The sequence below is a fragment of the Alosa pseudoharengus genome, unplaced genomic scaffold, assembly GCF_046254945.1.
Source record: "Alosa pseudoharengus isolate Yale_2024_CS ecotype anadromous, Long Island Sound unplaced genomic scaffold, YU_APseudo_1.1 YU_APseudo_1.1_scf_1, whole genome shotgun sequence".
In the NCBI taxonomy this organism is placed as follows: domain Eukaryota; kingdom Metazoa; phylum Chordata; class Actinopteri; order Clupeiformes; family Clupeidae; genus Alosa; species Alosa pseudoharengus.
The window spans coordinates 12,922,704-12,987,190 of record NW_027468564.1 but is presented as its reverse complement, the minus strand read 5'-3'; the positions used below and the strand labels follow the sequence as shown (position 1 = coordinate 12,987,190).

General features: G+C 41.1%; 2 protein-coding genes across 5 annotated transcripts; both read left to right on the top strand.

Moving 5' to 3' along the window:
• The first annotated feature begins 21,277 nt into the window (after positions 1-21,277).
• On the top strand, positions 21,278-42,593 carry LOC143136757 (uncharacterized). Of its 3 annotated transcripts, XM_076297452.1 has the most exons (13): positions 21,285-21,338; positions 21,456-21,550; positions 22,151-22,243; positions 23,150-23,329; positions 23,890-23,957; positions 24,130-24,181; positions 24,805-25,159; positions 30,695-30,762; positions 31,022-31,121; positions 34,373-34,440; positions 38,135-38,232; positions 40,622-40,765; positions 42,269-42,593. In XM_076297452.1, coding segments are annotated over exons 1-13 (1,503 nt in total). In that variant the 5' UTR covers positions 21,285-21,337; the 3' UTR covers positions 42,450-42,593. The 3 variants fall into 3 exon arrangements, with proteins under 3 accessions (XP_076153571.1, XP_076153567.1, XP_076153574.1); XM_076297456.1 differs by having other exon boundaries at positions 21,278-21,550; XM_076297459.1 differs by lacking the exon at positions 38,135-38,232 and having other exon boundaries at positions 42,269-42,349.
• Positions 42,594-44,925: 2,332 nt separating this feature from the next.
• Positions 44,926-55,529, top strand: LOC143136739 (uncharacterized). 2 transcript variants are annotated; one of them, XM_076297445.1, is made up of 9 exons: positions 44,926-45,182; positions 45,778-45,870; positions 46,213-46,392; positions 47,130-47,197; positions 47,363-47,414; positions 50,821-51,022; positions 51,767-51,834; positions 52,414-52,555; positions 54,636-55,529. In XM_076297445.1, exons 1-9 carry the CDS (start codon positions 45,096-45,098, stop codon positions 55,262-55,264), a joined length of 1,521 nt encoding a protein of 506 aa, XP_076153560.1. In that variant the 5' UTR covers positions 44,926-45,095; the 3' UTR covers positions 55,265-55,529. The 2 variants fall into 2 exon arrangements, with proteins under 2 accessions (XP_076153560.1, XP_076153553.1); XM_076297438.1 differs by having other exon boundaries at positions 50,818-51,022.
• The last annotated feature ends 8,958 nt before the right edge of the window (positions 55,530-64,487 follow it).

Genomic DNA, 64,487 nt, shown 5'->3' with positions numbered 1-64,487 from the left:
CAGTATAACTAATAATAGTGTAGTAGTGTACTTTGAATACACTCTTATCCTCATTTCTATTCATTTGGCATGCTTCTGTAATATTTTAAATTAACTTCAAATGTACTTCCTGACTACAATAAGTGCCTTGAAAGTTTGCAGTTATGTTAATAAAAGTATAGTCTTAAGATACTTTAAGCATTATAAAGGCATGCAATTTAAGTATAATATTAGTGTGATTTAAAATTGTACTATTAGTACTCTCCTACCTATTCTGTTACATGACAAATTACACTTTGATTATGAGAAAAACATTTTATTGACATGAATGAAAACAAAACATAATATTCATCCATAACAAAAGTAAAACATTTTTCTGAAAGTTATGGATCTCTTGAGCATATCTTTTCAAGTTAGAGTGGTAACGCGATAAAACATGCATTTGGCCGTATTATATTATTTCACATGCATAGATTTTTCGAGTGGCTGTTTGGAGCGCTGGTCAGATTCCTCCTCGCTTGCAGCATTTTCTTCCATGCTTGGGGAGCAGTTTCCTCTGAGTGTGTGCGCGCAAATTCTCTCTGCGCGTGCACACTCACTTAATACTTAAATTGCATGCCTTTATAATGCTTAAAGTATCTTAAGACTATACTTTTATTAACAAAAAGTGGGTATGATAATTTCTTAACAACCAACCAACAGCAGGATCTGCGTTCACATGCACTCTGTGGCGAGACAAGTTTTTCTTGCTTGTAAGTGGCATCCATTGGGGGACAAGAGGTACATTTTATATATAATAAATGTATTTATATTATTTATTTATAATTTGAACATACTGTTTACATACATCATAATAAAATATTAAAAAATAATTATGAAAGTTTAAATTTAAAATGAAAAGCTTTGACATTTCAAAAATCGCTTAAATTGCAATCTAATTAAACCCTTTTAAAGCTATTGTTCATGCTAAACAGTTGGTCACTATTTAAATTATAAAAATAATATAATTGGCACCTAAAATTACATACTCTTGGCCCTGAATCTGATCAAACTGGTCTCAAACAGAAAAGAGTCAAATGGTGTAACCGGTTACACCATTTGACATTTCTATTTAAAAGCAAAATTTGCAGGCATTATTATGGACAACTATGTACACACTTCACCTTTATGTGAATATTCAAACACAGTTTTTACATTAAATTGAATATTTTATGATTATTATGATTTATCAACATTTTTAAAAGGTCATACCATTTGACATGTAACCTAAGCTTGCCTGGCCATTGCCTAAAAACACTATTATGTTACTTTAAGAGAGTTGCTAACCTTGACTCATAGCAGTTGGGGTCTTGAAGGGTCCTTCTCTATGACATAATTTCCTGTCACATGATTCTCTGACATAATACATACAAAATTGCTCCTTAAATGGTGGTTACACCACTTGACATTTTAAGCGGTTGATGTGACAGACACGATTCCCCATATTAATTCAAACATTCAAAACAATGGGGTTTCATTACTTGTATTAAATATGGAAAGGTTTTTGTGCAAGATCATGCCAGATTATTTTAGAAGGGATTTTGGAGAGAATTTCAAATTTTTTTCAGCAAGTGTAATTATTTGGTTCATGTTTTTGTGGTTACACCGTGTTGACAATTTTACCCAAATTCAGTTAATACTCTTTCAAAATTAAATAAATCCAAAACTTTAAGATGTTAAGGGTTTGATAAAAATTATATTTGATATAATTTGTCAAATTATTTTCAAATTTTAACAATTTTAAATGTATCTAACCCATATGTACACAAAAAAACATCATTGACCCTTAAACGACCCCTCACCTTCTAAATCTATTTTGTTCCTCAGTATAAACCTAAATCTAAATTCTAAATTATTTTGTTTCATATTCAGCTGATTTTATTTATAGAGAGATCAAGAAAAGACATTTTCAAGAACTTTTTCTTTCATTCCTTTTCAGTCCAATTCAACTTAATATAACTTGTGTTCTTTATCATCAATCCTTCTCATGATCCTGATCTTCATCCAAAAACTTCAGCTTAAGCTTATCTCCAACCTTGCGTTCTGTTGAAAGAAACATAAACATTTACAAAGTTTATAAAACGGAGGAATGATTCATAATTTGAAGCTCACATGTGGCTCTTGAGCAGATGGTAAGGTAGTGGCAGACAATGTATCAGATTTCAGCATCTTGTACCATAATAGTATAAAATATCAACATAGATTTACAGACTACAGACTGCCATCTGATTGTGTGTTATATTAGTAGGTTCAGTCAAAGTGATCACTACATCATACAGCAACCACAATACACAGTGTAGAATTGTAAACATTGTGAAGACAGCACAGTGGAGGGACAACTTAATCTACTGTATACAAATATTAATAATATACTCAAACAGCAGTAATGATGTAATGACATTAAACATGGAAAATAAATCCCATTCCTAATGTTCAACAATGTTTGTAATGTCTTCACCAATATAGATACACAATAGTATCACTCACTGTTGTCCACAATAATCACTTGTAATCACATAGTGGAAAGGGTTTTAAATAACCAACATACAAAGTGAATGCAGAGGTGAGATTATCTCAGTTAAGAGAAGAATTTGCACAGAATTGCAGAGAACACACTGGCTTGTGTGGTGTTTTTCTATGACTTAAAGGATGCATTTATGGTTTTTACAAGCTTTAATATTACTGCAGTATTATGAGCATCTTGAACAGACCAGACCAACAGTCAAGGAGTGGGGTGCAGGAGGATACAGTATACAGGAACACTAGGCCTCTCATATGATGGTCAAGAGAGAGGGGATGATGTCAGCTGGTGAGGATAAGAGCAAGGACAAGTAACAGATGGGCATTGGATGCTATGAAGTAAACAAGATAAGAAGCCCTGCTTACACCAAACTGGATAGAACCAGAAAGACCCAGAACTAGACAGTTTTGCATATATGTTTATGCATGATGGGAAAATGGTTTCCACCAATATTAGTAACCCTGGTAGATGTTGATTGGCCAAGAGGTGTCTTTCGAGAATGGCGTGAGGAGAGGGCACTTCTCGAAGGCCAAGGGGTATAAAAGAGGAAGGCCGCAGCCATCTTTAAGTCAGATCTCATCGGGGAGCGCCAGCTGATGACATCTCACCTCACCCTATTGCTTGACGATTGGTCTGGACTTTGTTTAGGCTGGACTATCACTGCAATATGGTGAATAAAGATCAAAGATCTCCTGTCTGCATTGTCTGCATTGGACCCCCTGAAACACCTCTGTCACAACAAACTTCCAAGATAGTAGGCAGCTATGCATTCATGAATATGAATATCAGATGAATATGAATATCAGACGAGTGGTAAAAATAGTGGTAAAAAAAGATAAAACGCTCATAAGTGTTATGCCACTCATCTCATACATTTGGTAGATTAAACGGAGAACCATTCCTGTGAGAGTATAGGCCTGCGAAAATGCACCGCTTATCCACAAATCTAGCCAGGTTTATTTCTGTTTGCAGTCATCCTGAAATATGCGTAGCAGGGGCACCTAATTTCAAACACATAACAAATAGGCCTACCCACATTGAAAGGTAGTTTTTAGCTGTAAAGAATTCCTCACACGTTTTTCGCACCGTGGTAATCCACCGCAGTAATTAAGATAATTGAAATCAAAACGGTAATTGTTATTGTCGGCGGGGGGGAGGGGGGGGGGGGGGGGGGGTCTTGTGGTTTCGCTCTGAAATTACAAGTCCGCCTCCTTCCAATGTATTTTTGCTTTCAATTCCGAGTAAGCAAAAAATGGTCTCGAGACCGATCTCGAGTCCAAGACCAGACTCGAGTACTACAACACCACATGGAGTCATGGTAATATAGCCACACAAAGGCCTACTCAGAAAGCAGACCAGACATGTTTTTAAATATTTGCTGCCATAAGAAAGAAAGCCCAGAAGATGGTTTCCAAGAATCTAGAATCAATATTAGCAGCAGTAGGCCTATTGATACTTGCACTATTCTTTGGTTTAAAACACAAAGATATGCTTAGAAAAATACAAGGTCTCTTGTTTAAACGTGCATAGTGATATAAAAAGCCACAATATCTGTACTTATTTTCTACACCATGCACACTTAATATCATATATGACACATATGATTATAGTTGTTCTAATTTAATCAACACTGAATAGCATTAGATAGAATGTCACACAAAAACAAGGAACTTTTAGACATCATAGTTCATAAAAGGAAATCATAAATAAACATAATAAATTATCAGGAACTGATTTCAATTTAATTTTGTTTGAAATTAGGTGTTGTGATCAGAAGATTCAGGGCAACTTCCTACCTACTCATCTCATTTAAGAGCACATAAACACACACACACACAGACTCACACTTACACATGTGCACACACGCACACACACAGATATGCAGGGATTCGTACTTACTTATCTCATTCACGAGGTCTATGCGATACATTTTTTTCAGAATGAAGGCGGTGATCCGCACAGCACCATCGCGGTCATATGCCTATGAGAGACACACACACACACACACACATGAACACTCACACACATACATACATATACACCATAACAAACTCGCCTTCAAATGTACAAGTATCAAAAGTAAAAGTCCTGAAATGTATCATGATCAACAGATGCATTAATATTGGACAATAGGCATTCATTGAGCCTTTCTTCTTCATTCAAGGACAAAATCAACTAAGAATTGTATGTAAAAATAACTAAAAACAAATTAATGTGATATCTTATCTTAGATACTTCAAAGTAACCACTTTTTGCTTTGTTGAATGCTTTACACTTTCTGACCAAATCAAGACGTTCCCTTTTGTGTTTGATAGTGTCAGATTGTCTATCATTGTATATCATTGTATATCTATTATTGTCTATCATTGTATATCTATCTATCATTGTCTATCATTATATATCTACCATTGTCTATCATTGTCTATCATCATTTGCTCGATGGCATCATGAGGCTAGTTATGGTGAAGGGGTCAACAAGGTACAGAAAATAGTGGATATAACAACAACATAGGTTAGGCAACACCATTATTTAAAACCTAGCTCACTTAATAGAAAATACACATGTATTTGGACAGTCTTTTTTCCTAAAGGAACTTCAGCTGTCACAAAATGTAGTGGAGTTAAAAGTAAGATATTTGGCCTAGAAATGTACTGGAGTAAAAGTAAAAAGTTTAACAATATCAAAATACTCAAGTAAAGTACAGATAAATGATAAAGCCACTGAAGTACAGTAATTGAGTAAATGTACTCAAGTATTGTCTGCCACTGCCTGTGAGACACACACACACACACACACACACACACACACACACACACACATGAACACTCACACACATACAAATACACACACCATAACACACACTCACACACACCATAACACACACTCACACACAGCATAACACACACCATAACACAATCTACCTAGCAGGAGTTTAATTTTACTTAAACTATGTTTTCTAAACTCTTAACACAGCAACACACCTTCCTCACACAACTAGCCAAACCCACCCATTCCATTGTTAATTAGTCTACAAAGCAAAACATCAACAAATCTACACACATATACTGTACACACACATTCTCTCCCATAACATCAACAAAAATACCTGTGACATCTGGGTGATTATTTCTGTGGCATCGGCCCCCTCTAGTCTTGCTTTGGGAATGGGTTCATAACCGCGTAGATGTTTCTCAGACAGAAACACCTTAAACCTATTACGTTCTGTCTCTCCTAGATCATCAATGGTCTTGCATAGCAGCTCCAGCAGTTCAGACTTGATGTTCCTTTGATGTGGAGACACAGATACATACAGTTAGTGTCTACATGGTAAAGTGAGAGAAAAATATTGAATTATTTTATCGGCAGTCGCTTGTGATATGTCATCGATACTATAGCACCAAATATGGATATTTTAACTGAAACAAAATCAATTTAACGTATACTCTCTACGTCATGACTTCTCTGGTGACTGTATCAAATTAATCAATTTAACGTATACTCTCTATGTCATGACTTCTTTTTGACCAAATCAATTTAACGTATACTCTCTAATGTATACTACTCTGACCTCTCTGGTGACTGTATCAAATTAATGAATTTAATGTATACTCTCTACGTCATGACTTCTCTGGTGACTATCAAATTAATCCATTTAACGTACTCTCTATGTCATGACTTCTCTGGTGACTGTATCAAATTAATCAATTTAACGTACTCTCTATGTCATGACTTCTCTGGTGACTGTATCAAATTAATCAATTTAACGTATACTCTCTACGAAAGAAAGAAAGAAAGAGAGTGAGAAAGAAAGAGAAAGAGAAAGAGAGAAAAAGAGAAAGAGAGAATGGGGGGAAAGAAAGAAAGAAAGAGAGTGAGAAAGAAAGAGAAAGAGAAAAAGAGAAAAAGAGAAAGAGAGAATGGGGGGAAAGAAAGAAAGAAAGAGAGTGAGAAAGAAAGAGACAGAGAAAGAGAAAGAAAGAAAAAGAGAGTCATAACTTCTCTGGTGACTATCAAATGAATCAATTTAACGTATACTCTCTACGTCATGACTTCTCTAGTGACTATCAAATTAATCAATTTAACGTATACTCTCTACGTCATAACTTCTCTGGTGACTATCAAATGAATCAATTTAACGTATACTCTCTACGTCATGACTTCTCTAGTGACAATCAAATTAATCAATTTAACGTATACTCTCTACATCATAACTTCTCTGGTGACTATCAAATGAATCAATTTAACGTATACTCTCTACGTCATGACTTCTCTAGTGACAATCAAATTAATCAATTTAACGTATACTCTCTACATCATAACTTCTCTGGTGACTATCAAATTAATCAATTTAACGTATACTCTCTACGTCATGACTTCTCTAGTGACAATCAAATTAATCAATTTAACGTATACTCTCTACATCATAACTTCTCTGGTGACTATCAAATTAATCAATTTAACATATACTCTCTACGTCATGACTTCTTTTTGACCAAATCAATTTAACGTATACGCTCTACATCATGACTTCTCTGGTGACTGGTATCAAATTAATGAGGGCAAATTTGCAATAAAGAAGAAACTGACTGAGAGAAAATAGTATACAATGCAAACATGTCTTGTACATGAAATACATAATTTTGCGAATTTAGGGGTAATATCTGCCTACTTACGTATTTTTTGTGATGAACTGTAGATGACATTCTATCAACGTACTGAGTATCACAGAGTAACTGTATATATGAACCAAGCGACAGTTTTGGTTTTGGAGTTACCCATCTCTTTATATTATTGTTATCATGAACCAAGTATTGTGACAGTATTGTTTTTGGAGTTACCCAAGATCTCTTTTCTTCTTCTCTTCCTCTCTTTCTTGTTCCTCCTTTCTTCTCTCTTCTTCTCTTTTCCTCTCTTCCTCCTGTTTCTTTCTCTCTTCTTCTCTTCTCTTCTCCTCCCTCCTTTCCTCTTCCCTTCTCTTCTCCGCTTCCTGTCTCTTTCTCTCTTCTTCTCTTCTCCTCTCCTCCTCCTCTCTCTGGATTCTTTCCCGATCTCTGATTGGCTTATAGAAACAGTTTGAGCACTCATATGCATTGTCATAGCCGACTGGCCTGAAGTATTGTCCTCCGTTGTAAGCATAGACAAAGCGCTCATGTATAGTTGTTTACGGTAATCTTCATGAGAAGTGCATGGGGGCAAGACTGTGTTACACTTGCAGCATCTCAAGCTGTCGCCCATATTGCTCTCTGATGGTCCGTTCCCCATTGTGGATGAATGTTGATGAAGATTAAGTGCACCCAGTGTTTTTTTTTTCTAAGACAAAAGATTGATAAAATATGTTGTTAACCAGGTATGCTTCAATAAGCTTAAACTATATCTTGTGTTTGTTTCTAGTGGGGAAAAAAACAAAAACTGATTATTAATTCTGTGCATAATGTAACGCAAGATAAACAACAACAAACAAAAACAAACCATCAAGTAACTAGCTTCCTTTTAGTGTATATGCAGTCACAAATGGTGGCTAGCTTCCTTTTAGTGTATATGCAGTCACAAATGGTGGTTTAGATTAGATTCAACTTTATTGTCCTTGTGCAGATTACAAGTATAGATCTGTACTTGTATTCTGCACAAGGACAATAAAGTTGAATATAATCTCGAGACAACGAAATGCAGTTAGTATATCAGGGACATTTATCTGCTTGTCCACATTGCAACTACCTACCCAACGACCATACATTATTACATGGTTTTATCAGGTTAACTTACCTACCCAACGACCAAACGTTATTATCGAATGACCTTACAAGGTTACACAGTTTTATCAGGTTAACTTACCAACCCAACAACCAAACGTCATTATCGAATGACTTTACCTACACAGTTTTATCAGGTTAACTTACCCAGTGTTCTTATCTGTTGTGCTGCCGAGGTAAAAAATGTCAAAACTCCAACCGTTTATGTTCTAGATCCAATGAGGAGGAACAGCTAAACCTCCACCTGTTTCTGTTCTACGTCCAATGGGCAGAAAGTCTCGGGGACTAGTAGTAGTTTGCTGTGTGCTGTGTGTGGAGCGAGAGATCTGAAAGAGATCTGACTTCTCGGAAACCCAGAGCGCCAAACACTGACTTTTGACCGGCGCAATCTGTGCAGTAAACAGGTTGAACGCCCTGCATTGGGTGAATGGCATGTCTCCGCAGAACATAAACGTTGTGAAAAATCTATGCTTGTGCTATACAGATCCCCAATAAAGGAAGTAGAACGTGTGCAAGTTGGTGACAGGGTTCTAGTTGTACAGTTTTCCAGAGAACTTTCTCTACGTTTACAAAAGAAGCTCCATGTGGTCATAAGAAAAGTTTACTGGGTGGTTTCTGTTTCATATTTGTTCCAGTGGGTAAGTAGAACAATGAAGCGTCCGCCTCAAGATTCAGATGTTTGTTGTGTGAACGCACTGTATAGTAAGTAGAACAATGAAGCGTCCGCCTCAAGATTCAGATGTTTGTTGTGTGCCGTGTGGAGAGTGTGTTGAAACGATCTGACTTCTCGGAAAGTCAGACCGTTAAACTTTGAAGTTGATCAGGCTGTGGCCATAAATACGCTCTCTGTACATAGTGTGGCCATAAACCAGGCTGTGGCCATAAATGTGCTCTCTGTACATAGTGTGGCCATAAATGTGCTACATTGTCACCAGGGAGGAGAGAGCCAGTGCCATGCCAAGGTGTCTCTGCAGAACAGAAACGGTGCTATACAATATATGCTATACAGAAACGGTGCTATACAATATATACTATACAGAAACGGTACTATACAATATATACTATACAGAAACGTTGCTATACAATATATACTATACAGAAACGTTACTATACAATATATACTATACAGAAACGGTGCTATACAATATATACTATACAGAAACGTTACTATGCAATATATACTATACAGAAACGTTACTATACAATATATACTATACAGAAACGGTACTATACAATATATACTATACAGAAACGTTACTATACAATATATACTATACAGAAACGGTGCTATACAATATATACTATACAGAAACGTTACTATACAATATATACTATACAGAAACGGTGCTATACAAATCCCCAATCAACAGAGTAGACAATATGTGACAGGTCACATGGTTTTCTCTGCATTTACAAAATGTCACATGTGTTCATGAGAAAGGTTTAATGGGTGATGGTTGTTTGGTATTTGTAAAAGTAGTGCGGCCATAGTAACCAGAATGATTAAGCCAAAGGTGTCTACCTCAAGTTAGATCCATTGGCAGTGACCTGAACAACACTTTGTAAGGGAGGCTACCTCCTTACAAAGTAGCTGTGTAGGTTAGGTTACTTAGAGACAGTATCCTGGTTACTGATTAATGCATTCTATTACAGTGTAGTAGTCAGGGGCTGTCAGGACCTAAGATAAGGTGTACTGTACAGTGTCACATCATGAGACAGGAGGATAGAGAGGGAGGGAGGTAGATAGAGAGGAAGGGGGGAGGATAGAGGGAGGGTGATAAAGAGATGGAGGGGCAAGTCATGAGACAGGGGTATAGAGAGGGAGGGGGGTAGATAGAGAGGGAAGGGGGTAGTTTGCACTGTTCAAGTTAGTGTACTATCAAAATGACACATTCATAGCTCTTACATTAAGGTATAAAACTTGCATAGAATGCGTTCAACCGGCCCACGCTCTCCCATTTCCTGTCATTCCACACCACCTCACAGAGGAACACATACACATGCTCACACAAACACACACACACACACACACGCATATGCATACGCACACATATCACAGACCTCAATGATGCACCCCCCAGCCCAGCAGAATATAACATCAGGACACCTGCAAACACCTGATATCACCCCCCAGCCCAGCAGAATATAACATCAGGACACCTGCAAACACCTGATATCACCCCCCAGCCCAGCAGAATATAACATCAGGACACCTGATATCACCCCCCAGCCCAGCAGAATATAACATCAGGACACCTGCAAACACCTGATATTACCCCCCAGCCCAGCAGAATATAACATCAGGACACCTGATATCACCCCCCAGCCCAGCAGAATATAACATCAGGACACCTGCAAACACCAAATGTGAAATGAATCCAGTAATAATTATAATAATAATAATAATAATAATAATAATATATTTTATATAGCGCCTTTCTCAAACCCAAGGTCGCTTTACATAGCAGGAAGGCAAGGAAACACAATAACAAACAAACAAAACAATACAACAAAGACAAGTTATCTGTATGGAACTGTGTGTTGGGTGTGGAGGAGAAATGATCATTAAACAGAAAGGTCTTGAGATGAGCTTTGAAGAAAGGAAGAGAAGGACAGGCATGAAGAGGTTGGGGTAGGGAGTTCCAGAGTTTGGGGGCCAAGGCACTGAAGGACCTGCCACCCAGAGGAGAGAGGAGAAAGGCCCGATACGCGAGGAAACACAAGAGCATCCTATGCGGAAATGTTCTCAGTCGGTGAAAAGTTCCCTTCCACGTCAAGTTTGATTTATTAGTTTTATTAAATGAGTAGATAGATCAAGAAAAGACCTTTATATGCGGAAATGCTCTCAGTCGGAATTATGCGATCATTGGTCCAAGCTGCCAAGGTGAAAAGTTCTGTTCCACGTCAAGTTTGATTTATCAGCTGCAATAAATGAGTAGATAGACCAAGAAAATACCTTTATATGCTGGAATTATCATAAACTCTTAGCTGCCAACTCTCACACATTGCGTCGCATCATCGGTGTTGGACGTCTCTTGAAAGTGATGCGTGAGTGAGCATGACATCTCATTTCTCATATCTGTCTCTCCTTGGTCCCTCCATCACTCCTTCATTTCCTTCATAAATTAGGAGGGGTTTCATTTGAGACCAGGATTAAGCTTCTACACCAAGAGGTTGCCACACAGTAAGCATTTTATTGTCAGTATGCATTTTGGGTAACCAAAAGTCCTATGGGGAGTTTCCATAGGGCATTTTACAAAAAACGCATGAGCATATCTTGGCAAATAATGATGTAAAGTACTCATATTTCATTCTATATTGATCTACTTCTTCATTTCCTTCATAAATAAGGAGGGGTTAGCCCAGCAGGAAGGGAGCGAAGAAGGACAAATAGAGAAATGATCTGCACCCCATGACAGCTTCTGGTCCGTTAATGCCACCTGGGAATATCTAGGATTGTCCCCTGTGATTACCCCACTGCGAGTGTTCATGCCACCTGGGAATATCTAGGATCGTCCCCTGTGATTACCCCACTGCGAGTGTTCATGCCACCTGGGAATATCTAGGATCGTCCCCTGTGATTACCCCACTGCGAGTGTTCATGCCACCTGGGAATATCTAGGATCGTCCCCTGTGATTACGCTGTTTTTCCCCACTGCGAGTGTTCATACCACCTGGGAATATCTAGGATCGTCCCCAGTGATTACGCTGTTTTTCCCCACTGCGAGTGTTCATGCCACCTGGGAATATCTAGGATCGTCCCCTGTGATTACGTTGTTTTTCCCCACTGCGAGTGTTCATGCCACCTGGGAATATCTAGGATCGTCCCCTGTGATTACTTTGTTTTTCCCCACTGCGAGTGTTCATGCCACCTGGGAATATCTAGGATCGTCCCCTGTGATTATGCTGTTTTTCCCCACTGCGAGTGTTCATGCCACCTGGGAATATCTAGGATCGTCCCCTGTGATTACGCTGTTTTTCCCCACTGCGAGTGTTCATGCCACCTAGGAATATCTAGGATCGTCCCCTGTGATTACGTTGTTTTTCCCCACTGCGAGTGTTCATGCCACCTGGGAATATCTAGGATCGTCCCCTGTGATTACGTTGTTTTTCCCCACTGCGAGTGTTCATGTGCTTTGCAGTCGGAATGTGTGAAAAACATGGATGACACAACAAAAAGTTAAAGCATACACTCACTAATCTTAAATAAACAACTGTATTTGCTTATAGATATGGTGTAAGAGGCTTGTGAAAGAAGGATATGCAACTTTCAAGTGACAAAAACGGAATAAAAATTCCCAAGTTCACATTAAAATTGTTGGACATGAAAGTCCACAAGGATGACAAACAAAATACAATGTGACGACAAAGGTGACGACGAGCCCCCAATAGGCAACTCCAACAGGCGAAATCTTCCCCCAGTTTCCCACCTCTTATTCCCACATGAACTACACATGAATTGACGTGAACGATAATATTTTCACTGGGAATTTTTCCCCTCCATGCACATGAATGCACCATTAATCTGAGGAACAATGGCAATGGAATCAATGTCATATGGAGACATTGATAAAGGGCTAAGCCCGAAACGTTTGTTTCCCAGTTTTTTGTCTGTAGACTTTTTGTAAAAACCTCGGCTCTCAATACAAATTTGTATTAGTATCAAGCCCTTGAGTGCGCCTCTGCTTTTTTCTACTGCACCATTAATCTGACAACCGTTGTGTGTGCCAAGTTTCATGAGTTTTCCCCCATGGGAACCACCTCAAAAAAGGCAAAGCGTGGCAAGATAAGACAAATTACGACTACAAGTATAATCCTACAATAGGGCTTTGCACCTCAGGTGCTTGGGCCCTAGAAATACATCTGGAGATGACAAGTCAGTGTCAAAGCTCCACATCACTTTGCTGTAGAAGCGTCACTGCTTCCCTTCCAAAGCCTCGTTAGGCACATCCCTAGCATCCGCTAATTGCCAATATGTTGCAGAGACGTCGACAGGTAACCACTGACCATTAGATGATGTTTTATTTTTTTTTGTCCAAGTATATAGTTGTGTGTGTGTGTAATGAACAGACAATATTCAAGTGAAGAAACTTTAATGTCAGAACTCAGACTCAGTATCCGCAAAATGAGAAGAACAATAGGCAAATACGCAAAAACACACACACACACACACACACACACAGGAACAAACAAACTCACTCTCTCTCTCTCTCAACAACAGGCCTACATCTGAAGGCCAAGACAACAGAGATTCTCCTCCTGACAGACTGTCTCCTCCTGCAAGAAAGAGACAAAGCAATGAGCACATGATAGGGCGTTGTGTTCCGCTTCTGTTACCATGGCGGGGGATTATGAGGTCACAGTGAGCACATGACAAGTCTCTTCACCACCGTAACTATTGATTAACATGGAGAGATCATTCACCGGAAATGTGCCGTTTTTCTGAGAAGTTCAAAACAAAGATCACATCTGCCAAGGCCTGAACCATCTAGTTCAGGGATTCCCAAACTGTGGTACGCGTACCCCCGGTGGTACGCGAGCTGCTTCTAGGGGGTACGCGAGATGAAAAGGGCTATGGCCAGGTATAAAATGAAAATGTTAAATCTTTTGTAATTAATTCATGAATAAATACATAATTTCGAATCAGGTCATAATGATATGGAAACATGAAATTAAAGGATATCATTTATAAACTCTATGTGTTCATCAAAAAAAGGGCAGCTTATTAAACATGACGCCTGGAATAGCTAATAGAATGCGTTACTTTTGAATGCGTTGGATGGTCCGTGGGGGGAAAGTTTCGCGGATATAACAGGTTTTTGAAAACAACAAAAACAGAAAGGAGGGAAGGAGCAAAGCTAGGAGTTATTTCAGATGGGCAAGAAAGGTAACATTAAGCTAGGCTTTACATTTAACAAACTAAAGGTAGCCTAAGTTTAGCCTTTCTAGGCTGTATAGCCTAATGTTGTCCAAACGAATACATCCTTGTCATGCGTTGTTGTAGGCCTATTATAAGATATTGTATGTGGATGTAGTTAGGCTACTATGCAGGCTAATTTTCATAACTTTTTAACTGACCAAATGCACGCACCTAAAACTGGGAAACGGACAAATATTGTCAAGGGGGGGGGGGGGGGGGGGGTTATAGAATGCGTTACGTTTTTATGTGTTTATGTGTCGGATGGTGGGGTACGCGAGTCGAGTCGGAATGTAGGCGGTGGTACGCGGGGGGAAAAGTTTGGGAACCGCTGATCTAGTTCATAAGGAAAATTACTAAATAATAGAAAAAAACACAGAAGCCCTGATCCATCTGGTACATGATGAAAATTACTAAATAATACAAAAAACACAGATACCGTAGTTTTCTTTCTAAGCTCTGGCTCGATCAGTAGGCTTACCTTTATGCTTGTGTTAGCGCTAGTCAAATCTAGATCGCTGGCTCGATCAACAGGCTTAACTTTATGCTTGTGTTAGCGCTAGTCAAATCTAGAGCGCTGGCTCGATCAGTAGGTGTTACGAGACCATACAATTGAAATAGATGGTTCGCATAACATAACAAAGGCCAGAGAGAAGTGACGGTTTAAGGATATTTAATTGAACAAATAGCCAGAAATAAGTTGTTAACAGTGCGTTGTTTGACAAAGATGAATAAAACGCAACGAAAAAAACAACAGAACAAGGTGGTGCGTTAACGCTAAAGAGTAACAAAACAGAAAACAAACCCTGTGACTGACTGACCAAGCTGACTCCCGACTGTAAACAAAAGACAATAAGGATTGGTGAGTCTTCTCGAGTCTGCTTCACTCCCTGGGCCTGTTTCTAATAACGTGCAATAACCCGCCACCAAACACCACCCGCTCAGATAACTATAAATAAAGTACAAGTGCTTTACAAATAGCCTGTATACGTGAGTGCTAACTTAACGAACGTAGGTTTCAAACAAAGGGAAAATGGCGAGGCCAGAGGACGACGCAGTGCGACGCTGCCAGCAGTTTCCGCTCTGAGAGAGGCGAGAGCGAGGAGCGAAAAGAGACCTCCTTCTAGGACGCGGCCGTCTTATATAGGCCCTGCCCCGCCCCGCAATCGGCCCACACTCGGGATGACCTAGAGAGGGAGACAGAGACAAGACAAGACAAGACATCCCACGCGCCACAGCGCAAATAGGCAACGCAATATTAATGCTATAAGAGCATCTGCGTAACAGTAGGGCTTACCTTTACATTGGTTTGATCAGTAGGCTTACCTTTATGCTTGTGTTAGCGCTAGTCAAATCTAAAGCTCCTCCTCGATCAGTAGGGCTTACCTTTATGCTTGTGCTAGCGCTAGTCAAATCTAGAGTGCTGGCTCGATCAGTAGGCTTACCTTTATGCTTGTGTTAGCACTAGTCAAATCTAGAGCGCTGGCTCGATCAGTAGGCTTACCTTTATGCTTGTGTTAGCGCCTGTCAAATCTAGAGCGCTGGCTCGATCAGTAGGCTTACCTTTATGCTTGTGTTAGCACTAGTCAAATCTAGAGCGCTGGCTCGATCAGTAGGCTTACCTTTATGCTTGTGTTAGCGCTAGTCAAACCTAGAGCACTGGCTTGATTTCTAGGGGTTACCTTTATGCTTGTGCTAGCGCTAGTCAAATCTAGAGTGCTGGCTCGATCAGTAGGCTTACCTTTGCTTGTGCTAGCGCTAGTCAAATCTAGAGCGCTGGCTGGATCAACAGGCTTACCTTTATGCTTGTGCTAGCGCTAGTCAAATCTAGAGCGCTGGCTGGATCAACAGGCTTACCTTTATGCTTGTGCTAGCGCTAGTCAAATCTAGAGCGCTGGCTGGATCAACAGGCTTACCTTTATGCTTGTGCTAGCGCTATGCAAATCTAGAGCGCTGTCTGGATCACTAGGGCTTACCTTTATGCTTGTGCTAGCGCTAGTCAAATCTAGAGCACTGGCTGGATCACTAGGGCTTACCTGTATGCTTGTGCTAGCACTAGTCAAATCTAGAGCGCTGGCTCGATCAGTAGGGCTTACCTTTATGCTTGTGTTAGCGCTAGTCAAATCTAGAGCACTGGCTGGATCACTAGGGCTTACCTGTATGCTTGTGCTAGCACTAGTCAAATCTAGAGCGCTGGCTCGATCAGTAGGGCTTACCTTTATGCTTGTGTTAGCGCTAGTCAAATCTAGAGCACTGGCTGGATCACTAGGGCTTACTTGTATGCTTGTGTTAGCGCTAGTCAAATCTAGAGCGCTGTCTGGATCACTAGGGCTTACCTTTATGCTTGTGTTAGCGCTAGTCAAATCTAGAGCGCTATGGTGGGGCTCGTCTGCGTCTCCCCCCTCCTCCAAGCCTGTCTAGGCTCACCCGCAGCCAGGCCTGAATGACGGCCTCCACCTCGGCTTCTGTGACGCTGGATAGGATTTTGTTTTTAAGCACTGACACTAGGAGAGAAAACATACAACAAGACTAGGGTCAAAATACTGCCGCTAGGAGAGAAAACATACAACAAGACTAGGGTCAAAATCTAGTATTTGGTTGGACTCATTTCTGGTGTAGTCAGCGTTACGATTTTACAATTTGTTTTTATTTTTTTAAGTATATTTTTTGGGCTTTTATGCCTTTAATGTGACAGGATAGTGGAGAGTGACAGGAAGTGAGTGGAAGAGAGAGTCAGGGTGGGATCCGGAAAGGACCACGGGGCAGGAATTGAACCCGGGTCGCCAGTGTACGGTGCAGGTGCCCCAGCCAGTTGCGCCACAGCTGGGGCTAGATTTTACGATTTTTAATCCTTGAATACAAAAAGCTAGCGCAAAACCCCCCCCCAAAAAACACCTAAAACCTGGGAGCCGTTCACACTGACAGGCTTGAGAAAGTCGAAAGACTTACTCAGTAGAATTTCATGAATCGGCCGTGATTTGATGCCCGTCTTCTGGCCCCTCCCACACCAGTTTAACTGGGTGCCTAGTTTAGCGCCGATGACCTTCCTGCACACCCGCAACACTGTTTTTTTAAAAGAGTCTCCTCCGGTTATAGACAACCTTGTGATCTGTAAATGTAACCTGCGTTGTGTTGAACCTGCGCGATTCAGCCCTGCACACGCCCGGACTTGAACCCGCGAACAGCAGCACCTTGGATCGGGAGGCGAGCGCGCTAACAATTGAGCCAATAGCCCAGGCTACTGGCTCGCATGCCAGCAGCACTCTTGAGGCGTCAGGGAGTGAGGTTTACCAACGTTCCACAAGCACAGCTAAGCTAGCTGGCATCCGTTACATAAAGAAACAGAGAATTTAAAGCCAGCATTACCAAAGTCCTTTTAGACAAGTCCAGGCACTCGGTGGCCATCTTGGTAACGTCTCTGGGCAGTTATTTCAGACTAACAAGGCTGGCTCTCATCTAAATGAATGGGGAGAGATCTGTAACTCCTAATATGAAGGTCATATGGATAGTAAAAGTATCCACGTTTAAATCTAAACGGAACAATATAAATATCTTATCTGAAATCACTCACGTAAGGCAATATTAGTCTTCACATTCACTTACTTAACCTGTTGAGGAGTACGGTCATAAATATTAATAATTAATAATCATTAAATATTAATAAATATAAATAATTCAATTCAATTCAATACAACTTTATTTTGCCATGTATACAGAGATACTAGGAATTTGATTTGGTCTTCTCCATGCAGGCAACTCCTGCACAAGATCTCCATGCCCGTCTCGCAAGCGCCACCTTCAACTGCCTTTGTTGAGAGCCAGAAGAGCCTCAGAAATGTTTCCCATGAGCTGAAACTACAGATCGTTCGCATATAATTCTAGAAAGACCCAGCAAAACAGGTTAATGCGCAAACACCAGCTTTGCCAAGATTGACGGGGGGAAGTAAACAGAAGGCAAAATGTTGGGTTTGCAATGGTGCTCCCCATTGAAGCGATGCGATTGGTGCTCCCCATTAAAAAAATGCGATTGGTGCTCCCCATTGAAAAAATGCGATTGGTGCTCCCCATTGAAGCGATGCGATTGGTGCTCCCCATTAAAAAAATGCGATTGGTGCTCCCCATTGTAAACCCAACAAGGCAATTGGCGCTTTATGTTGCAGGGCAGGATTTCCAGTTCACAACTCTGCCATGTTTAGTGTTTGTTCATTTGTCTCCTCCTCTATAGCGCTCTGTAAACACCATATTTAGTGTTTGTTCATTTGTCTCCTCTATAGACACTCTGTAAACACCATGTTTAGTGTTTGTTAATTTGTCCCCTGGGTAGAGGTATAGACTCTCTGTAAATCCATTGTATAGTACTAAAGAATAATACCAAGTGTTTCTTAAACTCGCTGTCCTGACAAACTCTTTCATCAAAGTGATTTAACTCTTCTAACGTCAAGATGGGGAGCCTTTGGTCGTTATCACTTCTCTGCGATTCTCTTTCATCAAAGTGATTTAGCTCTTCTAACGTCAAGATGGGGAGCCTTTGGTCGTTATCACTTCTCTGCGATTCTTGGTCTTCAGCTCCGTTTCCACGGAGTGAGTGTACAACAGCTGTTAAATGGTCCACCTTCAGGTGAAGTTCATCCAGCCGTTCCAAAACGATCCTTTCAACTGTCATGAGAAATCCAGAGAAAATTCCAGCATGATAGTTGAAATTATCATTAGAATTACAGTGAAAATTCAATAACGATCGTTTCAACTGTCATTAGACCTACTGTTAAAATTCTACAACGATCCTAGAGGTCTGCACTCAAGGACACCCACGGGTCGCGACTCAAAAGAGTAATAATAATAATAATAATAATAATAATAATAATAATAATAATATTCCAAAAGAGTGCGGCGTGGGACATGTTTTGAAAGCTCTATGCGGGAGTGGGCGGGATGAGAGAGGTGTGTTTGAGAGTGCGGAAGAAACAGATGATTTACTGTGCTCCCAAAAATGTAAATATATGCGTAAAATAACATATAGAAATGATTAAAGTAGTGTATAGAATTAAAGTTGAGCTGGATATTGTCTTAAGGAGCTTGCACACTGCTCCAACAAACACCAACAGTTGGGTTAGTGTGGGCCAGCCGTCTGGGCTTGTTGGATGGAGACACCATAGTGTGGACCAAAGATTCTAGAACAGAGCTGGCAGTTGTGGGCTACAATGCAAAAAGTCAAAAGCTGGGCCAAATATCCAGTCAAGAAAATCTGGCTGTGTACAGGTATATATATAAATCAATAATAGTTTTCTCTGTATGGAAATACTACTTTGTTCTACTACTGGCTCACAAACACTTTGTTCTCTTAACGTAGATTCATACACCAAAGCTATGGAAAAATGTCAGCGGCTGATGGACACTTCCAGCATTGAGGCGGAAGAAGATGCGAGACAAAAGTCCACAAAAGGCAGTGCAGCGTCAAGTGATGGTAAGACCTTTTAAGTACAGACTACATTATTTACACAATTCAAATATTATTTTTGCAATCAGAACAGATTGTATGGTCTTTTATTTCAGATGAATCCGTTCCACAAGCAAAGCATTCCAGGATGGTGCGTGTGCCTGGAAGCCCTGTCCGTAAGTTAACATTTACATGTATTTAAGAAACCAGTTGAGTCATATTTCCTTTCCTACCATGGAACTAATGACATTCATGTTTAATAACCTGGTGCATATCATGTGACTGTTCTGATGTATTTGAGACTCCACATGTCCTACACACTCTTAAACCTCCTCCCAGGCGCTACAGATCCCTGCACACAAAAACAACCAGACACAAGAACAACTCTTTTCCCACTGCCGGTAGTTATCTCGTAATTATGAGATAATATGTCATAATTATGAGATACTATCTCGTAATTATGAGATAATTATCTCATAATTATGAGATAACCTGAATTTTTTTTTTTTTGTGATGTGAATGCAATGCGCCACCGTACACTTTAGCCATTCACCTACACATTACATACTTCATTCCAATATGCATCTTGCACACTACATTTGCACTATTACTTTGCACTCTACATCCCACTCCATGTGTACTTGTACTGATATTATGTTTTATTTGTAAAGTTGTATTTTTTCGTATATTATGTTGGTATGTGCCTATTGTTGTCTCTATTATCCAGTATGTGTCTATATTACTTTGTCTACTATGGCTATAAAATTGTGCTTTCATTACACAACTAAACATGACAAAATACTTTTATACCCATTGAGACAGCTCCTGAACCTCAATGGCGATGCAGCCTTTGTTGTTTGCACCTCCAACAGCATAGCGTACCTGGTTACCGCCCACGCCCCACAAATGCCCATGTGTGTGTGAAAGAATTATGTCGTTGCCTAGCTCCGCCTTTCTTTGGTAAAACTGCTGCTGCTCCATTCCATCTTTCGGTTAGCGTAGGACCTTAAAGTAGCCTAGCTAAAGAATCACAGGCTTTGTAAACAAAGGTAGGCTAACCTTCCCAACAGCAGAATAGATTTTTTTCTGTAGGATAGGTGAACACTTAGGCTACAATATATCTTCGCAGTAGTTCGATGGGTCGGTGTGGTTTGTTGTGCTTTTCTTCTTCTACACTTCTACTCAAGCCATTGCCTTGAGACGGTTTAGCATGGAAGCCTATCGTCCTCTAGCGTACAGAATGAGAAATGCGTGAACCTTGCGCCCCATGTCATCCAAAATGTATCGGGATGGCCATCTCACCATGAAAAACATAGGTGACAGTGCTAAGAGATCAAAACTTTGGCATGCTTGGTAAACATTAGTCTAGTGGAAATAGATATAAAAAGTCGCCTATTTAGAGGCGCAGTCTGCATTTTAAGTTAATCCTCTCCATTTAGTGTGTGCGCTTGTAAAACTAACAGTTAGGGCCTACCATTTATTTTAAGAGGAAAGGTGTAGTTAACTACAGAATCTTTGACCCAGCTGTTGTTAAAAAAATATATAGCAACTTCTCATCCTGCACGGTAGAGGGCGATAAACTTCTATGCTCAACTGAACCTTGTAAAGGCAGTCGAAGAAGAAAAGCCAAACAAACCCAACAGTCAGCTTACAGAGAGCAGCCTGGTTGATGTGAGCGGCTTATGCTTAGATATTTAGTAAGGAAAAGTGTGTTAATCTATGTCTAAAGATATATATAAATATTATTTAATCACTTAGGAGGTTGTAGTCTTTTTTTTCAAATCAGTATTTTAAAGTCATCCGTTAATCTTAAGTGGAAGACGACATGCAGGGTTCGACTTCGCGCCGGCAGCCTTGGTCGGCGTCAAACCATACCGATTCCGGGAGGCTACGAAGAGTTGGCACGAAGGTGGGGGTCGTGCAGTTGTTTTTGGGATATTGTTTGAAGGAAATACACCATCTAGTGGTTTCTGCGTAGTCACACTGCTAAAAAACATCAGTGAACACTACTAGCCAATATGTGTATGAGGCAGTAGAAGCTCTAGCTCACCAGTACGTGTGCAAAGTCACAGATTCTCTATTTTTCCCCCGTACTTTTACCACGCCAAGCTTATTTGTTTTTCTGCTTTTCTGCGAGTTGGTGTTGTGTCCTTTCAGATTTACCACGGTGTCACACTAGCCGACAAAATATTCTGTAGTCACCGTTTAGTCTTCGATTTTAGGGGGACAATGACTTCCTGTCTAGCCTGGTCATCACCAGACCGCTTGACAAATCTCAAGTAACAGGTTCGTCTGGGATCTCCCCAGGCTACACATCAACCATTTCACTTTGATAATACTCTATTCCAGATATAAAGACGTTTTGCACAGAGATTAAAACAAATTGAATGGGCTTTGAGAAATATAAAATAACTGATATAATTTAGACAATTACAATAGTGACCTTGCATGTCTGAGGTTTGGAGCGCTGGTATTGTGTTGTAATGGAGACCTGTGTGTGTGTGTGTAGATGAATGAGGTTAATCAGCATATGGACATGAGTCACAAGCAAGCCTGCATCGACCTGGAGAAAGCCACCCAAATCATCACACAAGCATTACAGGTAACTCTCACACACCATCACACATGCATTACAGTGGGGTATACTACGAAGCACGTTAGACAAATCTAGGCTATGTAGACATATCGAGGCTTCACAAAGCCTTGACTCAGGGTACGTTAAGTGATACTACGATAGCAGTTATGTGATCTATTTGTCAAACTAGGCTTTCAGTTCAGATCTGTGCGCGTTCTCGGTGTTGGGATGACGTTGGCCAATCGTGAAACGTGGAGACGCACAATACCGCCTATATTTAAAATATAGTGTAATCTACACTGTGGTCATTTTTAGTGTCTAACCTATAACATCAAATAAATCGATTGTCATCAGTTGTTGTATGGTATGCACGTCCATAGTAGGATATTTGCACGCACAACACTATTAAAGCGCATACGATATCCAAAATGTGTGTAGAGGCGGATCTCCACCTGTAAGATATGACAGAATCCTACATGTGAGATAACTTCGTTTTTCAAGACAATTGATTGGTCACTGGGCGGTAGATTACACGATTTGAGCTATAACTTAGCACATAACCTCCTCCCGACCAGTTTTAGTTGCAAGTATAAGATACCATGGTGATATACTGACGCTAAAACAGATCCACTTTCGTGTCACAGGATACCCTGGCTTTGAGCGCAACATACCTCGCTAACCCACTAATTGAGATTTGTAGGTACACACACACACACACACACACTGGTCTTTTTTTGTCTGTTCTGAGAGGCCACCTCATAACAGACACAAAAAAAAAGTGTATATGATGTATCAATGGTGTATCAACGGTGATTACAAACTGTGATCATGCCGAGAGCTTTTCTATGCATAAAACGCTATTCACGAAGAATGTGTGTGTTGTGTTTGTGTGTATGTGTGTTTTCCTGTTTGATGTGTTTGTGCCTTCATCAGCATGAAGTAGGTCGGAACCAGGAGCTCTGCATGTTGATTCGTCGTCTGGAAGAGAAGGAGGCGGAGACTGGGCGGAGCCTGACAGAGCAGGTGGAGTCAAACAAGCAGTTGAAGCTGAAGATCGATGAACTGCAGAAACACCTGGAGCAGAAACACTACTCACTGACACAGGCCAACCAGGTGTGTGTGTGTGTGTAAAAGAGAAACACAACTCACTGACCAGGGTTATTAGGCCCACTACCAAACTGTATCAAATTCCAGCGAAAAAATGAAAACAAAACAAAGTCATAACTTGTTTTGAACAATTTTTTTTTTGTCATTTGTAGTTTGTATGGGGGGGAAACAATTAAAATTGTAAAATAGGCTGTATGTGAAAAAAATCAGAGATTGTTTTTATAGGCCGTATCGCCCTACCAAGAGCTTATTAGACCTCTATGTGATATGAGTGAAGGGGTCAGTTAGACCTCTTTGTGTGAGAGAGAGAATGGAAGAGTGGGAGAGAGGGAGGGAGGAGTCATATTTTAGTGTAAATAGAGTGTGTGTGTGTGTGTGTGTGTGTGTGTGTGTGTGTGTGTGTGTTTCTATTTCTATACAGACTGTGGTCATATTTTACTTAGTAGAACTGGGAGAGGTCCACTGATTTGCCGTACTGTTTATTATTTGTTTTTTTATTTATTCACCATACTGTGTGTTTGTGTGTGTGTTTGTGTGTGTGTGTGCATGTGTGTGTTTCGATACAGACTGTGGCTTTCCTGAAGAATGAGCTAAGGGATCTGCATCAACATCTGCAAACCCAGAAAAATAATAGGTATACAAACATACACACACACTCACACACATACACACATGTACACACACGCTCAAACACACACGCACACATCACACACTCTCTCTCACACACACACACACACACACATCACACATCACACATCAAAACAGAGACCATTTTCGTTATTTTCAACCCCCCCCCCTCCCAACAGGACGGTTCAGGAAGTGAATGAGTGGCCACAGGGTGGAGAGAGCCAGATCAAGGTGAGACATGCACACACACACTCGTCACATCACATTACTCTTCCTGCATCTACCATACATGACCATACATGCCTAAAGTCGAAGCCCATGTCAAGGCCATGCCAGCCTCTCACACACACACACACACACACACACACACACACCACACACACACACACACACACACACACACACACACACACACACACACTACACACACACACACACACGTCAAGGCCATGGCAGCCTCTCATACACTACACACACACACACACACACACACACACACACACACACACACACACACACACATGTCAAGGTCATGGCAGCCTCTCTGGCAGCTTTGGCAACGACGGCACAAGCTGCTGGAGTGAAGTGGAGCCTCAGAGAAGTGGAGCGTAGCCTCAGAGGTAGCGAACACAGCGGCCCTTTAAACAGCCGCGTAGCCTCAGAGGTAGCGAACACAGCGGCCCTTTATACTGCCGCGTAGCCTCAGAGGTAGCGAACACAGCGGCCCTTTATACTGCCGCGTAACCTCAGAGGTAGCGAACAGCAGCCCTTTATTCAAACACACGGATGCACATACAAATATACAAACATTCACAAGTTCACACACATTCTAACACCTGTCATGTGTTTTGCAGCAAATCAAGAGTCTCAGCTCTCCTGTCCAATCAGATCAGCTGACAGCAGCTGAGGAGCCAATGGTCTGGACAGAACAGCTGGTCTCGCCTGAAGTCCAGAGCGTACTGATCTCGTCTGACGGTCGGATTCCGCTGATCTCGTCTGACGGTCAGATGCCGCTGGTGTCGCCTGACGGTCAGATACCGCTGGTCTCGTCTGACGGTCAGATGCCGCTGGTGTCGCCTGCCGGTCGGATTCCGCTGGTGTCGTCTGACGGTCAGATGCCGCTGGTGTCACCTGACGGTCGGATTCCGCTGATCTCTGGGATTAAAGAAGAGAATGCTGTTCATGGATATGAGGAGTGCAGTCAGTATGGTAAGGAGTTGTGGAGAGGAACACACACACACACACACACACACACACACACACACACACACTCTTCATTCTTTCTCTCAGGCCAGGGCTTCAAACTATAATTCTAATTAGTTTCAATTGGTTTCATTCTGAGTTGAACCAGTGTTTTAATGTTCTTCCTTAAAGGCTTACTTAAACTCATGGGTCGGGAACCTGGGGCTCGCGAGCCACCAGTGGCTCTTTTGCTGCATGGCTGGGGCTCTCGGACGAAATGGGTTGGCGAAAGATGAACAAAAACAATGGCAAGGCTTCGTGGCAAATATGTAGGCCTATCTGAGTAATTTAATATAACTTTCCACCTCACTTGACTCCGTAACTGTAGCTTGCACAATATTGTTACATTCGCGGTTCGTTGCCATGTCGATATCAAACAAAATCACAGATTTCCCTCCATTTCAGTCAACGAGAACACTTTAATTGTTATTGTTGATGTGTGCGCTTGCTGAAGGCTAGATAAGGGAAATGTCACAAAGGAAGCGTCAGCGACCACAGCTTGCGAGCGCGAACACAAGAGGGCTGAAATGGGAAAATCTCCATCCGAAGACAAAATGAACTGCCCGTTATATATCGCACACTGCAACGAGTTAGTATTGCTGTGCTAACCCTGTTCTGAAATGAACTGCCCGTTATCGCACACTGCAACGAGTTAGTATTGCTGTGCTAACCCTGTTCGGTTCAACTTGCATGTGAGAAATTTTTCTCACATATGAAAAATATAAAGTCAAACCTGCGCTCATGTTTAAGGGCAATTCCGCGCAAAACTGTAGCCTGCTTAGTTCGCGTTATGGATATGACAGTTTTGCGTGGAATTGCCCTTAAATGATGACAGTAGGGGTGGGCGATATGGACAAAAAATAATCTCTCGATATTTTTTGTGATTTTGACGATAACGATAATTAGTCGATATCCTTTAAAAAAAATTGTAGAAGTCTGAATTACTTTCCAGCTCATTATTTATGAATAGCATCAATACAATAATAACCAATAACCTATCCTGTGACTTTTTAACCAAATCAACCAATGCATTGTCACTCTATGACACATTTCCAATTTTGCCCACTTGTGTGTGTGGCAATGACATGGTCTAGCCAGCTACATTAAAGAAGATGACTAGGCCTAACAGTTTCCCAAGAGAAAGTCTGAAGCTGAAGTTCCTTTCAAAAACCTTTACTTAGGATTCACTGTAAAATTAAGCAGACCAACAGAGTTATTAAGTTATTTCCTTCGATGTTTTGTTTAAGAGAAATCATGTAGGCTAGCATTCCAAGTTACAGAATAGAAACTAATGCGTTAGCTTATGGCTAATGTATATGAGAAATCCCATAGACGGTTAGCATAATCGATACACGTAGATATTTAGAGCGAACTTCAGTCCATTTACAAAAGGGTTACATGAGAAGAGTTCTTTGTTTACAACTGACTATTAAAATACTCAAAGGCAAATGTTTTCTCTCCATATAATACCATGTAGGAAAAAATATGACTCTCATTAATGCTACGTGAACAGAAGTAACTGCACAAAATCCCAAGTAGGCTACGTCTGGATCTCGCTACACAAAATAAACATTAGGCCTGCCTGTGACAACATGGACCCACTAGCGATCATGTGACACTTGCTCTGCTGCAACGGGGCTTCTCTTGCATACACCTCCTGGATTTAGTGAATGTATGGGGTTTCAATGCGTGATTTTGAGTGTTTTTTCCCCATAAGTAATTTAAATACTCGATAATGTAAATTTGCACATCGTTAAAACAACAATCACGATATTATCGCAGACGATATATATCGCCCACCCCTAGATGACAGCCTCAATTCTTGCATGAAACTTCAACTCACTGAATATGAGCCCGTGAGACTGCAAGGCCATCACCAAATCTAATCTCTAGTGACTCAGTAGCGCCCCCTTAGGCCTAATGTTCAATGACAAAACTAATCTCTAGTGACTCAGTAGCGCCCCCTTAGGCCTAATGTTCAATGACAAATCTAATCTCCAGTGACTCAGTAGCGCCCCCTTAGGCCTAATGTTCAATGACATTGAAAATTGTCAACGAAAATTGAATGTTGTGTTGTTAACTATGATGTTACTTTGCATACCAAAGGACACTGGGAAAATAGGGGGTGGTGTTTAGCCTACATGGGAAGCCTAAAGGCCTATACTTCTGTCATTCCACTTTACATTTCAAGTTACTTGCACATTACTTTTAAAACTAGTAGAAAATGTATAAAAAAATCTTCTGTTGAATGAAAGTAACTGTAAGTTAAATATCCAAACTTTGGCCCCAGCTGGGGAGCAGCTGGCTGGGGCACCTGCACCGTACGCCGGTGACCCGAGTTCGATTCCCCCCCCGTGGTCCTTTCCGGATCCCGCCTCTGCTCTCTCTCCCATTCGCTTCCTGTCACTCTCCACTGTCCTATAATTAAAGCAGGGGTCTCAAACACCCGGCCCGCGGGCCAAATTCGGCCCGCGTCCTGCCCAATTCCGGCCCGCGACGTATGTCAAAATAATAATGTAATCCGGCCCTTAAGACTTTTTAATAGCGACAAACAACGATACTGATTAAAATAGACGATAGTTCCAAGTACGGTGACAAATCTCATTTGTACTCTGCTCCACTATGTGCTAAACATCCAGAGCTTCATTCAAACCCAAAATCGCTGCGCAAAGTTTTCAGGAAATACTTGTATTACACGCGAGAAACACAAACACGTGCATTTGTAATGACGCGGAAGCGATGCAGGCCATAGTGTTGCATAAATTAAAGCAGAAATTAAGCAGAAATAGGCCTACACCAAATGTTGAAAAACGTTTACGTGTGATGAAGTCTTAGGTAGACTATGTTATTCACCTATTCTAAATCTGAAGGAGAGTATCCTTTTGGAGATTATGATCGATCGTCTATTGAATGGAGGTGCGTCTGCGTGTATACGACGGTGTCCACTAAGCATACCATGCTTATTTCGACCCTCTGCCCAACATAGCTTGGAGGTTGCAGTGGTAATCGTGATGATAGTGTCTGTAATGGATGTGGTACAGACAGCAGGGCTAGTAGAAATAGGGCTCTAAACTACAAAGTCACCCGCAATATGATGCGAACTTCTGGGTACTCAGAACCCGCGATAGGAACTGATTTGACCAGAATACTTTATTGTAGGCCTTGTGGTTTAGAAACCATATACATCTTAGGTGTTGGTATACATTTTAGGTGTTTTCCTGTTAATTTGTCATGTGGGTAATATGAAAAAAGGAAAGTAAACCTGCTCAAATATGTTCATCCAGTATTTACTGAAAGGTGCATAATTTGAGGTGCTTGCCATCCAGTGGCAAATTAGATGGGTAAATTGACCCCCTTCATAAACTTTTGTTTTACTCAAAGATTTTTACATTTACAGTAGGACTTTATCTCTGACCACTTTTAAGCCATGGCCTTTTGACATTTTGATATAAAAATCTAATGGTGTTGCTTTCTTAACCCTGACGCCTATAGTTTGCCAGGTTTAAAAAAGTTATGAGAGGAAAATATTTTTATTTGGTGTGAAACACACACATACCTGTTTTTATGCTTTTCATTTGTTTTATAATTTGCATTAATATTTATTTTATCATTATTTTATTTATAAGCTAAGGTTGCTAGCACAGGTGTCTAAAACTAGATAAAAACACTTGCACTTTCTGTTTGCAGTTTTGTGTGGTATTTGAAAAAAAGAACATTGCATTTTCAGAAATAGCCGGCCCTCCAATCAGATGACATTGGCAGAATTGGCCCCCAGCTCATTTGAGTTTGAGACCCCTGAATTAAAGGCATAAAAAGCCCAAAAAAATATACTTAAAAAAAATATATATATCCAAACTTTGTCTTGTAACCATCTATGTGGCTCTTGAGATAAAAAAATAAATAAAAAAATGGTAAAAGTGGCTCTCCAAGCAAAAAAGGTTCCCGACCCCTGCTTTAACTTAACGTTTCCAAAGTAATTTTGATGGCACATAACCTCATAACATGACGAACGGCACATCGCAGACCTAGCGATCACTGACCTAGCAACTTTCTGTGTTCAGGTAGAAACATGACTACCCCCTCAGAAATCAAAATGGAAAAGAGCTGCTATGCTACAGGAATTCAGAGATCTCTTTCTACAGAATACTGTTGGTGCATTCCATCTATATTATGTCGGAAAATTGATTGAGAAATTGATGATGTAAACAAGCAGTTCCAGTCGGAATGGACCGATAAGTATTGTTTACATTGCCGTCAACATCATGTAATAAACAAAATGTAGTAATAAAGTGTTTATTGTGCAACAAATGCATTTTGGTAATGAAGGAATATACTGTTGAGTGGCTAAGGAGTAAAGTAGCCTAGCCCTCGGTCACTTTTGTACGGAACAAGAGAGAGCTATGACAGCATCCCTTCGTTTAGTCTGGACATTGACCTATCACCCGACGCAAAATGCCTTTTACCGAGGCTCTTTTACAAAGACTGCGTATGATATTGCTGCGTATTGAAGACCTTTTACGTAGGCTCTTTTACAAAGACTGCGTTGGGTACGAATGTTATTCCATCCTATGACACTGTTTTACTGGTGTATTTAACGCATAATTTGGAACTGCTCTATAAGCCCCTTATGTCTGTTTGGAATTGTCTTGAGAGCCTATGCATCTCAGAATAAAAGAATGTCCACCACATCCAATGACCCAGCGGTTGTCCTCTCTGGCCTACTGAAGTTGAATAGCCCTGCTCTATATTATATCGGAGTTATGTTATTATTGCGTAGGTTATTTAGTTAAGTTCATATTTATTTTGCAAAAGATGCAAATTTATTTATTATTGCGTAGGTTATTAGTTATGTTCATATTTATTTAGCAAAAGATGCAAATTTAGTTATTATTGCGTAGGTTATTAGTTATGTTCATATTTATTTAGCAAAAGATGCATATTTAGTTATTATTGCGTAGGTTATTAGTTATGTTCATACTTAAAAGATGCATATTTAGTTATTATTGGTTATTTAGTTATTAGTAGGTTATTATTGTGCTTCTCAACTATAGGGAGCAAATCTTCTTTAGTGCTGCTTTAAAACAATCATATCTGAACCTGTTAGTGACTTTTGACTTTACCGGACATTTAAACTCAAAATCCCTTGTTAACAATGTTCTTGATGATCTTGTGTTTGACAAAATGTATTTATTCTGAGGGCTTTTGACAATTAATTGTAGTTAATATAAATCTCCTATATGCCTGCTTTAGAGACACACACACACACACCACACACATGCATGCACACACATACACACACACTCTCTCTCTCTCTCTCTCTCTCTGTCTCTCCCAACTCAAAGACCCTTGTTAAAACATAAAACAATATTCTCGATGATCTTGTTTTTGTGTGTGTGACCAATGTATTCCGATTCCTGCTTTAGAGAGAGCTGACCCCAGAGTGGAGTACACTGTCCCTGATAGCCTATAATATAATATAAATCTCCTCTATTCCTGCTTTAGAGAGAGCTGACTGCAGACTGGAGTACACTGTCCCTTCAGATGCAGACATTAAATTTGAACAGATCCAGGTACTGTATTGGATTTTTGTGTGCATAATATCGTAATTGCAACCCTTTTGATCTGACATGCTAACGCTAATATAACTGCTAAACCATTTGATCTGACATGCTAACTGTAATAAAACGGCCCATTTGATTTGACAATGCAATGCCATTACACCTGTAAACTCATTTCATAAAACCATACCATGCAACAACCTCACATCATCAGACAAACTCATAAAATGAACGAACCTGGTCAGACAAACTAATACAAGTCTCGTCTCAGACTCCGATGGTCTCGTCTGACGGTCAGAGGCTGCTGGAGGCGCCAGTCTCTGAAGATGAAGATGATGATGATGATGAGTATGGAGAGTACAGTAATTCAGGTAGGCAGTGCTGAGGAAAGAGCAACACTCACACACAGACACATACAGGACACACACACACACACATTGGGAAAAAGTCTCTGATATTCTGGGTGGAATGGACGTTTCCAAACCGTGCAGCAGGGGCGAGCCTGCTCTCTGTTTTGTTTGAAACATCAACAGAAGTGACGTTACCCAACTGTGCTGAATGAACCTTTAAGTGCCTTGCTAACTTATATATTTACAAGTTAATGCAGCAATTACTGCTTGTGTAGTCGTGTCAGGTTTAGTCAAGTGGGAAGTGGCAGAATTAGCATGTTGTTGTTACTGCTAGGAGAGGAGGTGCTCTCTGAAGAGCTGGATCTCTACGCTACCACTACTGTACATGCTAGCCCAGCTCCTACGCTACCACTACATGCTAGCCCAGCTCCTACGCTACCACTAAATGCTAGCCCAGCTCCTACGCTACCACTACATGCTAGCCCAGCTCCTACGCTACCACTACATGCTAGCCCAGCTCCTACGCTACCACTACATGCTAGCCCAGCTCCTTAACCACTACGCTACGACTACATGCTAGCCCAGCTCCTACGCTACCACTACATGCTAGCCCAGCTCCTACGCTACCACTACATGATAGCCCAGCTCCTACGCTACCACTACATGATAGCCCAGCTCCTACGCTACCACTACATGATAGCCCAGCTCCTACGCTACCACTACATGCTAGCCCAGCTCCTACGCTACCACTACATGATAGCCTAGCTCCTTAACCACTACGCTACCACTACATGACAGCCCAGCTCCTTAACCACTACGCTACCACTACATAATAGCCCAGCTCCTTAACCACTACATGATAGCCCAGCTCCTTAACCACTACCACTACATGATAGCCCAGCTCCTTAGCCTCTACGCTACCTCTACATGATAGCCCAGCTCCTTAACCACTACCACTACATGATAGCCCAGCTCCTTAGCCTCTACGCTACCACTACATGATAGCCCAGCTCCTTAACCACTACCACTACATGATAGCCCAGCTCCTTAACCACTACCACTACATGATAGCGCAGCTCCTTAGCCTCTACGCTACCACTACATGATAGCCCAGCTCCTTAACCACTACCACTACATGATAGCCCAGCTCCTTAGCCTCTACGCTACCACTACATGATAGCCCAGCTCCTTAGCCACTACGCTACCACTACATGATAGCCCAGCTCCTTAGCCTCTACGCTACCACTACATGATAGCCCAGCTCCTTAACCACTACCACTACATGATAGCCCAGCTCCTTAGCCTCTACGCTACCACTACATGATAGCCCAGCTCCTTAACCACTACGCTACCACTACATGATAGCCCAGCTCCTTAACCACTACCACTACATGATAGCCCAGCTCCTTAGCCACTACCACTACATGATAGCCCAGCTCCTTAACCACTACATGATAGCCCAGCTCCTTAACTACTACGCTACCACTACATGACAGCCCAGCTCCTTAACCACTACGCTACCACTACATGATAGCCCAGCTCCTTAACCACTACCACTACATGATAGCCCAGCTCCTTAGCCACTACCACTACATGATAGCCCAGCTCCTTAACCACTACATGATAGCCCAGCTCCTTAACTACTACGCTACCACTACATGATAGCCCAGCTCCTTAACTACTACGCTACCACTACATGATAGCCCAGCTCCTTAGCCGCTACCACTACATGATAGCCCAGCTCCTTAGCCTCTACGCTACCACTACATGATAGCCCAGCTCCTTAACCACTACCACTACATGATAGCCCAGCTCCTTAGCCTCTACGCTACCACTACATGATAGCCCAGCTCCTTAACCACTACCACTACATGATAGCCCAGCTCCTTAGCCACTACCACTACATGATAGCCCAGCTCCTTAACCACTACATGATAGCCCAGCTCCTTAACTACTACGCTACCACTACATGACAGCCCAGCTCCTTAACCACTACGCTACCACTACATGATAGCCCAGCTCCTTAACCACTACCACTACATGATAGCCCAGCTCCTTAACCACTACATGATAGCCCAGCTCCTTAACTACTACGCTACCACTACATGACAGCCCAGCTCCTTAACTACTACGCTACCACTACATGATAGCCCAGCTCCTTAACTACTACGCTACCACTACATGATAGCCCAGCTCCTTAACCACTACCACTACATGATAGCCCAGCTCCTTAACCACTACGCTACCACTACATGATAGCCCAGCTCCTTAGCCACTACCACTACATGATAGCCCAGCTCCTTAACCACTACGCTACCACTACATGATAGCCCAGCTCCTTAACCACTACCACTACATGATAGCCCAGCTCCTTAGCCACTACCACTACATGATAGCCCAGCTCCTACGCTACCACTACATGATAGCCCAGCTCTTTAGCCACTACGCTACCACTACATGATAGCCCAGCTCTTTAGCCACTACGCTACCACTACATGATAGCCCAGCTCCTTAACCACTACGCTACCACTACATGATAGCCCAGCTCCTTAGCCACTACCACTACATGATAGCCCAGCTCCTACGCTACCACTACATGATAGCCCAGCTCTTTAGCCACTACGCTACCACTACATGATAGCCCAGCTCCTTAACCACTACCACTACATGATAGCCCAGCTCCTTTGTACCACTACATGATAGCCCAGCTCCTTAGCCACTACGCTACCACTACATGATAGCCCAGCTCCTTAACCACTACCACTACATGATAGCCCAGCTCCTACGCTACCACTACATGATAGCCCAGCTCCTTAGCCACTACGCTACCACTACATGATAGCCCAGCTCCTTAACCACTACGCTACCACTACATGATAGCCCAGCTCCTTAAAGGGGTGGTTCAGGATTTTGGATATAGGACCTCATTTCCAAGTTTGCAAGTGTGATATTTATCAGTGGAGACCGTTTTCATCCAGTCCTTCTAGTTGCAGAGTTCGCAGGTGCTAGGCTAGCGCAAGTCATCAGTATGTGTTAGCCTGCCACTAAAAACAGTCTTACCCTCTCCACAGTACACCCCAGGCAAATAAATTATAACGCCAGACTTTATCAATGTAAATATCTGTGTTGATAGTTTGTCATGGAGGATTCTTTAAGTGTGTTTGAGTCGAGTCTCCTCATGGAGGCTTGAACCCTGTTAATGTTGTGTTTGTGTGTCTTACAAATGTATTGATTCTGCTACATGACTATAAATCTCCTGTATTCCTGCTTAGAGAGAGCTGACCCCAGAACAGAGTATACCGTCCCTTCAGCGGCAGACATACAATTCAAACAGATCCAGGTACTGTATTGGATTTTTGTGTGGATAATATCATAATCGCAACCATTTTAGGGGCAAGGCCACTTGGTCTTCAGTTGGGCATATTTGGTGGGGGGCACAAAGGCCACATGTCAGGGCAACAAGGCCAAAGTTAACTATACAGTAGTAGCAGAGCCCGTCTACGGAGAGCCTCCCCACTCTCTATAACCAGAGTTCACCTAGATGGCGATCGCGAGCGAGTCCAAAATACATGGGGTCCTATGGAGCTATATGGCTAAATGTATTGTTTTCACCTATTTAACAACTGAAACCCTCAGATTTTATTTTTCGCAAAATGGATATGGATTATCAATCAAAAGTGAAATAATCCGGGAGTCATGTCCTTTCGTTTTCTTACAGGTTGGGTCGTTGTTGCCCATAACACGCTAGCATTGTGCTAATGAATGACGTCATTGACACGTTTGAAAGGCTTTTTAGAACAATTAAGTGACTTTAAAAAATATAATACTCAACCAAGTGTATTGTCTTTGCCTCCCCTTTCGAATACAATACTCAAATTACTTGAAAAAAAATTCTATCCCGAGAAAAGTGGATTTTGTCAACAACATAACAGTAGCCTAGCCCTACAGTATGTGAACCTGACGTCAGTGAATTGCGAGTGAGTGGCTAGAGAGTTTGAATCGTTTTCATTTAGGACTAAACGCTCATAAACGGCTCAGCTTGGAATAAGCTACAGTATAGCGACCAAATCAGAGTTTGTGAGGGAAACTTAGGTTTAGTTTCAACTGCGGGTAACTGAATAAAGCTGCAACTCCTCAGACTGTATCTTATGTCCGTCTACTCTGTTGCGCACAACCTGCTGCAGCAGAAATGAAAGGCGTTAGCCCCGAAGGTTTTAATAACTTATTATGATGACCTGTCTGGAACTGAAGCACGAATGGTTAGCATATTTCTAGGTAATAATACAAAACCCAAGCTAAAGTAATGCAAATATAATACTAAAACACAACTTAGAACTAGGCCTACTTATGTACTCGTCCCACTAACGAGTTTGTTTATTTGTTTCCCCGACCAGCGCTGTAAAGTGCAAACACACCAGCACAAGACGGCTCTAGATAGGGCTGAGCTCCGCTCTGGTAAGGTTAAATGGCGGATCATTCACGAGAGGATTTTGAGATGCACAGATTCCCAAATGAACGCATATCCACAGATTTTGTTAGAGTGGTGAAATACATTCACACCGCTGACATTATATTGAGGAAAAAGTATAGCCAACCAAGCTCAAGTAGCTCAGTGTAGCCAGACGGACCTTACGTAGGCCTAAATTAGGACTTTAAAAAATATTGGCGCAAATTATCGGCCAGAATTCTGTTATCGGACCGATAATAATATTTTCATTTTTTCACTTATCGGCTAATAATATATCGGCCGCTGATATATCGTGCATCCCTAATGAATGTAGACCTTACTGCAAATTCCATTTTTAATTTAACCGGAATACTTTGGAAGGGCTTACTGTACAGGGGACTGCTTTACACCTTTGTGTTCGGTAAGGTCTGCTGTTTATTCTGATACAGTACCCTCCAGAATTATTGGCACCTCTGCTAAAGTTGATTAAAAAACGGGTATAAAAAAATAATCTGGTGATTTATTGTAATATCACAATTTAAAAAAATAGGACAAATACAACCTTGAAGTGAAGCAAATTTATGTTGAGAAAAAGGAAAATCTCATAAAGAAATAAATATTTTTAACAAAAACACGTTGCTCACAATTATTGGCACCCCTGCTTATAATACCTTCTTAAGCCTCCCTTTGCCAATAAAACAGCTTGTAATATTCACCTATGACACCCCATAAAGTTGGAGAATACAAAGCAAGAGATTTAAGACCGTTGGTCTTTAAAAAATCTCCTCAGATCGTTCAGATTCCTAGGTCCACACTTGTGCATTCTCCTCTTTGACTCACCCCACTATTTTTACACAGTAAACCATATTTGTTTCGATCTGGACAATTGTTTTGGTTCATTGACTTGATGAATGATCCAATCATGACCAACTTTTAGTGTCTTGTCAGAGATTGACAGATGTCCTTTGGGAATAAACAGCCCCACAATAGCACAGCGCCTCCACCATAATTCTCATTAGGTATGGGATTCTTTTCAGTCTAGTCGTTCTTCTATATATGCCAAACAAACACACCTAACGTGTTTCTAGCCAAAGAGCGCAATTTTCATTTCATCTGACAATAGACCACACATCCAGACAAAGTCACTTTCCCATTTAGTAACTCCTGCCGTTTACATTGGTAATTAAATGACTGGACAGGCTGTTACCTGCATGCCCTCTAAATAAGATATTAGCTTCTTTTCATTTAAATTTAGTGCATTCTCTTGTCATTCTGATGTTGAAATATGCCTAGAGAACTGAGCATCTGTGTCACTTTATTTTCATACCTTAGTGAAAAAGAAAGTCATGAACTACTTCTGAAAGTTCACAGACACTCAATAAGTTGAAATTAGGTAGAAAAATGCTTCTGTTAGGTTTTGTATATAAGATTTTTCTAGAGGTGCCAATAATTGTGAGCAACGTGTTTTCATTAAAATATTTATTTCTTTATGAGATTTTTTTTTTTTCTCAGAATAAATTGTCTTCCCTTCAAGAGTGGTAGGGAGATGGGCGTAGAACCTTATGTAGACGTTATGATTAAATTTAATAATATTATTTACTTTTCTTGCGAACCGTTCACCACAGCAATTAGCGGCTAACATCGTTTAAAAGCTGAAAAAGCTGAAAAAGCTCTTTCATGTGATGTGATACATGTGTCTGTGTGATGAGTAGGCTACTTAGCATCGCGAGTATTTCAACTGAGAAGAATGGGTGAATTTGGACGCACTTTCTTTCTTGCCATGTTCTGTCATTTTCTCCACTGCGTAACACTGAATTAATTTGCGCTGTGATGCTAAGATTATTTTGACAGGCCGTAGGCTAAGTAAAAATCACTATTAAACGGACGCAAAGCAGAATATTGAAAGAAGGGGGCACCAAGGCCACAGTGGCCTGTAAACCTTTGATTTTCAAAGGGGCATCACGGCCAACGCAAGGGGCAACGACGGCCATGAGCTTGTTGGATGAATTTTTGATAACCCTTAAAGCAACACCAAAGAACTTTTCCTCTGTCACACGCACTATTTGTTTATCCAGCACCAGCTTGCAAATAACAATGTCCACAGACAAGGTAGAATATGTTGCATGATCTTATGAAAATACGATGTATTGCGACATCAGATGCAAGTCAAATTTGAAGTGTCTCATGTCCCGATCCGGCAAACTTACATAGTGCGGTTATAGCCGATAGAGGGCCGCGAAGCGAATGCAGAAAGTGCCGCTCACCCTGTTACGAGTTGATGAACCACTGAAATAATTTTGGAAACATTATTTTAAGGTACAAAAAACTCTTTGGTGTTGCTTTAACTGCCTGTTAGAAATTGCTAATAATGAAATTCATAATATGGCACAACAAAAAATGTCATTTGGACAAAAGGTTTTACCAAATGACATGTTGTTATCCCAAATTACAGAGCATTTAACTGAATTATTTAGTTCTTTCTCAATTGTTATATCTCATTTATAGCTTGTACAACTATTTTGTAACTAATATTAACATATATAACACATTTCTGCCTATATTTCTTTTTTTTTCCACATTTTTACAGATGCCTCTTTCCAGTAAGGAGAAGAGCGCTCGTTTTCATGCAAAGATCAGAGCTGATCCCGCCACTAGAGCGGAGTGGCTTGCAAAAAGGAGGGAAAGGTATAACCAGATGTGTAAAGCAACTACTGTATTTTCCGGACTATAAGTCGCTCTTTTTTTCATAGTTTGGCTGGTCCTGTGACTCAGGTGCAACATATATATATTTATATGGTTTTTTCCTCTTCATGACACATTTTTTGACTGGTGCGACTATACTCAGGTGCGACTTATAGTCCGGAAAATACGGTAAGTAGAAATACTTAAGTATGAATGGGCAGTATAACCACAGATGTAAAGCAACTTAGGCCTAGTCCACACGTACCAAACCGATCTTTTTTTCCTCCGTCTTCCCTGGAACCGTATCAAGAATATTTGCATCCAAACGGATCCATCTCAACACGACTCAACAAGTTACTTCATACCCCAGGCCTATAGGTGGCACTGTTTCCTTACAGAAATTGACCAAAACTTGCAAAACTTGCGCTTTACAGACAGACAGAATAGGCTACGACGAAATGGCTAGTGCAAGGAAACCAGAATTGTTTGTGTGGACTGATGGTGAACTGTCAACTGTAGTCAACTGTAAAACTAATAAACTTTATTTTACGGTTTAGTGAAGGGTGCAGTCCCGTCCTTTATTTGGCTAACGCAGGTAGGCCTACTAATCACCTTTACTTTCTTTGGTTGTAGGATAGTCCGTGATTCACATTAGTTTTGGCTATCACTGCAATTAGGCTACTAAACGCAAGGCTTACCCAAGTTCTAGGCTATTCTGTCGCCACATTTATAATATTGCTATAAAACCTTTGTTAGTAACAGTCAATACTTTTGCCTGCATCAAATCGTGCATCGTGCAAATCGTGTGCTACCATCGGCTTAACGTGAGTTCTAATCGTCTTTGTATGCTTATATCTGATTTCACTCGACTGCGAATGCATGTATATATGTTGTAAGACATGTAAAATAAATGAATGACACTGGCACTACGCACAAATTAATGTAGCCTAAACTTACAACGCACTTTCCTAATAACTTAAGTTATCTCGCGTCACTGACAGTAGCTAGAATGCATAAAAAAACACCGGGAAAAACAGTGTTCAGTCCACCAAGTCATAAGCTATCGGCGCTGCACAGCACCAATTGTGATATTTATCTTAAGGAGTGTAATCGTAGGTAATGTCATGTATGAAAACTAGTAGGCTATTGTTAGGCAATCCTATAAGTGTAAGTCCAGGGCAGCTGAGGTGTGGCGATGACATCATCGATACGCAAGCAGGATGTGCGGTTTCGCTGTCTAAATGAATTCAAACGGGCTACGGTTTCAGATTTCTCCACTCTGGGACCAGGTTTCAGAAAAGTGCGGTTTCGGGCAGTGCGTTTACAGGATTCGTTTGGACGCTCGGCCAAGACGAAGCAAAACCTCTGCGTTTAACCTAAAAAGCGTCTCCGTGTGGACAGGCCCTAAGTAGAAATACTTAAGTACAGCACTTAAGTATGAATGGGCAGTATAACCAGAGATGTGAAGCAATTATGTAGAAATACTTAAGTACAGCACTTAAGTATGAATGGGCAGTATAACCAGAGATGTGAAGCAATTATGTAGAAATACTTAAGTACAGCACTTAAGTATGAATGGGCAGTATAACCAGAGATGTGAAGCAATTATGTAGAAATACTTAAGTACAGCACTTAAGTATGAATGGGCAGTATAACCAGAGATGTGAAGCAATTATGTAGAAATACTTAAGTACAGCACTTAAGTATGAATGGGTTAAGTACAGCACTTAAGTATGAATGGGTTAAGTACAGCACTTAAGTATGAATGGGTTAAGTACAGCACTTAAGTATGAATGGGTTAAGTACAGCACTTAAGTATGAATGGGTTAAGTACAGCACTTAAGTATGAATGTGCAGTATCTGTACTTTACTGACGTTTTACTTTTCTTCTTACTTTTACTTTTACTTCACTACATTTTCACTAGCAGCATCAAGTATAAAGTTGGCTAAAATAATGTGCAGATGAAAACAAAAGCCACAGTCTCCATTCAGCATGTTAGTGACCACAATGAATGAAGACATAGTGACAGAGTTAAGGCCTAGCAAATATAGCTAAGACTCATAGCACACCAAGGCCTATGCCAAACATTTATATAGCTAAGACATAGCACGCCAAGGCCTGTGTAGGCTGTTGTAAGGGGTGGAGAGTAACTAAGAGGAGGGGAAGGTATAACAGAAAGTGTATGATTGCAGTGATGTCAGTATGTGTCAGTTGTGTCAGTATAGGCTGCTGTCTATACGCCTGAATCGAAGTCGCTATCAGCATTACAATGTTTCTGTAATATGCCTCCAGTGACTTGCCATAGATTAATGAATGAATGAATGAATGAATACATACATACATACATTCATACAGACAGACAGAAATGTATATATTCATGTGTGTCTGCAGGTATCAGCAGAGGAAGCAAGCTGGACAATCAAGCCATCAAAGAGTCAATTATTATCAAACCATCAAAGAGTTGACCGCATCGGAAGCTGCAAATAGGAGGGAGCAGTGGCGACTCTACCAGAGACGATGTAGAGAGAGACAGAGGCAGGTGGAAGCTGTGATGAATCTTACACCATTGTGATGTCTGTGGAATCTTCCACCATTGTGATGTCTGTGGAATCTTACACCATTGTGATGTCTGTGGAATCTTACACCATTGTCTGGCTATACCAGAGACGATGTGGAGAGAGACAGGGGCAGGTGGAAGCTGTGAAGAATCTTACACCATTGTCGGTGGATTCTTTTGCGGAGCCTTCTCAACCTCACCATCCTGGGCTAGATATTTAACATTAACTTGTTTAGTTACCTGGGGTCACCCAGCACCCCATCAACACCCAAATGACTCCAAAATAGTTTGAATCGTTTGTGCTTTGTTTCTGCACGATCGTGCAGGCAAAATAAACATTTGTGCACCATTGTTGCTTGGGTTATTCGCGATATTTTGCTGGCAAGTGACGTCACACTGCACTTCATTAACACCCAAATGGCACGAAAATGGTTGGAATCATTTGTGCTTCATTTGTGCTGGCAAAACAAACATATGTGCTTTATTACGTTCAGAGTTATTTCATGTCTTAACAATTAATTTCATTACCCATGCCTGGTAGCCTATATACCCTGGAAATCCAGAGTTCTCGCGGGAGCACAATTTGAATTTGCTCAGCGAGTCACTCTGGCAATGAGTAATGATGCTCATTACTTATGTCCCTTGTATTGTGGGGCACCAAATCACATCGGTGTATCTGATATAGGCGGGCCAGAGACAGGCTAAACAGATGACGACAGCGCTGCAACAAATCAGTCAGTAAACATTGGTCGTAGTGTTATCCAATTGCGCCGAAGTCCGGAATCAGTCAGTAAACATTGGTCGTATAGTGTTATCACAATTGCAGTGAGATTTTCAAATGCATGCTTGGTGCTGCCCCTCGAGTTGGGCCATTACATTATTCATGGCCAGACCCTTAATCTTTCGGATTTGCTTGTAAGTTGTTCATAACTTTTGGCAGGTGAAAGTGTTACTGTTGTTTTTAAATTGATATGAGATTAGGTTGTTCATAACGTTTTGATAGCAGGTAAAAATGTTACTGTTTTTGTTAACACAAAAGCCACAGTTTCCATTAACCATGTTAGATATTTGCAATCTCAAGATTTTCTGACCTGATGTCACCACGGGATACAGCAATGAATGAAGACATAGGGACAGAGTTAAGGCCTAGCTAATATAGCTAAGGCATAGCACAAAAGGCCTATGTAGACTGTTATAAGGGGTTTAGAGTCTAACAAAGAGGAGGTAAAGGTGCATGGTTGCAGTGATGTCAGTTGTGTCAGTATAGGCTGCTGTGATGTCAGTATGTGTCAGTTGTGTCAGTATAGGCTGCTGTCTATACGCCTGAATTGAAGTCGTTATCAGCATCACAATGTTTCTGTAATATGCCTCCAGTGACTTGCCATAAATAAATGAATGAATGTATACATACATACATACATACATACATACATACATACATACATACATACATAAATGTTTATACACATGTGTGTCTGCAGGTATCGGCAGAGGAGGCAAGCAGAACAATCAAGCCATGAAAAAGTAAATTATTATCAAACCATCAAAGAGTTGACCGCATCGGAAGCTGCAAATAGGAGGGAGCAGTGGCGACTCTACCAGAGACGATGTAGAGAGAGACAGAGGCAGATGGAAGCTGTGATGAATCTTCCACCATTGTGATGTCTGTGGAATCTTACACCATTGTCTGGTTCTACCAGAGACAGATTCTTTTGCGGAACCTTTTTTTTTTTTTTGCTTTTCTTGCTTTGTGTTTGCACAGTTGTGCAGGCAAAATAAATATTTGTGCACCATTGATGCTTGGGTTTTTGGCGATATTTGCTGCGTGACCTCAGCAGCCCATTATCACCCAAATGACTAGAAAATGGTTGGAATTGTCTGTGGTTCATTTGTGCAGGCAAAACAAACATGCTTTATTACGTGTCTAACCAATGTCTGACCAATTAATTTCATTGTTAAGTGAGGTTTACCAACGTTCCACAAGCAAAGCTAAGCTAGCTGGCATCCATTGCACTCAACCTCCTAAACCTCACTCCCAATCCGGGTCACAGCACCAATGTAACCTGCATTGTGTTGAACCTGAGTGATTCAGCCCTGCACATGCCCAGACTCGAACCCGCGAACAGCAGCACCTCGGATCGGGAGGCGAGTGTACTGACAGTTGAGCTAAAAGCCCAGGCTACTGGCTCGCATGCCAGCAGCACTCTTGAGGCGTCGGGGAGTGAGGCTTAACAATGTTTCACAAGCACAGCTAAGCTAGTTGGCATCTGTTACACCTGGGGCCCGTTGCACAAAACTAGGATAAGGGATTAAGCCGGGATATCTTGGTTATCCTGGCTCAATTTATCCGTGATCCAGTTGCACAAACGCGGGATAGGGGGCAGCAGGATATGTTATGGTATAAGTTACCATGGCGATTTATTCTGTGGAGCTAGCCTGCTCCAGACCAGGCTAAGTTCCAGGATCTATTTAATCTCATCCCTTATCTCAGTCAGCAGTCACCACAAACGGAAACCAATAATTTTTCCACTGCCCACTACACATTGTTATCACATATACCTAGACCCACTGTCATTATTTAAACGTTTGTGATCATTAAATAACTTTTACATACTCGCCATTCCCGACCTGTCATGCGACAATGTGACGTCACGGGAGTGCCTAACCATTTCGCGCGTGGTAGTTGCAATATTCTCCTAAACAAATTTGTTGCTGTTGTGAAAAGGCTATCGCTACCTACTTCACACCGTAGAAGAAGCAATGAAGCCGCTCTTGTTGCCATGGTGAATCAGTAAATCTGTGATCGGTGGCGGGGTCTATTTGAGGGAGCCGTGAGCGCATACTTATCCAGGATAGGTTTCACCTGGCTTGATGGATCCGTGTCTGCTCATCCTGGCTTGCTCGTTGTGCAACCAATTAAGCCTGTACGCTCGTGTTTTGGATTCATTGAGCACAGCTCAGTAACTTATCCCGGATGTCTTAATTCTGCTTTTGTGCAATAGGCCTATTACCACCGAGCATCCCCTCATCGATGTTGTGCTCCTCAGTGCGCACCAGACTGCACCAGACTGATTCACAGTCAGATCTCACACAGCCCTGCTCTGATTGGACCAGAAGAACTGGGAGCTGTGGAATTTTGCAAAAAAAATTGACAGGCTCTAGGTGGAGGTAGAAGTGTGTTTTTTTTTTCTAAAACCGGCTGATTTATGTTGTTCTGTCGGAGCATAGTGTCGGTTTCAGTGAATATGATCAAAAAAAATCTTGCCAACTGCAGCTTTAACGCTCCACCGTAAATACTGAGGGTACAGGAAGAGCCATTCGTGCACCTAGTCTATCAGCCGCATCCGTCGCCCACTATGGCGTGCCACCCCAAGATTTGCAATGGCCTCCCCTGTCAAAATGTTCTGCTGACGCCACTGCTTGCAATGCAACTTGTCATACTGTAGGTAGTTAGCTCAATTAACACCCGAATATCCTTATATTGGCAATAATGGCAGCTTTGGGTACTTGTTGGCGAACCTCACCCGCATTTGTCGCAGTCAATTAAATCAGTCCAAATTAGTCCCGGCTGATTAACGATCCAATCAGTCCCACTGTTCAAACATCACAGCATCCTTCCAGGCTGATGGGAGATGGCGTTGATTATCACATCTCACGTGGACTAACACTGAATCAGGCTCTGATTAGTGGCCACCTGGAAATCCGGAGCAGATAGCTACTGACGCAGCATACTGCAAAATCGTAATATTCCCGCATATCTCTAAACACATAGACACAGCCATGCAGAACAGTGAAACACTGCAAAATCATAATATTCCCGCTTATCTCTAAGAACACATAGACACAGCCATGCAGAACAGTGAAACATACAGATATAGCCTACAGAGGGACATAAAACGTATCCAGTCTCTTAGAATCAATCCCTCCGAAAAAATAATGTGTGACTGTAGTTTTGAAATAGCTAGTTTGGTTAATAAATAGCTTTGCAACTGTGCGTCATTGGCACACGCATTTTGAGGACCAAGGACCCAGCTGTACTCACAAAAATATACTGTATACAACTTCTCATCCTGCACGGTAGAGGGCGGTAAACTTCTATGCTCCACTAAACCTTGTAAAGCTGTAGAAGAAGAAAAGCAAAACAAACCCCACAGCCAGTTTTAAAAGAGCAGCCTGGTTGATGTGAACGGCTCATGCTTAGATATTTCGTAAGGAAAAGGTGTGTTCATCTATGTCTAAAGCCATATTTTTCAATTCTGTCATCGGGAGATATTTTTTAAGTAAATATTTAAGAGACATTTTTCCGACATGCAGCAGAGTTCGACCTCGCGCTGGCAGCATCTGTCCCCGTCCAATCACACCGATTCCGGGAGGCTACGACGAGTTGGCACGAAGGTGGGAGTAGCGCTCCTGTTTGGATTTATTGTTTGAAGGAAATACACTATTTATGCGTTGAATGAAATGACACCCAGCCGACATCAGTGAACAGCCAATATTTGTCTGAGGCAGTAGACGCTCTAATTCCCCAGCACGTGCAAAGTCACAAGTCAGTAGAAGCTACTGCGAGCAAGAGTTGTGACCCTTCAGGTTTTCGTCACCGGTGTCACGCTAGCCGACAAAATATTCTGTAGTCATCGTTTAGACTTCGATTTTCGGGGCACGTTGATTTCCAGTCCAGCTTGGTCAACACCGCTTGTCAAATCTCAATCAGTTAACTTGGTTCCCCCCACCAGCCTGGGAACCGTGAACCCCTATACATTTGTAACTAACACTGCTTGATTTTCACTGTTACTGAGACATCACATCAACCATTTCACTTTGATAATACACTATTTCAGATGGAAGGATCCGTACACAAAGAGTAAAACGAATCAAAAATCAGCATCCAGAAAAATAGCTTGTATATAATTTCCCTTTGCGTTGTAGTGACCAAGTCTTAGGTTTGGAGCAGTGTTGTATAGACCTGCCCTTTGTGTGTGTGTGTTTGTAGATGAATGAGATTGGTCAGCATATGGACATGAGTCACAAGCAAGCCTGCATCGACTTGGAGAAGGCCACCCAATGCATCACACTAGCATTACAGGTAAGACGCATGCACGCGCACACACACACACACACACACACATAGCATGTGAACCTTGTGTTGTGATCCTCTGTATGTTGCCATCTCTGCAGTATTTCTGTTTCCATACTCACAGGATAGTTCAGCCTCACACACACACACACACACACACACACACACACACACACACGTGAACGTTGACACCTAGGCTGCACCTGTCTGAACAAGTCTTACAGAATCACTATGGTTTGCAATCATGAGAGCTCCTCTATGCATGAAATGCTATTCATGAAGAATGTGTGTTTCAGTCTTTGGACTGTGTGTGTGTGTTTTCCCTGTTTGATGAGTTTCTGCCTTTATCAGCATGAAGTGGTTAAGAACCAAGAGCTCTGCATGTTGATTCGTCGTCTGGAAGAGAAGGAGGCGGAGACTGGGCGGAGCCTAACAGAGCAGGTGGGGTCAAATATGCAGTTGAAGCTGAAGATCGATGAACTGCAGAAACACCTGAAGGAGACACACAACTCACTGACACAGGCCAACCAGGTGTGTGTGTGTGTGTGTGTGTGTGTGTGTGTGTGTGTGTGTGTGTGTGTAGCACAGTTATAGAGACGTCATGCAATCATTCACCTGCTATCATAAGAGTTACACATTAGGTTGCAGCGTAGACTTATAGAACTGGGTTTCATTGAAGTAGAGTTACTCAGTAGAACTGGGTTTGGTTGAAGTAGAGTTACTGAGTAGAACTGGGTTTGGTTGGAGTTACTCAGTAGAACTGGGTTTGGTTGAAGTAGAGTTACTGAGTAGAACTGGGTTTGGTTGGAGTTACTCAGTAGAACTGGGTTTGGTTGAAGTAGAGTTACTCAGTAGAACTGGGGTTGGTTGGAGTTACTCAGTAGAACTGGGTTTGTGGAGTTACTCAGTAGAACTGGGGTTGGTTGGAGTTACTCAGTAGAACTGGGTTTGTGGAGTTACTCAGTAGAACTGGGGTTGGTTGGAGTTACTCAGTAGAACTGGGTTTGTGGAGTTACTCAGTAGAACTGGGGTTGGTTGGAGTTACTCAGTAGAACTGGGTTTGTAGAGTTACTGAGTAGAGCTGGGTTTGTGGAGTTACTGAGTAGAGCTGGGAGAGGTCCACTGATTTGCTGTTTATTATTTGTTTTTTTTATTTATTCGCCAAACTGTGTGTTTGTTTGTTTGTGTGTGTGTGTGTGTGTGTGTGTGTGTGTGTGTGTGTGTGTGTGTGTGTGTGTGTGTGTGTGTGTGTGTGTGTTTCAATACAGACTGTGGCTTTCCTGAAGAATGAGCTAAGGGACCTGCATCAACATCTGCAAAGCCAGCAAAGTAATAGGTATACACACACACACACACACACGTGACGCACACACACACTCACACACGTGTGACGCGCACACACACACACACACACGTGTGACGCACACACTCTGTTTTCATTGTAGAGCACTCTATATCTCTCTATCTCTATTTTATTAAACGAATCCCCCCCCTCCAACAGGACGATTCAGGAAGTGAATAAGTGGCCACAGGGTGGAGAGAGCCAGATCAAGGTGAGATGCACACACACACACATACTACACACACTACACACACACACACACACACACACACACACACTACACTACACACACACACTACACACTAGGGGTGTAACGGTACACAGAAGTCACGGTTCGGTTCATACCTCGGTTCGGACATCACGGTTAGGTACGAGTTCGGTACAATGGAGGGGAAAAGCAAAGCAAAAATGCAGAAAGCTATTTTTTTATTGTGCATGTCTCAGGCTGTAGCCTACCACCTAGTGTCACAGTCTCTCCCCTGAGCTACCTGCAACAGCCTGAAGTGTGTAAGATGTAAACAGTAGGCTACAATAAGTAGGCCTACCCAGACTCCATCTGTAACTTGTAAACAAAATAAGACAATCAGCTATAAAACTGAAAATAGGCCCACAGCATCTCTTATTTCTGAAAGTGCAAATTACATAGAATAATGATTTTAAATCCACTTAAGCAAGACCTTCAACATCCGTGTTTAGTTGTGGAAGGGTCTACAATTTGCTTCAATATTTTTCAATGTGTGTACAGTACTAACTGGAAAAATATCACACTATTTTGCCTTCTTTAAAAAAAACGAAATTGCTCCTTTCATTTCATAAACTAGAAGTCATGTGACTTTACCCTTTGACGTTAACTCACCGTAGCATGATTTGTTTATTAGCGTGGTTAGCGTTGACACTTTCTTTTACTGTCTATGCACTTAACACTGCCAGCTCCTCATGTGAGAAGTTACAAGTTACCCTAACATAAAGGTAATTACCACACGATTTACATGGCTTTCTGTCATTACGAAATCATTTTAAGCCATAGGTTTTGGCCCTATTTGTATGTGTAAAGGCTGGTGAAGCGCAGGGGAAGTTTTTTTTCTCTTGTTTCAGTGATTGGTAGCCTACATCATCTGGGTGATGGCGTGGAATATGTGTAGCATGTTCGATATATTTCCACTCACATAATGTTACCCAACAACTGCTGAACAACGCCGACACACAGTTTCTTCTTATCTCTACTGTAACTAAAGTTCTCAAACTTGCGATCTTAAAGAGACCAGTGGGTCCTCTTGTGGGTCGCCACCACTCGCTTAGTGCTGCTATCTCTGGCTGACTGAGACTGACTCGACCGACAACCTGACAAAAAAATAACAGGCGTCAATCAGAGCTTCAGACCTAAGGCGAGGCTACAGATTAGCGTTAGGTGTCGCTAAAGAACTCTTGTATTTAACAGTAATTCCGCATTACATGAATTAATCCGCACGTGAGTTTTATGTATTTTTATACCGCATATTCTCCTTGTAAATTCATGCATTCCTGTACTGGCCTCACAGAAGGTTCTTATTAACTAGCCAGCAAGCTAAACACCTCCACACAGTAAGTCCCGGACACCAAGCTAAACACCTCCACACAGTAAGTCCCGGACACCAAGCTAAACACCTCCACACAGTAAGTCCCGGACACCAAGCTAAACACCTCCACATAGTAAGTCCCGACACCAAGCTAAACACCTCCACACAGTAAGCCCGGACACCAAGCTAAACACCTCCACACAGTAAGCCCGGACACCAAAGGTGAAGTTGACCGTTTATGTGATGAATAGTGTGAAACTGAAATACAGACACATACACCAGTAAATACATGAGATACATGAGATATGAGGTACACCAGTAAATACATGAGATACATGAGACATGAGATACACCAGTAAATACATGAGATATATGAGATACACCAGTAAATACATGAGATACATGAGACATGAGATACACCAGTAAATACATGAGACATGAGATACACCAGTAAATACATGAGATACATGAGACATGAGATACACCAGTAAATACATGAGATACATGAGATATGTAGCCTAGAAATCTAGACGCACCCTAGCAGCGGCAAATTCATTTGCTCAGCCTGTACTGTACGTCTAGTATCGAACCTTAGGAATTTCTATTGGCTTAACACCGTGGATGTTCTCCAATCACAGCGCTCTATTTCGTTAGAGAGTCTTAAGGCGGGCTTAACAGGATAATGACATCCTGCGACGGTGAACAACAAGGAAGGTGGCTATGGCGAACGAAGAGCGGTTGTTTGAATCGGCGTTGGCGTCAACTTTGGAGGAGTTGGACTTGTGCTTTTCTTTGTAAATAGAGCAACACAATGCACTTAAGTCATTCCTTTCGAAGAAGGATGTATTTGCCGTTTTTTGCCGACCGGATATGGATATGGTCGTAGCGCTGGCCTATTGCATGCCTAGGCAGTTTGAAAGACAATTCTCTGCCCGCCCCTTGGATTAATCAGGTGAATGATTCGATTCCAGACTATACATTTCAATGATATAGGATGGCCCGCCAGGCTATGAGATATGAGATACACCAGTAAATACATGAGATATGTGTGTGTGTGTTTGTGTGAGTATCGATATCGTGAATAAAGCTTCAGTCTCACACCAGTTGTCTTGGAATAATTTTGACCACAAAAATGGCGACGAGGATGGTATTACCTATCTCTGATATATATATATAGCAAGGAGGACCAACGGTGCAGGACCCAACAAAGTTGCAACTGAGGGAGATCTCTTTGTAATCTTGGGAGAAGGCCGACTTTGCGGCACCCAGCCTGACCAGAGGGAATCCTCCTGTGTCTTGGATACGGTAATGCCTGTATTCGGTGGTCACAGACAACTTGGTTTTGATCACAGTGTCAAAATAAAAGTCTCTGATAGAAAGAAAACTGGCAAGGCCAGAACACTTCATCTACACACTCTTTCAAGCAGGGGGTCAGGATTTGGAGGATTAGCTTCAGCCAATTAGCATTGAATTTGGCCGCCAACATTTTTGAAAACATGACGTTCTATGGTTGCCATCTCCAGCGACTGCCTACTTGGAATAAGCTACAATGGGGTTCTATGGAACTATGTATTTGTTTCTGATTGGCCGAGAGACATTCCATGAATAAGCTACAAATTAAAATTGATTTACTGTCTGCATGGTTTAGGCTGCATTCTATCAGGCTTTGTGGTAAATAAGAGAAAAGTAAATGTTGTCATATTACTAAAATGTGCATTATTTTTGGGTTAGCAAGGTAACTGACTATGACAATACATTTTAGCATAAGAGTAGCAATGACCTAAATCCAATTATTAGCCTACTCACTGTGTTGTGTAGGCTACGATTTGAAGACTATTTTAAAACGCACAGGCTGTAGTTTGTACCTGTAGTCCATGACAACGCAGCGTTGGGATATGTCCCACACACACGCACACACACACATACTGCATTCAAAGTTACACACACAAACATGCAAACACGCACACTCATGTACAGTTACACACACACACACATACATACAAACATTTACATGTTCAAACACATTCATCTCAAACACAACGTCTCTCATGTGTTTAGCAGCAAATCAAGAGTCCCAGCCCTCTTGTCCAATCAGATCAGCTGATAGCAGCTGAGGAGCCAATGGTCTGGACAGAACAGCTGGAGTCGCCTGACGATCAGATTCCACCGCTCTCTCCTAGCGACCAGAGGCTGCTGGAGATTTCAGTCTCTGGGATTAAAGAAGAAAATGCTGTTCATGGATATGAGGAGTGCAGCCAGTATGGTAAGAGGTTGTTGGGAGGAACACACACACACACACTTTCAGTTGGTTTTTGTTCTGAGTGGAACCAATATTTAATGTTCTTCCTTAAAGGAACCCTAACATAACATGTCTAAAAACATGATCTAGCAATTACAGACCTAGCGATCACTTTCAGCTTTCTGTGTTCGGGTAAGAACATTGCCCCCCTTCTGAAATCTATAGACCCTTTCAACAATCAAAACAAAAACAATGCTTGAACATTGTATTTGGTTCCCAATCTACTTCCTCTGCATTAAGATAACATATGGAATGTTAAAACGGAAGCCTTGTGAGAACAACTATTATGCTGATAATGGAACTCTCTTGAAAGGGTCTATATGAAATAGAGCTGCTATGCTACAGGAATGGAGAGATCTCTTTCTACAGACTGCTGCAATCTAAATGGAAAAGATCTGCTTATGCTACAGGAATTGAGATATCTCTTTCAAATCTAAATGGAAAAGATTTGCTATGCACATATTTAGTAAGTTTATCATTGCGCTTCTCAACTCTAGGGGGACCCTGAGAACAGATCTTCTTTAGTGCTGCTTTAAAACAATTATTTCTGAACCAGTTAGTGACTTTTGACTTTGCCTGACATTTAAACTGAAAGTCTCTTGTTAAAACAATGTTCTTGATGATTTTGTGTTTGACAAATGTATTGATTCTGAGGGTTTCTGCTAAATGAATTGGTGTGAATATAAAACTCCTCTATTTCTGCTTTAGAGAGAGCTGACCTTAGAACAGAGTATACCGTCCCTTCAGCTGCAGACATTAAATTTGAACAGATCCAGGTACTGTATTGGATTTTGCATAATATCATAATAGCAACTCATTTGATCTGACATGCTAATGCTATTATAACTGCTAACCCATTTGATCTAACATGCTAATACTAATATTACTGCTAGCCCATTTGATCTAACATGCTAATGCTAATATTACTGCTAGCCCATTTGATCTAACATGCTAATGCTAATATTACTGCTAGCCCATTAGATCTGACAGGATAATGCTAATACTGCTAACCCATTTGATCTGACATGCTAATGCTATTATAACTGCTAACCCGTTTGATGTAACATGCTAATGCTAATATTATTGCTAGCCCATTAGATCTGACAGGATAATGCTAATACTGCTAACCCATTTGATCTGACATGCTAATGCTAATATAACGGCTAACCCATTTGATTTGACATGCTAATGCTAATATAACGGCTAACCCATTTGATTTGACAAGGCAATGCTGTTACACCTGTAAACTCATTTCATAAAACCATGTCATGCTAATGGGTATCAACCCCACACCATCAGACAAACTCATAAGAGACTGAATATGGTCAGACAAACTAATAAAGGTCTCGTCTCAGACGCCGATGGTCTCGTCTGACGGTCAGAGGCTGCTGGAGGCGCCAGTCTCTGAATATGAAGATGATGAAGAAGGTGATGAAGATGGTGAAGAAGAAGATGATGAAGATGATGATGATGAGTATGGAGAATACAGTCATTCAGGTAGGTAGTGCTGAGGAAAGAGCACACACAGACACATACACACACACACACACACATTGGGAAATGTGAAATAAAGATGTAATTTACAAAGCATGATTATTGCAGAAGGCTACTTGAACTGGTCACATTATAGACAGGATAATTCATATTTTTCTTTCACCTTTTTCATTCACATTATTAGTAATTATTACTTACATTATTATTAGAAATTGAAATGAAATAAAAATGAAAACACAGAAAATTATTATTTACAATTAATTGAAAATTAAAGCTTAATCATATGCCACATCTCACCTGTGAGCTAAACTATTACTAAATATAATAAATAAATTATATAGACTTATCTTTCATGTCATTACACTGTATTGGTGCTGTGCAAGTCGAATTGAGTGCTTGTCACTTCAAGGCCAGCCTGTGAGGCTTGCTTGAATCTCACCGCTTTTAGCTAACTTAGTAGCGTTGTTGTGCACTGTGCATAAGGATATGTGGATGATATGAAATTCATTATGTTTTCCATAGCATTTGTTAAAATAAATGCTCAAAAGCCTAAGAAAAGGGTTTGAGGGCATTGAATATATAGAACAAAAAACAAATCCTGTCTGGAATATAGCTGAGAATACTGAAGGTCCTGTAGGGGCGAGCTACCTCACTGGCGTATTTCATTTGGCTCCTTGGTTAAAATATAACTGCCACATTCTCAGAATCGGGTTTAGTAACAATACTAACTAGTTTTGAATGTTGAGAATAAAGACAAAATGTCAAGATTAAAGCTGACATGATAGTTCAACTTAATTGTCGACATTTTTTAAAGTTTAATGTCCACGTCGACTTAAAGTGTTTAAAATAGTCATGGCAAAAGTATTTATAGTACATTACAGTACAGATACATCAAGTCATAAAAATCTATTTTCTACATAAAAATCTGTACTGTACTTATACATTTGTCCCATGTGATTCGTCCCTTGACCTAGTCACCCGTGTGGTTTTCTAAGAGCAGAGTGTTAAATGTTATTCTACTGATGTAGTGATATCTTTGTAGCTTATAAGTATAAGTATATAAACTCTTTTGATCCCGTGAGGGAAATTTGGTCTCTGCATTTATCCCATTCCGTGAATTAGTGAAACACACTCAGCACATAGTGAACACACAATGAGGTGAAGCACACACTAATCCCAACACAGTGAGCTTCCTGCTACAGCGGTGCTCGGGAAGCAGTGAGGGAAATAAAAAAAATAAGCAGTGAGGGAAATAAAAAAAATGAATGTAAATAACAGCTTGGGCCTTAAGTTAAAATGCTTAAATGTTAATTCCATGTCTGTAAGTCGCTTTGGATAAATGCATCTGCCAAATGTAAATGGAACGCTGAAATGGAATGGAGGATGCAACAGGCACGTAACTGAAGTGTTCCATAGCGTCAGCTGCAACAATAGAGTACCGAAGTCTGACGTAGCGTTTCCATGACGGCAGAATCACTGGATCTAAACAAACTTTCGAAGTGGCTTAGATAGCATTGAATGTAGACATGTGGCACCATTTCTAGCTAATAAATTGTTTTAAATGTAGGCTATAGCCATTTAAACGGGCTTTACCTGCTAGGCAGTAGCATCTTAGAAACGTTGTAAAATTATTGAAATAGATTAAGAAAGCCACCGCTAATGGTGATTTCAATGGTTAGATTGATTTGTTTAGATCCAGTGAAATTACCGCCTTGGCAACACTACGTCATGGCTTCGGTACTCTATTAGCTTCCACTGTAATCAATGGAACTGGCTACACTAGTCCTGATTGGCAGTTAGAGCGTTCCATTGCGTCAGCTGCAACAATTAGCTTCCACTGTAATCAGTGAAACTGGCTACACTAGACTTGATTGGCGGTGAGAGCATTCGTAGTAGACCTCTGAAACTATTTTTGCGCTACGCAAATGGATCATGCTTCAGCTACGTGCCCTTTGTAGCATCCCTGTAAGTCTAAGAGTAAATCCCACAACAGAATGCAGAATTTTTTTCAGCAGCAGAACTTTAAGATGACCTAATCCAGTATTTGTTTAGGTGACTGCGTCTTCCTTTTTATTTTAAACAGGAAAAGGATCATCTCCCTCCCCTTCAAACAAGCACACAAGGAAGAGGCCATACTGCTGTTCTCAGTGTGGCAAGAGTTTCACTTTCAGTCATAATCTCAAAGCTCACCTCCGTATTCACACAGGAGTGAGACCATACCAATGCACTCAGTGTGGAAAGAGGTTCACTCTACGTAAGCATCTCGATGATCACAAGCGCACTCACACAGGAGAGAAGCCGTATCACTGTACCCAATGTGGCAAGAGCTTCACTCAAAAGGGAAACCTTAAACTGCACCAGCGCACTCACACAGGAGAGAGGCCATACCAATGCACTCAGTGTGGCAAGACTTTCAATGATAGGGCCACTTTCAAACGACATCAACTCATTCACACAGGAGAGAGGCCGTACCAATGCACTCAGTGTGGGAAGAGTTTCATTCAAAAGACAGATCTCAAAGTACATCAGCGCATTCACACAGGAGAGAGGCCGTACCAATGTACTCAATGTGGGAAGAGCTTCACTCAAAAGGGATCTCTCAAAGTACATCAGCGAATTCACACAGGAGAGAGGCCGTACCAATGTAATCAATGTGGGAAGGGTTTCTACCAAAACAGTAATCTCAAAGTACATCTGCGCACTCACACATGAGATACCATACAAGTGCACTCAGTGTAGCTAGTGTCACTCAATCATGTACGCTCAAATGACACCAGCTAAGTCACAAGGGCCGCCATACTGTACTCCGTGTTTCACTCGAGAGGTCAAACTCAAGCAACACCACCTCACACAAGAGAGAAGCATGTTTGTTAGGCTGGAGTTTAATTCAAGAGGTCAAACCAACCTCACACAGGAGAGAAGCATGTTTGTTAGGCTGGAGTTTAATTCAAGAGGTCAAACCAACCTCACACAGGAGAGAAGCATGTTTGTTAGGCTGGAGTTTCATTCAAGAGGTCAAACCTGTGTTGCATTTTACATTAAATGAACAGCTGTTTTTAATTGTGTAATATTGACAGACCGTAATTTCATAGTAAATGAACAGCTGTTTAGGAAATGGAAAATAAACGACTGTATAACCCAGATAGATCTTCGTCCTGCTGGAGCATTCGTGGTCATGTTTGCTATCTGCCTAGGCCATTAAGAGAGCAATCCAGCGAGTTTTCATAAAGATCTATGCATACATGGGGTCTCTGGGATATGAGAACTCACCGGATTTCTCTAAAGTGCTCTAAGCAATGTCATACTTTTTTTAAGCTACATTTTTTTTTGTCAAACAGCAAACATCACCTCACCATCTGTCATGAATACACTGTAAAAAAATGTGATCTCTGTGGACCACCCAGTGTCCAAAAACGGCCACAATAGAACTTGGGCAAACCTTGCCCATAAAAACAAACTGTTCCAGCAATTCACCGACGAGATGCGCGTTTAGGAGAGTTTCAATTGCATGGGAGGGAGGGGGAGGAAGTAGCGAGCTAGCTTTCTGTTTTGTTTGAACATCAACAGAAGTGACGTTACCCAGCATCGCTTAGAGCACCTTTAAGGACACAATTGTGAGGGCAGAATAGTGTTTTTGTATGCTAAAGGCCCAGGGACCTTTTAGACTTCCACATGCCTTCCCTTTGTATCCTCCATCTTTATGGGGTGTCATAGGAGAAGATTACGAGCAGTTTTATTGGCAAATTGAGGCTTAGCAAGGCTTTACATGCAGGGGTTCCAATAACTGTGGCACTTGTCTTTTTGGAAAAAATATTTGTCTTCATGGGGTATTTTTGTTTCTCAGAATAAATGTGATTCCCCTCAAGATTTGGTTTCTTGCTTTCAGCTTTTGGTGATCCATCATAATCTCACATGTGTTGTACTTTTTGGAAAGATTGGGATTCATTTAATCTAAAAACGAATCTGGATTATCTTAAAACATATTCAACTGTATTGTCATTGTGCAGACTACATTTCTTGAATTTCCCCTGGGGATCAATAACATATCTATCGATCTATCTATCTACAGGCACAGAGACAAAGGAATGGAATGTAAATGTATTTACTTAAAACAGGGACAATGCACAAATAAACATTGATCTTGTAATGCAAGAGAATATGTCTTGGGCCAGGTCACAATTGACCTGTCGCTAAGCGCCACCCTTAGAATGTTCAGGTCACAATGGCTCATTAGAGTGCATGAAAATGCAATCTACTGTTATCTGATTTCTTATTATTATTATTCTTCGTCTAACGCTTTTTCCGCGTTTAATGGGGCTTCAACCGTTTAACGTAGAAACTTCATTCAAACTGTGTTAAGTAGCTATATGGTTCCGGCGACCTCCAGCAACTGTCTGTCTCAGGCTTTAAGCATACAATCTGGCTCTCTTAAGACTACAGATCCTGTTCAACTGTTTCCTCTGCCCACAACTGTTTCAAAATAAAAGTCTCCACTACAATAATTTCCTATTAAATAATTTAACCATTTAAACTATCCAACGATTTAACTTTTCAACTATTCCAACTGTCAGTTATCTTCAACTATGCCTCTAGCCTACTATATTAAACCACCACCTACCTAGCAACCAATTTAGCAATCATTGAAATTAAGCATCTATGTCAGTTTCCATAGCAACCAAGATGATTATACTAGCAAACCACTGTAGTAACTCCTTTATTTCTGATAGTAGCCACCACGGACACCCTAAAAACAACCTAGCAACGACTTCAAGTACCCTAGCAACAGCCTAGCAACCACATTCACAGTTAAAACCTAGCAACCAACATCATTAACCTAGCAACCGGCATAGCAACTACCATAACTACTCTAGCAACAGTCATCAACATCAACTCCCGTCAACTGTTTCCTCTGCCCACAACTGTTTCAAAATAAAACTCATCACTACAATAATTCCATTTTAAATCATTTACCATTTTATCCAACTATTTAACTGTTCAGCCTTTCAAACTGTCAGTTGTCATCAACTATGACTCCTGTCAATTGTTTCCTCTGCCCACAACTGTTTCAAAATAAAACTTCTCACTACAATAATTCTATATTAGAAAATGTAACCATTTTAACTATCCAACTATTTAACTGTTCAGCCATTCCAACTGTCAATCGTCATCAACTACAACTCCCGCCAACTGTTTCCTCTGTCCTCAACTTCAAAATAAGTCCTCAATACAATAATTCGCTATAAAATAATTTAACTATTTAAACTACTCAACTATTTAACTGTTCGGCCATTCCAACTGTCAGCTGTCATCAATTATGACTCCCCGCCAGCTTTTTCCTCTATCTGACCTCCATCTTTTTACTTAGATTATATTTTAGACCATATTCAACAATATTTCATTCAGCAGCCATTTTTGCATTTTCATGCACTCGTAATTACCTGGAATTACATTCTCTTGTTTTCACCTTTAGTCCCTGGACAGGTATTTAGAGCAGAAATTTCAAAGAGCTATAGGTCACATGGTGGCCATGATAATTTAAAAACTATCAGTCTGAAATTTCACAGAGCTATAGATCACATGGTGGCCATAATAATTAAAAACGATCAGTCTGAGATTTCACAGAGCTATAGATCACATGGTGGCCATGATAATTAAAAACTATCAGTCTGAGATTTCACAGAGCTATAGATCACTTGGTTGCCATAATAATTAAAAACTATCAGTCTGAGAAACTGGAGTGCCAGCAACCCACTCACTCTCATTATAATATACTACACATATCCACAAGCCTGGAGTAAGGTTCACACTGAGGATGTGTGCAGTATATTATGATATACTATGTTATAACTGTAGCATTGTAAGAGCAAAATAAATATGGTATGGGCTGTATATTAACAGCAGCGTTATAAGAGCAAAATAAATATGGTATGTGCAGTATGAACAGTAGCCTATAGACAGATGTGTAGAGAACAATTGTATCACTTTTCTATTTTCTCAGCTCAGTGGCTGCTGATGTATTGCTCACAGAGTACTGTCATATTAACAACATTACTAAGCAGTTTGACTATCTTGATCAAGAACAATAGCGTAAGGATTTGTCATTGATGTTTATGATGATGATGATGATGATATGATGATGATGGTGGTGATGATGATGATGATAATGATGATGATGGTGATGATGATGATATATGCACACATCCCATAAACATACATAGCATAAACATAACATAAACACCATGGCACCATTGCACACATCCCATAAACCTACATAGCACAAACATTATCACCATGGCACCATTGCACACATCCCATAAACATACATAGCACAAACATTATCACCATGGCACCATTGCACACATCCCATAAACATACATAGCACAAACATAATCACCATGGCACCATTGCACACATCCCATAAACATACATAGCACAAACATTACCACCATTGCACACATCCCATAAACATACATAGCACAAACATTACCACCATTGCACACATCCCATAAACATACATAGCATAAACATAACATAAACACCATGGCACCATTGCACACATCCCATAAACCTACATAGCACAAACATTATCACCATGGCACCATTGCACACATCCCATAAACATACATAGCACAAACATCACCATGGCACCATTGCACACATCCCATAAACATACATAGCACAAAATCATCACCATGGCACCATTGCACACATCCCATAAACATACATAGCACAAACATTATCACCATGGCACCATTGCACACATCCCCTAAAAGTACATAGCACAAACATTACCACCATGGCACACATCCCATAAACATACATAGCACAAACATTATCACCATGGCACCATTGCACACATCCCCTAAAAGTACATAGCACAAACATTACCACCATGGCACACATCCCATAAACATACATAGCACAAACATTATCACCATGGCACCATTGCACAGTGACTGCAGCCTCAGGTGGCCTGGTTTAAAAGTTTGATGGAGGTAGGCACAAATTTAAAAGCAGTTCAATTTACAGTGTGGGACTCTCTATCGTCTACCAGAGGGCAGACATTCATACTCTGTGTGTAGGATATGTGATGGGTCAGTCAACATCCTCTGAGCTTGCCTAAGAACAGACTGGTCATATAGAGACTGAAGGGACGGGTACTCTGTGTGTAGGATAGAGACGGGTACTCTGTGTGTAGGATAGGGACGGGTACTACTTCCTTCCCATCACCTTCATAGCCGTGTGGATCAGACGGCTGCATTTGTTTTTCAACTGCACAGTGAGGTTGCCGAACCACACTGACATCCCACACCTGACCAGGCTCTCCAGTACAGCCTGATAGAACACAAACATAATGCTCTAGTCCACACCAAACACTCTGAGTCTACGTAAGAAATATAATCTCTGCTGTATTCGAGAGCAGACTCTCAACATGTGCCTTCCAACTAAAAGTGTTATCCAGGTGGATTCCTAGGTACTTGTATGAGCTCACCTGACTAATGCGTGTGTCATGTATGACCACAGGACTGTGGTCCCCTACAGACCTAGGGTCCAGGACCATCTCCTTGGTCTTAGAGACGTTATGAGATGGTTAGCGTCGCACCACTGCACAAAGTTTCCTATTTCTGATGTACATGTGTCTTGATGCGGTAGGCTAACAGGTATTGTTTTTGTTTGGGGGACGGGCTGACCCCACTTTGGTCATTTTTTGGACGTTTTCAGACCTAGGCTAAGGATGGCTGTGTCATCTGAACATTTAAAAACATAGTTCCCAGGGTCACTGCTTGAGCATCACTTGTGTATAGACCCTTTCAAGAGATTTCCATTATCAGCATCATAGTTGGCCCCACAAGGCTTCCGTTTTAACATTCCATATGTTACCTTAATGCAGAGGAAGTAGATTGGGCCCCAAATAGAACGTTTAAGCATTGTTTTTGTTTTTATTGTTGAAAGGGTCTATACAGTGTGAAAAGGACGGGAGAGCTAGCACACCCTCACACGTCATTCTGATTCCACTGACAGTTTCAGTGGCACAGTGTATTTCCTTTTGAGACGACGGATTTTAGTGGGCTGCAAGCATGGACATGTATAGAATGGCTAGATGTCTCGTCCACGCTGCTGGCCAATGGAGGTGGACGTCCGCACCTCGCGGCCATCTTGCCACAGTCAGCTCGCTAACTCATAACATTGTGTTTCAATGGTGCACTGTAATGACAGGTAGTGACCTGAAGGTGTCATTGTTATAGCCTGGGGGCATTGTTCTGCCTTTAGTAGAAGAAGAGCCATCAGGTACCACAGAGCCAAAGATAATGAATGCGTAGCAACATGGGTCGTCCTAGTTCATGTCTATGAGGGCAAAGTGGAGTTCAGTCAGAGACGCTCTGGTTCAGTCCCCGCCTGCACAGGGGCGTGTCACTGACGTATGACTGACGTTTGAACGCCTCGGTTCCACGCCAGACAGAAGCCAGAGTACAAAGCAAACTTGGTGTACACCTTCATTAATGTTGATTTTCTCCCGACTGGAGGGTCATACTGTCACAACATTCTCCTGAAATGGGGTTGGAGGGTTTGGAGATCATGATACCGTGTCCAAAATGTGCATCCATTGCTCAGAAAAATAATGCTTTGACAAATTCTGGGAAATTCTTGGATTCTGCCATAGACCTCAATGTTAAAAAGGGAGCCCGATCACTGCATACATGGGGGACAGTGGCCCCCCCTAGTGCGGGGCGTGTACTACTGCTACCCTATTTGCATACATTTCCGGGGACAGGAAATGGCCTCTCAGGAAGTATCTTCGTAATCAATCATCTTTGACAGAGCCCACCAGATAGCTTGTCTGTGACAAGATGGCCGCCGGTGATGCCGTTGGAGACTCCGCCATAAGACATCAAGCCATTTTATATATATATCTATGGCTGCAAAGACCAAGAGGACAAAATAAATAACTTCTCATCCTGGACGGTAGAGGGCGCTAAACTTTTATGCTCTACTAAACTTTGTCAGTCGGAGAAGAAAAGCCAAGAGGACTGCTTTCCCCTCACCAGAGTGGATTTCATAATGGTCACAAATGGACCCAATTATTTGTTTAGAAAATGAAATCAGGAAAGCTCAAGTAAGTAAAGAATCTGTTTTGGCATATGACATGTTGTGGAACTAAAGAATCTGTTTTGGCTATATTATTTGACATTGAAAAGCATATGACATGTTGTGGAACTAAAGAATCTGTTTTGGCTATATTATTTGATATTGAAAAGCATATGACATGTTGTGGAACTAAAGACTCTGTTTTGGCTATATATTATTTGACATTGAAAAAGCGTATGACATGTTGTGGAACTAAAGAATCTGCTTTGGCTATATTATTTGATATTGAAAAGCATATGACATGTTGTAGAAGTAAAGAATCTGTTTTGGCTATATTATTTGATATTGAAAAAGCGTATAACATGCTGCGGAAGTATTGAATCTTTTTTGGCTACATATTGTTTGATATTGAAAAAGCATATGACATGTTGTAGAAGTAAAGAATCTGTTTTGGCTATATTATTTGATATTGAAAAAGCGTATGACATGCTGTGGAAGTATTGAATCTTTTTTGGCTATATATTATTTGATATTGAAAAAGCGTATGACATGTTGTGGAACTAAAGAATCTGTTTTGGCTATATATTATTTGATATTGAAAAAGCGTATGACATGTTGTGGAACCAAAGAATCTGTTTTGGCTATATTATTTGATATTGAAAAGCGTATGACATGTTGTGGAAGGATGAGCTTTTAATGATGTAAATGACCCCACAAGAGTTCATTATTTTAAGAAATGCATCTGTTTAGACATGCTTATATTATTTGTTTCATTATTGTTTTATGAATAGGACTCTTACTTTATGTAGTAAGAGGAGGGATTTTTATTTTGACACGGGCCATCACAAGTTTGTTTTTAGTATCTGCCAACGTGAGATAGCGTAAAGGAAAGTACAACTCATCTAAAAGAAAAGTTTCATAGTTTTAAGGACCCGTATGAGGCCATAAGCTCTTACGGTGTTGTTTTCCATGTTTATTTATATGTATGCTGTGAAAGAAAACAAAATAAACGGTGAGAATACCATCAGTAAAAGTCTACGCCCCAGGGGTCCTTACAAATGACGTTAAATAAGATGGGCATAGGCTGCAGGATGTCCAACTGGATTCAAGATCTTTTGAATAACAGAACCATAGAGGTAAGATGGGCATAGGCTGCAGGATGTCCAACTGGATTCAAGATCTTTTGAATAACAGAACCATAGACGTTAAATAAGATGGGCATAGGCTGCAGGATGTCCAACTGGATTCAAGATCTTTTGAATAACAGAACCATAGAGGTAAGAGTAGGGGTGAATTTGAATAACAGGACCATAGAGGTAAGAGTATAGGGGTGGATCTTTTGAATAACAGAACCATAGAGGTAAGTAGGGGTGGATCTTTTAAATAACAGAACCATAGAGGTAAGAGTAGGGGTGAATTTGAATAACAGGACCATAGAGGTAAGAGTAGGGGTGGATCTTTTGAATAACAGAACCATAGAGGTAAGAGTAGGGGTTGATCTTTTGAATAACAGAACCATAGAGGTAAGAGTAGGGATGAATTTGAATAACAGGACCTTAGAGGTAAGTGTATAGGGGTGGATCTTTTGAATAACAGAACCATAGAGGTAAGAGTAGGGGTGAATTTGAATAACTGGACCATAGAGGTAAGAGGTAGGGGTGGATATACAACAAAATAATTCTTTCTAAAACCCTTTTTCGTCTATCCCTTCACTTGTACACTACCTGGAAAACATCTGAAAGCAAAGAGACTCCTTCCTTAATCAGTCAACAGATTGCTGACCCCTCATGTTAGACATCTCAATACAAACCTCTGCCCTGAGAAATGTTCGGTAACTCGGACGCAAAATGTGTCCAAATTCACACCCATTATTCTCTGTTGAATTGCTCACGGAGTACATATCACACATAAATTGCACAGATATCACGTGAAAGAGCAGAACCTGAGCTTTCCCATGATATTAGCAGCTAGGTGTTAGCGGCTAGGTGTTGTGTTAAAAAGGTTTGTGAGAAAATGACCATTGGATATACATGGCATTTAATCATTTCCATTGTGCACACAGCGCTTTGTCTATCTCCACACCCATTGGAGACCATAGGCCTATATCAAAATAAACAGCAGACCTTACCGAAGACGAGGATATGAAGCATTCCTCTGTACAGTAAGCGGATCCCGAGTAATCTGGTTTTGAAATTGCAGCAAAAATTCTACATGTTATCCAACTTTGGCCTGAAATTCTAATGCAGCCCAAAATAATGAACTTGATTTCCGAATCTAATCAAAAGTTGGTCATGGCATGTACAGATCAACTGTGCTTTTGAATAGATATTTCTACCAGCATGCTTCAGGTGACATGGATGCAGACACAAAGTATTTTTCCCTAATATAAAGGCTGACCTAAGATATAAGCTAAGGAAGCATGATCACATCATAGGCTACTTTCCCTGATATGGGTAGCCTAGGCGTGCCACCCCTAGATTTGCAATGGCCTCCCCTGGCCACCCCTGTCAAAATGTTCTGCTGACGCCACTGCTTGCAATGCAACTTGTCATACTGTAGGTAGTTAGCTCAATTAACACCCGAATATCCTTATATTGGCAATAATGGCAGCTTTGTGTACTTTTTGGGAAACCTCACCCGCATTCGTCGCAGTCAATTAAATCAGTCCAAATCAGTCCCGGCTGATTAACGATCCAATCAGTCCCACAGTTCAAACATCACAGCATCCTTCCAGGCTGAATCAGGCTCTGATTAGTGGCCACCTGAAATCTGGAGCAGATAGCTACTGACGCAGCCATGGAGACAGTGAAATACTGCAAAATCATAATATTTCGCTTATCTATAGACA

Coding starts and splice junctions, on each gene's coding strand:
- LOC143136757 (XM_076297452.1), top strand. Junction 30,763..31,021: donor TTAAATTTGAACAGATCCAG/GTACTGTATTGG, acceptor GTCTCGTCTCAG/ACTCCGATGGTCTCGTCTGA. Junction 38,233..40,621: donor CTTGCAAAAAGGAGGGAAAG/GTATAACCAGAT, acceptor GTGTGTCTGCAG/GTATCAGCAGAGGAAGCAAG.
- LOC143136739 (XM_076297438.1), top strand. CDS start 45,096: ATGCAGCAGAGTTCGACCTCGCGCTGGCAGCATCTGTCCCCGTCCAAT. Junction 47,415..50,817: donor GTGGAGAGAGCCAGATCAAG/GTGAGATGCACA, acceptor TCATGTGTTTAG/CAGCAAATCAAGAGTCCCAG. Junction 52,556..54,635: donor TGGAGAATACAGTCATTCAG/GTAGGTAGTGCT, acceptor TATTTTAAACAG/GAAAAGGATCATCTCCCTCC.